This window comes from Apus apus, chromosome 2 (genome assembly GCF_020740795.1).
Source record: "Apus apus isolate bApuApu2 chromosome 2, bApuApu2.pri.cur, whole genome shotgun sequence".
NCBI lineage: Eukaryota > Metazoa > Chordata > Aves > Apodiformes > Apodidae > Apus > Apus apus.
Window position 1 is genome coordinate 3227747 of NC_067283.1, and position 70977 is coordinate 3298723.

Below are 70977 nucleotides of genomic sequence, written 5' to 3' on the forward strand. Positions count from 1 at the left end.
TGCAGCAGATCCGTGGCAATTCACTGTGCTTGGGGCAAGGCAGCACTGCCCTTGCTTAGAAGCATAGACAACTTGATTATCTACTCAGATAACATCCTCATGTTGAGATTTGCAGATTCAGAGCTCAGTAATTGTGTTCAGTAATTGATTTTTTTTATTTTTTTTTTCAGAATCCTAGGGGTTGGAAGGGTCCTTGAAAGATCATCCAGTCCAACCCGCCTTGCCAGAGCAGGGTCACCCAGAGCACATCACACAGGAACATGTCCAGGTGGGTTTGGAATGTCTCCAGAGAAGGAGACTCCACAGCCTCTCTGGGCAGCCTGTCCCAGGGCTCTGTCACTCTCACAGGAAAGAAGTTTCTTCTGATGTTTACGTGGAACCTCCTGTGCTCCAGCTTGCACCCATTGCCCCTTTTCGTGTCCAGGCGGGTTTGGAATGTCTCCGGGGAAGGAGCCTCTCTGGGCAGCCTGGCTCTGTCTCTCGGACACAGAGCAGGGCTCTGTCACCCTCACCCTGCCATGAAACGCCTCCTCCCAGAGGGGCTGCCAGGCCCCGGCCCAGGCTGCCCAGGGCAGTGTCGCAGTTCCCGTCCCTGGATGGATCTCAGCGCCGTGCAGACGTGATGCTGAAGGGCAGGGGTGAGTCAGCAGCCAGTCAGCAGCCAGTCAGTCAGTCAGCCAGCCAGCAGCACCAGGTGAGCAGCTGGACAAGATGACCCTTCAGCTCCTCTCACCCCAAGGCCGCCTCCGCCCTCCCGCCCTGGCCTCCCCCGTCCCGGCGTGCCCCGCGCGGCGGCCGCTCTACCCGCCGCCTCTGTGGGCGGAAGTGGGCGGGGCCTGCTGCGCGGCCGCTGCCGGCGGGGACAGGCCCGGGGGGCGGGAAGGTGCGCGGCGGGGCAGGTGAGCGGCAGGGGGGGCCCTGGGGGGCTTCTCCTTCTCTTCCTCCTCCTCTTCCTCCTCCTTCGCCCTCTTCTGGGTCCCCGGGGACTGGGGGGCGGCCGTGCCGTGGTGCTGCAGGGGGTGTGAGGTGCGTGAGGGAGTGGGAAGGGGAGGGATGGGCCCTGAGGGGGTGAGCCAGGGTGCGGTGAGGGTCGTCTGGCAGGGAAGGAAGGGTTTGGGGTGCTTGAGGGGATTCAGGGGACATGGGGACGGACAGGGGGTGAAGTGGGAGTTGGGGTGGGGCTCCTGCGGTGTGGATGTGTGGTCTGAGGGTTCCTTGGGGATGCTTGAGGGGTGTAGGGGAAGGGGGGCTTGGGGTTCTGAGGGAGGGCTTGGGTTGGGCTGGGGGTGTCTTGAGGTCAGCTGGGGTGAGGTCAGGGTTTGGGACCTATGGGATGGGGTTGAGGTTTGGGGGTATCTAGGGCTATGTAGGGAGTCCTGTCAGTACAAAGGAGTGTCCTGATGAGGTGTGGGGGGGTGTGTGACTTTCAAGGTGTTAGGGCTTATTGAAGAGTGTGGGGAAGGGTTACATTTGGTGGGTCTGGGACACTTCATGTCAGAGAGAAGAGAGGTGAGTAGAGGATAGGCATGTGTAATGTGTTGAGTGGAACAGAAAGGGTATGGGAAGGATCCTTAGTTATGTGGGCTGGCGAAGGTGTGAATATGAGCTGATGGGTTCTTAGGAGGCTCCAGGGTGTAGGTTGGTGAAGTTAGGTGTATATTCAGGAGCAGAAAAGGTGTCTTGATATTTCTGAGAGATTAATGTAAGGGGGGAGCTTCAGAGCCTTACAGAGTTGCTATGGTGTGTGGCTTGGGCAAGGATTAGGAGAACTGTCCATGGAAACTGCAGTCGAGGGGAAGCTGAATGTTGGGGGTTGAGTTTTGTGTAACACGTTATTTGGGGTAATTTGTAGCAGTACCTGTGGACAAGGGGTTTGTGATGGTGAAAATGTTCTACATGCTTTGCTTTGGGGATAAGTATATAGCCTTCAGGGTTTGTGGGAGCCTGTAGGCTGCTGATAGCCACAAATCCTGTTTTAAAGTTTTGAGGCAGCATCAAACATTCAGGTTGGTTTTATTCGCTGCTAAACCTGGAGAGTGGCTCTTGTTGCCCTGGAGGTCTGATGTCACTAGCTTGGTCAGCTTTGCTGTGAGCAGTTGGGGAGCAGCAGATGGGTACAGTAACTGCAATCTTAGAAGATGAGAAGTTTATCAGCATTTCAGATTTGCCTTTTTATAGATGTGAGAAGAGGATAAAATCCACCTAGTGATCCTGCAAAGAAGCAGTAACTCTCCCATCATGAATAGTGTCTCAATTCCTTTTCTCTTCTTGTTGCTTGAGACTGAAGCCAACTCTTGAGCTGCAGCTCTGTGAAATGTTTTGAATTTGACTGAGTCAACCTGAATCTCTTCCATATTCTGACATCCCACCAGTAGCTGGGACTCCCTCTGACCTCCCACCTTCCCTGCCTAGGTGCAATAGTTATGGTCATTTATCAAGCTAGCATGTGTCCAAAAAACTTCATAGGCTGCTTCAGAGCCCTCCTGGGTTATGGTAGCATTCACTGAAACTTTCTGCTCTTCCTTCAATGCGAAGTTTCTGCTCTTGAACAAGTTGCCCAGGGAAGCTGTGGCTGCCCCAACCCTGGCAGTGTTGAAGGGCAGGTTGGATGGGGCTTGGAGCAGCCTGGGCTGGTGGGAGGTGTCCCTGCCCAGGCAGGGGGGTTGGAACTGGATGATCTTTAAGGTCCTTTCCAACCCAAACCAGTCTGGGATTCAATAAGAAAGTTGGCCAAACAGTTGGACTTTGCTGGGTTTGAAACTGTCCCATGTGCCACCTCTAGAAAGAAGGGAAATGTGAACAGGGAGGGAAGATGAATACTTGAAAGGGCTCCTGGTACCAAGACATTCCTTGTTAGTTGCCATTCTTGGAAGGAAACTTCTGTGGTTGATAGTTAGATAAAATCATTTATCAAAGAACAGTATTTTTTAAATAATTCCCTCCATGACCTCCGTTCTGGTTTGGATTTGCTTTCATAGCCTTTGGAGTGGATTGTTTTCTAAGCAGAAGCAGTAAGGCTCAGCCTTTGAAGAAGGGTGGCACATCTGAGTTGGGGTCTAATCTTCTTACTTGAAGGAGCTTGCATAACAGTGTAGGGAGGTGTGAGAGGGCTGAGTAAGGCTGCCTTGGTAATCCCTGTGGAGTCACTGGAGAGAGTTGGCTGCTACTTAGGGAAGCGAGGGATGGAGGGAACTGCACTTCAGACAACATCTGAGGTGCCAACTGTGGGAATACCCAGAAGCCTTGTACATATTTACTAGTCTGATAACAAACAGTTTATGTGAGTCTTTCACTGAGCAGTTTTCTTCTGAAGTGGTTTTATGTGTACAGGTGCCTCAAGTAATGAATAAACAAGCCTTGTTTGCTTCAGTCAGAAATAGTAACTTGTTCTTCTGTAGCAAACACAATATTTCTCAAGGCTTTGCTTGCTTTGTGCCAGCAAAATAGCTGGGCCAGTGTGTGTTACTAATCCTGAACACCACAAGATTTGATATCTGCTTAATCAAGAGACATTGTCAAAGTTCAGGACCTGAGGGCAAAGGCCTGCCACGTAAGGTCAGTTGCAGATACTTTGGGCTCCTAATCATATGCAAATAGAAAGAGACTGGAGGAAGATCAGGAAGGTCTATCTGAAATAGGAAGATCATAGACTCCTGTGGTTATGTGCACACCTTGGTGAGGCCAGTCAGTTGTGGTTACACGTGTTAAGTTATGGGTGACGTGGCAAATGGGCTTGCAAGTAATAAAACATTCAAGAGAAGTGAGATTAGTGATTGTTACTTGCCAGGGGCACAGAACACCTTCTGATGTGCAAGTAACAACAGGCTTGTGAAAAAGGAAAATGAAAACCCCAAGCCTGGAGGTGTAGTGCCAGAGTATGTGAGCTGGGGGATGTAGAAGAGGAAAGGAGAGGGCTGGGTGGGTGGTGGTAGGAGTTACACAGAAGACAGTGAACCAGTTGCACTGATTTGTTTTCAGGCTCTGCCCTCTTCTGCAGGGTGATGTTGGCTCTCACCTCTTAGCTAAGCCTATGCTACATTTCAAATAAACTCGTGCAATATGAAAAGCTTTATATACGTGTTCAATTCCATGAAAGTCTTTCCAGGTACTGTTTTCAAATCTCGCACCTTTTTGCTCTTTTGGAGAGTAGGGTGTTACCTATACAAATGTTCCTGTCTTTAGACTGTGTAAGTGGGAGCTCTGTTAGAGCCAGTGAACACATTTCCAGTTGTCTTGCCCTGAGGTTGTGTTCAGGTTTGAGTCACTGCATCAGGCTTTTTCTTGGGGATGCTTCTTTTATACACGTTTGCCTATTTTCACAAAACCAAAAAGCAGGTAAAGTATCTGTCCTGCTTGCACTTACAGCTTGGTTGTGTGATCCTCATCTCCTTAGGCAGCAAAACTAAAAGTTTACAGGCAGGTAGATTTAAAAAACAAAATAGAAACTGAAGTCTTTTGGATGAATCCTGCAGTGATAGTCTGCTAGTGAGTGCCAGCAGCTGTGTTCTCCATGGAAGGAGCATTGACTCATTTCTCCAGAAGTCTGGCATTTCATTTGGAAGTCTGCCTGATGATGACTGATACCAGATCTTTCACAGAGCAGAGAATCCCTTTGATGGGCAGCTGATGTTTAATGACAGCCTTGTGTCCTGAGGCACGATGGTTTGGATGGCTTGGGAAGTGGAATTCCTTCTTAAGTGCAGTTGGTTAACTATAGGTGACATTACCCCTAGTGATGGATACGTATGTATATGTATAGATTCTAAACTCCTGCTGTTGGTGCCACAGTGATTTGAATAATTTCATAGGCTGGACTCATTATAGCAAATGCTTTTGGTTTCTTTCCATTTTCCTGGCCACTGTCTGGCTGTTTCTGAAAAGTTAGATGAGTGTTCAATGTGCTGCCTCTGGGGTGTTTGTCAGGTGGGGTGATTTTGAGCTCTACTTCATCAGCATTACCAACCACTGACCATAAAACTTAAAAGTTGACTGTGTTAAAATTAGTATTTCTGAGTCTGCAATTTTCTCTTTTTGTTGTCACTTTTATGTTAAAGTTGAATCAACTTTCTGCACTGTTTCTTTCATGGTTTCTAGCACAACACATTGAAGATGGATGTGATATTTCAAGTTGACATGTAATAATCTTGATTGTTGAAATTCTGTTTGATGCAGGCTGAAATGAAATTAGTGAGCTTAGCTTGATTTTACAACTCAAGTGTCTCCTGTGAGAGGGATAGTGAAAAAAATTAACAGCTAATTCTTCTTGAATCTCCATTTTTAAAAGTTCAAAACAACACTTTTCAAGTGATGTGTGCAATTCTGTAGTTTTAATTTCCATTTCTAAGGAAACAAGTTGTGTGCAGTTATGCATTCTGTCAGTTACTCTGGTAATTTTTAGTTATTTTAACATGCTGGCAAATTGCAGCCACCTTTGGCAGTGGGACAGTTTCCACAAGTCATGTGGAAGTGATTCCTGTGGAGCAGAAATGAGACTGAAGTGTTGTGTTGAGAACTCAACCCTTATTAGACGTTAGAGCAGCTCTACAGGCAAGAGAGTTGAGGAATGCCTGAACTGGAAGAGGCTTTTCTCTCTTACCTTCTTAGACAAGAAAAGCACTTGATGACTATGAGACATGTTTCAAACCAACTTTGAGCGTTGAAATGAGTTGTTTGATACAGAGCTGTTAAAAGCAGTAATTCATTCTATCAAAAGTTTGAGTTCAAGGTGTTTTTTTCCATTTTTTTCTAATACTTCAAATCTATGGTTTGCCTGAAGCAGAGTAACTGCTTTTTTTTTTCCTCTACTTGACTTGTTTGAGATAACCACTTAAAGTCTGCTGATTTCCAGCTGCTCTTTTACAAGAAGTTAGTCTAACTTAAAAACAGTGATTGGGGCATCAGAAACATTTTGTATATCACTTCCCAGTGTCTTTGAATGTATCTAGAGATTTACATATTGGAATTAAAAAATTAGTTACTTGTTTTCCTTTAGGCAAAATACTTTCTAGGATATGTTGACCTACTGCATGGGAGTGTATATATACAGACTGGTCATTTGTTTTCTAAAGTGTTCATTGTGGTTGTCTTTCAGAGATATGTGAGCTGCTGCATTATTCTTCTAACACCTTGCACTGAATACTCATGGTATGTCTCAAGGACAGATCTCTTGTGTGTTCTGAATGTACCAGGTAAATCCCAATAATAACAACTTTTCATGGGAGATTGTGACCTGTTAAAGAGTAAGAGGTCAAGAGAGGACAACTTTTGTTCTAAATTTAGTCCTAGTTGATTTCTGTAAAAGAGCCTAAGAGGCTGTAACCTAAAATTTATTTTTGTATTTGTCTGTTTTACTAGAAAATCAGACAACATCAACACTAATGCAACTATTCCCAACACTTAGAGAAGATGCAGCTTAGTCAGTTTCCATAAATACCTTTAAGTACTTTACTCAGCATTTCTGATGCTTGGAGTGAAGCAGGAGGGAAAACAGTGATATTTTTCAGGTAGATAATTCACCTGTCAAACCCCCTGCCTCACCTTTTTGTTTGAGAGACACAGCTGTGACCTTGGAGGATAGTTTGGTTGCCTTTCAATGACAGTGGTGTCACAAGAGGTGTTGTTCAGTAGCAGTGGTGAATGAACTCTGCCCGTGACATATTTCTGGCTAGCAGTTTGGGTTCTAAGTAACTAAAATCACATCCACTAATGTGCCATTCACCTAACTGAATATTTCATTTTCAGCTTGTCCTCATGAGTGCTCCAGTGGACAATGTCCATGATCTTCTTTGCCTGTGTGGTGCGGGTGAGGGATGGACTTCCCCTCTCAGCCTCCACAGATTTTCATTTCAACCAGGACTTTCTGGAATGCAGAAGGAGACTGAAGGCATTATCCTCAATTCTGGCACAGTATCCCAGTCGAGGCACAGCAAAAGGACGTGACCTTAGCATACAGTGAGTCCCTGCTTCTGTGTGAAATGGTTGTCCTGAGGATTAGTTGACTGTTTAACGATTAGGTATGTTCTGTAGTGCCTAACTCCAAGCTGAAATCCCACGATGCAAGCAGTATTTTGAAACCTCCTTTCTCAGCACCACTGCCACACAGCTCCTACTCAGTTTAGGAAGCAAATATTAAGAATTGCTTCTTTTAGTTGTAATTATTTATAGCAAAGGCATTGTGATAAGTGGGCAGTGCTTGTTGCTATTAGCAATTAGAGTATCTTGGACTCCTACAAATACCTCCTAAGGCAGTATGGTGGTGCCTAGGAATTAATTAGTGTAATCTAAACCCCAAACCCTTTTCTTTGGTGACTGTCAAGTCTTGCTGATGCCTCTCTCAGGCTCCTGCAGTTCTAAGTCTGGCTGGCACACAACTGCCCTGCCCCCCTCCTACGTGCTGCCCCACCCCATTTTGTGAATACCAGCAGGGTTCAAGTCTCTAGAAGCTCTGGCTGATGGTTGTGTCTTGAGGAGGCCTGAAGCTGACCAATAATAGGAGGGAGAAATTATACATCTTTGCTTTATTTTTTCATTGGAGAGGGATCTGCTAATCTTTATTTTAAGAAATTGAGTTTTCATTCAGATATGAGAATTTTCATTTATTACTGATTTTAGTTCTAAAAATGAGTTTTAGCTTGGGGTTGCATTTCTGCTTAGCCACTGTAAGAAAATTTAAAGTGACTGAGCTAAAACTAAGTATCCCTTTTTGCAGGAGTGGTTGGAGAAGGAAGATCAGTGAATTTACACCAAATCAATTGGAAAAGCAGAGATTAGCATTTTAATTCCCTTTCCCTCAAAGTGAACTTGTGCCCTTTAATGCTGACATGTTCTGTTGCTTTTCATCTTCTGTAGTCACTATAGAAGTAGCTGTGTGTCTGGCTCTGAAGTGAGAAGAGTGCAAACAGATACTTGGCAAAAGGGCTATAAATTATTGACATCTGGGAAAAGGTAGTTTTCCATATGTATGGTGCTGATCCTCAGCTGTCAGCTGGGGACAGAAGGAATTTAGGGAACACACCCAGTGTGACTAGGCTGTCACAGAACTAATCAAAACCATAAAACCCAAGTACAGACCATAACCAAATGTGATAAAATAGAAATCACAAGTATTTCTGTGTGAGAGGGATGAAATGTATAAACAGTAGAAATGAGAAAATACAGAGAGAGTTCAGCTTCAAAACTTTGTTTTTTTTACTGAAATTCTACAAAAAAAAAAAAAAAGACTACCCTAGAAGGGGGGATATCACAGAATCACAGAATGGTTGGGGTTGGAAGGGACCTCTGGAGATCAAGTCCAGCCCCCCTGCCAGAGCAGGACCAAAAAAACTAGGGCAGATCACTCAGAAAGGCATCCTGATGGGTCTTGAAAGTCTCCAGAGAAGAAGACTCCACCACCTCTCTGGGCAGCCTGTCCCAGGGCTCCATCACTCTCACAGAAAAGAAGTTCTTCCTCATGTTGAGGTGGAACTTCCTGTGCTTGAGTTTGAATCCATTGCCCCTTGTCCTGTCACAGGGCACCACTGAAAAGAGACTGGGCCCTGCTTCTTGACACCCACCCTTCAGATATTTATAGCCATGTCTTTATCAGACCAAACAGCCCAGGTCTCTCAGCCTTCTCTCATAAGACAGGTGTTCCAGTCCCTTTAATCATCCTTATAGCCTCCATTGGACTCTCTCAAGTAAATCCCTGTCCCTGTCTTCTTGCAGAGATAAATACAAATCAGTATTTATGGTGAGATTGTGGGAGTGTAGCTATCTGCATTCTGAGTGCTGACATCTGATCTTGGTGCTCTGACTCCCATCTTTTTTAATGAAGCCTAAATGAGAGTGATTTCACTCATCCTTCAGTACCTGCCTGCATTTTGGCCAGATGAAGTTTTCTAGAAGGTTCTGGGCTATCTGTGAGTGGAAACTGCATATATATGGCTTCAGTGTTAGAGGGACCCCTTTTGGAGTAGGATTTTTATTGTGCTGTGTCTGATACAAATCATCTTTATTTGTTACAGTAACAGTGTTTGAGGATCTTGGTTTATGCAAGTTAACAAATACCTTTTACTGTTAATTTGAAGTTGTCAAATTCAAGGGGAGCAAGGAACACATCTGCTTCCTGCCAGCAAGCTTGCTTGTTTTTATGTTTGTTTATAAAAAGCCACTGTATTTTCTTTCCAAATCTTCTTTTCTATGATATTTTCTGGGTCTTTTCTTATTAACATGATTTAAAGCCAGCTTGGGAAAATAATGTCCTCAGTTTTTATGGGTGTAGCAATTTTATAAAATCTGGAGATCTTCAGAATGCTCAGGCATGCTGGCTGAGTTAAGAAGAAGTGTTAGATCTACAGACTTGCAGGATTATTACAGCAGTGTGAAAAGTATTCTTTGCAGTCTGTACATTTTGTTTTGACAGAAAGCACACTTCTTATGTTCTGCATGGCCCTCTTACCTCTTTATGTTGATATTATGTATATATCTTTTTTATTACAGTTTCCTTTCTTCTGGGGATATTGCCTGCATGGCAATCTGTTCCAGCAATTACTCTACCATCATGGCATTTTGCTTCCTGGAAGAGCTTCAGTCAGAATTTGCTGCTTCCTACAGTACAACAAGCATCAGTTTAGCTTCCAGACCATATGCTTTTCTTGAATTTGGTTTGTAACTTTGTTCTTCAATAGTAAGAATTCTGTGTCTACCACTGTTATGATGTTAAACCATGTTTTCTGGCCAAAGCCTGATCATAAAAATGAATCTGTGTGTGTGTGTTTGCAGGCACGTGTAGGAGGAGGTCTTTTAACTGCATGAAACTGTTAGATTGCTGGGTTAACAGTTCCTGAGGGCCCTTCTAATAGCTGAACAAAGTGCTGTGGTAATTAATAAACAAGCACAGAAGAAAAAGAAATCCACATTTCAAACACTTTCTGACTCAAATTAAAAAAATCTGACAAGTGCAGATGGGTGGCAGGAAAAAAAGGAGACACAACAGACTATTATGGGTAGCCTTACTTCTGGCATTACTTAATTCACATAATTTTTCATAATCATGCCTAGTGTTTCTTTTTTTACCTGATATAAATGGTTTTCTTGGCAAATGCTCTACTGAACCTCACACCTTTGAAAAACACAATTCCCTTGCAGTAAGAAATTCTTTTCTGGGAAAGGATGAGATATTGCAGGGGGTTAGCACACTTGAATCCAGATCTTGGTAAGAGTGTTAACCTCATGCTTAAAAGATGGAGAAATCCAGAAGGAAAGCCAGTTTTACAGCCATCTTGTATTTGGGGTGGATTCCCTGCAGGGCATGGTATAATTTTATACTGAGATCCAAATTACTCCTTTTCTTAACTTGAGTAGGAATTGGGGATTTTTTAGCCTCTTTCAGTTGCTTAAGGCTATTTTTTTTTTTTAAAGGCAGTTTCTTTTTTTTTCATTGTTGCTTTTATATTGTATTTTGTTGCTGAGAGTATCTAGCCATATGATTTTTTGTTTTATTTTATTTTATTTCTGTGTTTGAAGGTAAGATGCTCTTGGTGCCTAAGATCTTAGCCTTTTGCCTGGTAGTTACAGATAATTGTATCAGTCTGATTGAAAGTAAAATACAGGATTTTTCGTTAAGGAATCCTTCTACCACTTTGTGTTCTAGCACAACATACAGTCCTCCTGGTGGTCTCAAAACTGCTGCTTAAGCTGTTGCACAAGTGTCACAGCCAGCAACTGTGGTCAACCTATGCAACCTCTGCTCTGGAGACAGACTGAGGGAGTTGTGGCTGTTTGGCCTGGAGACGAGAAGGCTCCAGGGAGACCTTAGAGCACCTTCCAGAGCCTGAAGGGGCTCCAGGAAAGCTGTGGAGGGACTTCTCACCACAGAGGGCAGTGATAGGACAAGGGGTAAGGGTTTTAAACTGAACGAGGGGAGATTTAGGTTAGACATCAGGAAGAAATTCTTCACCATGAGGGCAGGAAGGTGCTGGAACAGGTTTCCCAGGGAGGTTGTGGAAGCCCCTTCCCTGGAGGTGTTTAAGGCCAGGTTGGATGAGGCTTGTGCAGCCTGGTCTGGTGGGAGGTGTCCCTGCTCATGGCAGGGAGGTTGGAACTGGATGATCTTTCAGGTCCCTTCCAACCTTCACCATTCTATGATTCTGTGATTGTATGATAAGGCTTCTAGCATGACCTTATCTTAAGGATATGGTTTTTAAGTATACGATATAATAGCAAATATTTCTGCATTTTATTTCCCAAAGCAATTGAAATTGCTTGAAATTGCCAATACCTTTGCACAATTAGGTAGGACGTAGCAGTATCCACAGTGAGGTGCTTCACCTCTGGAGGTGTGAGGAATTTGTACTGGGACAAATACTGTCCTGAGTTTCAGAGCAGCTCCTATCAAACCAGGAGCCAGAATTGTGGAAAGGGATTTACTTGCAAGTTTAAATTGTGAGAGAAATTAAACAGGATGATCTGTATGTAGATCTGTGGCTTGGACATTGGTGGAATCACTGTGGAATTGCCTCTGCCAGTCTGAGTTGCTTCATGACTCAGATAAAGGTTGAATTAATTTATCTGCTTTCTGAAAAAAAAATCTAATCCTTGACATTGTTCAAACACAATTTGGAATTCCTTTTTGTGGTAGTTTGTGAGTAGTTCAAGGTATGTGTTAACATCTGCCTTGGAATATGAAAGCTTTTTTCAGTCAACTGGCAGGCAGGATAAAAAAAACAGAAGGGAGTGGGTGTGATATAAAATACCTAGTAGAGGTATTTTTGTTCCTTAACCAGGTAGAAATTCATCATGGAGTGATAGAATAGTTTGAGTTGGAAGGGACCTTAAAGATCATCTAGTTCCAACCCCCCTGCATGGGCAGGGACACCTCCCACCAGCCCAGGTTGCTCCAAGCCCCATCCAACCTGCCCTTCAACACTGCCAGGGATGGGGCAGCCACAGCTTCTCTGGGCAACCTGGGCCAGGGTCTCACCACACTCACACTAAAGAATTTCTTCCTAATGTCTAACCTAAATCTCCCCTCTTCCAGTTTTAATTCATTCCCTCTTGGAAGCCCTTGTCAAAAGTCCCTCCCCAGCTTTCCTGGAGCCCCTTCAGGCACTGGAAGGTGCTCTAAGGTCTCCCTGGAGCCTTCTCTTCTCCAGGCTGAACAGCCCGAACTCTCCCAGCCTGTCTCCAGAGCAGAGCTGCTCCAGCCCTCTGAGCATCTTCTGGCCTCCTCTGGACTCTCTCCAACAGCTCCATGTTCCTCTTATGTTGGGGGCTTCAGAACTGGACACAGCCCTGCAGGGGGGTCTCACGAGAGCCTGGTAGAGGGGGAGAATTCCCTCCGTGGCCCTGCTAGCCACGCTTCTTTAGATGTAGCCCAGGACACAGTTGGTTTCTGGGCTCCCTGTGCCCATTGGTGGCTCATGTTGAGCTTCTCATCCACCATCACCCCCATGTCCTTCTCCTTTGGGCTGTTCTCGATCCATTCTCCACCCAGCCCATATTTGTACCTGGAATTGCCCTAACCCAGGTGCAGGACCTTGCCCTTGGCCATGTTGAACTCCATGCAGTTTGCACCAGTCCACCTCTTAAGCCTGTCCAGCACCCTCTGGATGGCCTCCCTCCCCTCCAGCATGTTGACCTCACCACAGTTTGGTGTCATCTGCAACCTGAAACTAGTAAGAGAAGCTGTGAAGGAAGAAATTTAGAGCAATCAGAATAGGATGCAATGATTTGTTTAATAATTATCTAAAGCAATTACCTTTTGCAGAGTTAGTTGAAACATGTTTTTACATTGTTTCAGATAATGTTATTCAGAAAGTGAAACGCCAGTTTAACTATGCAAGAGGCTCTCAAATGAAGGCCAACTGGGAGAAGATTGAGGAGGAGCTGAAGTTCCAGCCCCCAGTTCAGCTGAGACTGGAGGATACAGAGCTGATGAATGGGATGACTAATGGTGGGCCTGCAGGTGTTCATGTGGAGGTTGGTAAGTTACTACTACACACAGGTGACACTAGACTTCCTGAACTTTGCAAACAACACGAAAACATGTAACAGCAGTGGTTCCATTTGTAGTGAGAAATATATATATCATGTGTGTGAAACCCAAGGAAAAAAAATGCCTTTCTTTCATAGTAAACAACATATGGTCTTTAGATTATAGCAGGTGTGCATCAGAGCCTTTAAGGACTCAGGGCAGTGTCTTTTTATTCCAGCCTTAAATCTGCTGCTCTTTATGGACCATTGGTTGTAACTGGGCTTGGCATTTTCCATGTTAAATTCTCCTGCTTTTAAAATAGTTGGTTGTTAGATTTTCTGTGACAGAAGAAGCTCAACTAATTCATGGTTTGTTGTCAACTCAAATAGAAGATGTGTAGTTACAGTCTGAATGAGTTGCTTCAGCCTTGAGGAAGGAAAAGATGAGAAGAGTATGAGCTGAGGGTGTAAATCTTTTCTTCCTAGACTGTCTGTCTTGGGTTGTTCTCCCCTCTTTGCTTTCTCCTTTCACCATATTCCTTAACATTTAATCCATTTGACTGAAATTCTGATAGAGTATATGTATATCTGTCTAAACAACACATGGAATCTTGACAAAAGGACCTTTATGTAACCTAATTTTTTTTGTAAACTAATGTTTTACCTGCTTTTAGAAGTACTAACCTCTACTGACATAGTGGAAAATCATACTGTGTTTCAGTTGCATAGTCAAAGTTGTGCCTACTTCCTCTACAAAATGAAATCCTAGAATCATTTAGATGGGAAAAGATCATTGTGTCCAAGCATAAACCTGACACTGCCAAGTCCACCACTAAACCATGTCCCTGTTGGTGTGGTGGTTTTAAATGCAGCTGGGATGCTATGAGCTTGTGTTTCCTCTTTTTTTTTTTTTACTGTTCTTGGCTTATGAAACACTAATAAAATTAAGTTCTGGTTGCTCAATCTTATTGTTTCTGATGGATGAGCTGGAATCTAATTTGTCACAGGTATTTTAAGTTAAAATATAGAGGGCAGTAGCCAGGAGGGAGAAATTATAGAATTGAAAACATTTTACTTGCCAGTCAAATTTGTGAGTGCTCCTCAGAACTGTGCTTGAAGGTTAAATATTTTCATGAAGTGACAGGGCCTCGAAATTCTTGGCACTGCTGTGAGCAGTTTCAGTGCCAGCAAACATTTTCAAGCTAGTCTGTGTCCACAGATCAGAAATACATTTTCAGTTCCCCCATGTTCTTAATCACTTTCTTTTACTTTCCATCTGGCTTTGTATTTCTGGCTGTTCTCTCTGGTCTAACCCAAATACTCTTCCAGATTGTTCTGCCTTTATTTTAAGGATCATGTTTATGATCATCTGTTTCCCTCAGCTGGAGTCAGCTTTCCTGGCTTATGTCTCTCTCCTCTCATCATTACCCACCAGCTGAATCCCACTTTGCTGCTCTAAGTTTAGCTGTGTGGATAGTGTTTGTTCCTGTATTAATGTTATTTATCTTATGGCTCTGCTATACAGGAGGCTTAGTGAGCATACCTTGAAGGGCTCTGGTTGCAGGAGAGCAGAATTTGTTTTTACATTCTGTCGTGAAGATAGATCAATCAATGACTTGATCAAAACATCAGTCTCCTTACATGGCTGTAACTGTTCTGGCTTCTTTTGAGCTGTGTGGTGACATCCAGTGGCTCTTAATTTTAGTGTGCAAAATCGGGGCAGTTTGACCTTGTTAGTATATATGGGAATAAGAGGGGCTTTTTTTTCCTCTTTAGTTCTCTCCATTCTTTTTTCTGTTTGTTCCCTCCTTTGTTAACTGAACCCAGTCTAGTCCTAGAATTGTCTCCTTGATCGACATCTACCTAACCTGAGCTGTTGTTGCAAAAGCCTCACCTTGTGTCATGAGATGGGCAGGGCAGACAGAGCTCAAGAGGACAGTGGGGTGTGTATACTGGAGAAATGTGAAGTGCAGGTAGCTTTCTGGGAAAAGGCAGAGTCTCCACATCACAACTGGCTCTATTAAGTGGAAGAACAAATTGTGCTGTTCATCTAGTAAGCATGCTGTTAAACTGTGCAGCATTCTGCTCCCCTTGATGAATGTTCTTAGTCTTTTGTAGGCACACAGGGAGTCCTTTACACAGTCCTTTTTAAGGTGGTCTTTGAAGATGTCTCACGTCTGTCTTTTGTGTGCTTCTGTTTTATTTTCAATTGTTTGAGTCTTGATTTCATTTTCCCCTCCTGGTGCTGCATTTCTCTGGAGCTTTGAGGATGGAACTCATTGTCAAACCCTTGTTGTGCTGTGCCTTGAAGAGGCAGAATGGAGCTGGTACAGGCATTCCTGTCAGTCTCTGCTTTAACAGCCAGAGGCCTCTGCTCACAAAATCTTGTACAGGCAGAAGTTTCAATTTCTTCATTGTGTGAGGGTGTTTTCACAGAATTGTTTTGTACGTGTTCTAACCTGCAGATCCATTTTCCTTGGGAGCTGGATGATCCACAGTCCCCAGAACATCCTCTGCATGGTTCTTGTACTCTGAAGTGCACAACTGTTCTACTTGAAGAGTCAGATTAGTTTGAAACCCAAGTAGCATTTGATTGTGCTGGTGTAAAATTGTGCTGACTTGGAGTGCTTGTACTCTCTTGTTCCCTTATTTAATATAATAAGCAATTCTAGTATGAAATTATCCTTATAAAAGCATGATTAAATTCACACAAGGAAGTAAAATACTTTTTCCCCAGCAGTACCCATCTCACTTGTTCTGTGCAATTTCAGTTTGTGAATTAAACCTCAATGATACAGCAAAAATAAAGCTCCATAGGAAGCTATTTAAAGATGAGTTTTCACAGATCTGAACCCCGAGCAACTGAATATTATAATTTCCCCTGCATCTGTGATAGCAATTCCTTTTATCCTACTGGAAAAAAGAAAAAAAAGGACTTTTACATTCATGCTGCAGAAACAACATATTGAGACTTGTATTGTCCTTCCCTGGGGACTGGGAACTCTTTGACATGTGTAGTTTGGAAGATCCTGTACAATGAATGACAATTGTGCTTGATCATTTTTCTTAGTTTAAGGGACACTATGAGCCTCTAAAGTAAACCTTAGGAAAATGAGGAGGAAACAGTAGTCTTTATAAGGAAATTTTCATGGAAGAGAGATACATAAGGACATGGAGCTCAAAGAAGAACATGGAGCCCGTGGAGAAAGTCCAGAGATAACCACAAAGATGATCCTAGGGCTGGAGCAGCTCTGCTCTGGAGAAAGGCTGGGAGAGTTGGGGTGTTCAGCCTGGAGAAGAGAAGGCTCCAGGGAGACCTTAGAGCACCTTCCAGTGCCTGAAGGGGCTCCAGGAAAGCTGGGGAGGGGCTTTTGACAAGGGCTTGTAGTGAGAGGACAAGGGGTGATGGATCAAAAGTGGAAGAGGGGAGATTTAGGTTAGACATTAGGAGGAAATTCTTTAGTATGAGTGTGGTGAGACACTGGAACAGGTTGCCCAAAAAAGCTGTAGATGCCCCATCCCTGGCAGTGTTGAAGGGCAGGTTGGATGGGGCTTGGAGCAACCTGGGCTGGTGGGAGGTGTCCCTGCCCATGCAGGGGGGTTGGAACTGGATGATCTTTAAGGTCCCTTCCAAACCATTCTATGATTCTGTGATTTATTTATGAGAACATGTGTATGATGACAGTACGTGTGACATACAAAACAGAATGAATACAGTTCCTTTTGCAGCCTTTTTGGAGATGAAATTATGAATGTGTGAATGCAGGCCACACAAATTAGCTACATACTCAATAAAGTGTTTTATATCTGTTCTGGTTGGAGTATAATACTTTGGCACCAAACTTTTTTATATCCATCTCAAAATTTCTCTTGAAGGAGATGCCACAAGTGTTTTTCTAACCTAAACCATGCAGTACTACAATATTTAAGCTGTTAAGTGTTTCATCAATCACTGAAGCAAAGCCAGAGGTGCTACCTGCTGTGTTGGTTAGTTTATCTACATTAGTTAGGAGCTGGTTATGTCTGGACAGGAGGTAGAAAATCCTGAGAGCTGGAGAGATTTAGAATCATAGAATGAATTGGGTTGGAGGGGACCTTAAAGATCATCTAGTTCCAACCCCCTGCATGGGCAGGGACACCTCCCACCAGCCCAAGTTGCTCAAAGCCCCATCCAACCTGCCCTTCAACATTTCCAGGGATGGGACTTCTTGAGGGCTTATTTCTTCTCTATCTCATGTGTGATGGGTGAGAGAAGATTTGGGTTTGGTCTTTGAGGTGCAAATTACCCTTCTTATTGTTGTGCTGACAACACATGGTCTAATTTTGGTGACACAAGGGCAGGGATGAAATGTAGGTGAGTATCTGGGTGTGCTATTTGTTGTCAGGCTGACTGGTGTAACTAGGGAAAAAAGAAATAGCTGAGCTTTTGGGGAGCTAAACCCCTGAATTAGAAGGGCTAGATTCTGAAGTTAAACACAGGTTTCTAATAGTTGCTTTGCCTTGATTAGATATGTGTCAATTAAGTGATCCTGAATAAATGGTATTTGGAAGTGTGGGTGTTCAGTGGTAGTGGAGAAGGTGAGAAAGGGAGGAGACAGCTTACTGCCTGTGAAATGTAATGCACTGTAAAATGTAGCTTAAACACCAAAGCCAACAGCAACCAGTTTAATTCCTAGGCCCCAATTCTGTCCATGTTTTGTCAGTCTGAGAGGCTCAGAGGTAAGAGTAAACATGCTGATCTGCTGTAATAAACAATTGAAAAAACCTACGTGCACCATAAAATAAGACAATAATAGCCACATAGCTCCAAAACAAATCAGTTGCTTAAATCTGTTTAGAAAATACTTCAGAGCTCTTGCTGATTTCTTGGTGTCTGAAGAACTGAACAGTGTAATGCAAACAAAAAAAAGTTTGTTCTGCTCATAATTGGTTTTCTCTGGAGCAAGCGTGAAAGGTTTTGGAAGTGTTTAAAGCCCACATAACATGATTTGAGTCATTTTATGTTGAAAGAGTCAAAGTAACAGTGCAGATTTTCACTAATGTGTCTCTTTTATTAAGTCCCTACTTATAGAATGGAGCCTGTGACTCCCCTGGGAATTCTGTCACTTGTTCTGAACATCATGTGTGGAGCTTTGAATCTCATTCGAGGAGTTCACCTGGCAGAGTATTCATTTCAGGTAACCCTGGTAGAATTGAAACCTGTAGATGAGTCATAGGGAGAGAGTTATTTGGGTAATCAGATTAAGGGTGGCTGTTGGGCCTCTTAGTAGAGCATACATATTTCCACAAGAAGTGTTTTGGTTATCTGGGGAATGTACAATTGATTATTGCCTCATGTGATGTGTTGTCTCCTGCAGCACGTTGCATTTTATTCTTTTCTGGGGAGATTAACATTTGGAGAAATATTTCAGGCTTGCCAGGCTGGCTGGATTTCTCCACCCCCCATCTCTTCTGTTTTGTTCCAGATACTTTTGTGTACGTTTTCTTAAAACAAATGTAAAACTCTAAACAACTTTTAAAAAGGAAAAACAGAAATGTCCTCTTCGTGTGGTGGCACAGGTTTATTTAGCAAGAATTGTCATGCAAACCTCAGTTCTTGGTATCTTGTTTAATGATATTGATTTTGCTGTTTAACACAACATGAACTAGGATGAGGGGCACTTGGTGACAATACACTGTTCTAAAATACCCAGCAGTATTGCTAAAAGCTGTAGCTGACATAGTTGTTTATCACTTCTTTTCATTCAAACAGGAGGACCATGAAGGGATTGGAAATGTGATAGCTTTTTTGCTGCTTTTTCTAGCCTGTGTTTTTCAGGTATGTTAACTTTTAAGTAGAATGCTTCCTGATTATTTTGATATTGTACAAGACAAGATTTTCAGCCAAGCAGAGGAATGGGTTATTTGTTTGTATCCTACCTAGGTGATTCCACTGAGGTTTTCCAGTGAAGTGGCCCAGATACAGTTAAAGGCACAATTTGACCCTTGGCAAATTGCAGGTGCAAGTTCTTCCAGTGCTTTCATGTTTTGACGTGCCAAATGGGGCCGAGTGTGAAGAAATAAACAAGTGCTACCCCCAAAGATGGTTTGTTTCCCAAAGGGATAGACAGGATGTCCTTCTGAAAGTGGCAGACTCTAATGGGCTTTTGTAGCATGACCACCTTAAAGACTAAGCAAATAGAGGATAGTAATATGTTCTAATTTACATTAAAAATTACTTTTAAGCTTGAGACAAATGTGGTTCCTGTCCTTACTTAGATTTTTATTCTAAGGCATTATTTTCTTTGACCTCTTTAATCAGGAGAGTTTGAATGAGGAAAATATTTATCTGCTCCAAATGGATTTTTCTTGAAAGGTTCCTTAGGTGCCAAGACCAGTGATCTCCAGCCTTTCACTTGAGGGCAATGGGTTTGCAAAATCTTCAATTTTTAGCCCCGGAGAGGAGGAAGCTGCTGTAGTTGTGTTACTAGTTGACAGAAGGAATAACATAAAGCCTGCAGTGTGATCTGTGTAACACGGTTGCCTTTGGCTAAGGGTTTGGGGACCACTCTCTGAAGACTTTTTATTTTATAGAGCTATGGTCTTGAAAACTTGCAGAGAGGCTGTTTAATATCTCATAATCTTGTCTCTCAGCCTTCTTCCACCTCTGCTCAGGGCAGAGCTTTAAGATGGAGATATTAATTTGGCTCTAAATAACTTGCTGCAAGTCTTTCTTCACAGAGAAAGGCTGTCCTGCTTTTTGCCAGTCAGTACCTGAAGCTAGAGGAGCTAAATAAAGAAGGTTTCTCTCTTTTTCATCTCTCCCAGTCATCTTCACAAAATGCGTGTGCATAAATTGAGCTCCAATGTGGAGAGCTTTCTACATGCTGATCTCTGCTTCTGTCAGCAGCACAGTTGGAAACTGTGACCTTAAGTGAGAAAGCATGATCTGCTACTGCCTGAGTTAAAAAAGTAACTCCTGTGCCAGCACTTTGTGAGTTTTTAGTTTTCTCCTGTAAGGAGAAAGGCTTGTTCCTGTAAGGCTTGTTGCTCTTCACACATGCTTAGAAAATGTGTTCCACCTGTTCTTGAATTTGAAAAGAAAAAGAGCCCAAACCCCCAGCTAAACCTGTTAACAAAAATGGTGTCTTTTTACCAGGTCAAGTCTATAGAATTAATAAATCCTTTACTTATTCCAAGAACAAATACAACAGCAGCAGATTTGGGTTGGCTGTTTTCTTTCTTCTAAGCCTTTGTCTTGCAAAAATCATAGGTGGGTTTTGAAAGCTGGCTGAGCTTTCAGGCTGCTCTTAATCCAGGCTGAGACAGGCAGGCAGGATGCCAGTTGTGCTGAGACTTCTCTGGATACCTGGGCTTGCCCAGTAAGATCTGGGTTGAGGCTCCCACTCCAGCTGTTCTTGCAGGACCTTTCAACACAGGAGCCTGAGGCAAGCTTTGAGCTTCTTAGTGATCACTGCATGGAAGTGCCAGCAGTTCCCAGCTGTGTCTCTTGTCTGTGGGTACAGAGCTTGATGCTAACACTGTCTCTCTGGTTCTTTTGTAGTGTTACTTGTACCTCTTCTACAGCTGGGCAAGGAAGATGAAGGCGTTTGTACTCTTTTTCTCTGTCTGTTTATGCAACATTTACTTGTATGGATTAAGGAACCCCTGGCAAATAGGCTTTCACATTGGAGTGGCCTCTCTCTCTTCTTATCAGATACTGACAAGGCAACTTCTGGACAAACAGCCTGACTATGGAGTATGAAGAAGGCTTTGGGTTTGCTACTTTTATTTTTACAACTTTGTTTTTTTGTATCAAACTGGCCAAAAATCGCTTGGGGTGTTTCTAAAGATTTGTGACAATGGGCATTGCAAGGAAGATATTTCAAAGCAACTTGAAATTAAGTAAGATACTGTCATTGTGTCAAACATGCAGTGAGGAATCTATCTTTATCTAGCATGGTGTGTGGTAATGGTGCATGATAGATCTGGTCAGGTATCATCGACAGGTGGAGGTTCTCCTGGCCATAAACAGGCTTTTACTCCTTGACTAATACCAGCTAGACAGCACTTTGCCACTTGTCTTACTGGCTTTGTAACAGTCTGGCAGGTCAGTGTCCTGACCTGGCAGTGCTTCTGAAAATATTAAAATTGTGTCATAAAATGAAAAGTAGTGGGTAACATTTAAATGTTAAGCATTTAAGATTCTTGGTAAATGTAATGAGGAGTTGGTTGCCATAGTTAGATGAGTTCAGTATCAGTGGGAAAAATTGTGAGGATGAGCTTCAGGGTAATTTTCCTAAGTTGTGAAGGAAAGGAAAAGGCTTTAGCCCTTTTAAAAAACACAAAGGCTATAAATATCAACAGCACAGTGTAGTTAAGTATGTGCTTGTTGGTTAATTGCAAATATGCTTGGGGCAGCATAAACTAAACCAATTGAATGTAAGTGATCCTTCAGCTCAGGTGACCTTTGTTTCCTTGGATAAGGTCACCTTTAGTATAAAGGTAATTCCATGTTTGCTTGGTCTGTACAGATAATAAATCTTCCAAGCCCTACTTAGGATGGGCCACTGACTCCTTCACCTTTTTTTAAAAAAAATGGGGTAACTGGTGGGCAGAAAGCCATTTCCAGTAATGGAAAGCAAGAGCAGATTCTCTTTATTATATAAAACACCCTTAGTTAATGGTGTTGAGTTCTTAAGCTCAGATGAATTTATGAGTGTGCACTTTTGAATGCAGTACTGAAGAGCTAAAATTCTTAACCTCTGCTGCACTGGGCATTCTTTTATGTCATGTTTTGAGATGCATATGGGCATTGTAGAACACAGATGTATCATTTAGGCTGTATATTGAAAAAAAATGCATAGCATTTTGATGCAGCTGTCCTTGAAGGGTTGTAGAGTTTTAAAATGAGGAGATGTAGAGAACTGTAGGTGTGTTATTGTGGAAGTGTGGTCCTAGATGGTCTTTTTTTGTTTTTTTTTTCTTAGGAAACTGTCCCCTGGTCATTCCATTTCTTACACCAGACATTTCTCACCAAAGATCTATTTCCCTCTCACATGGTCTCTACCTCTAGTGGTTGCAAAGAGATTAACATGATGCAGAGTTGTCTTCCTGAACTGGCAGAAACACTTCACAAAATTACTTCCTTCCATCTCAGTGAATTTCCCCAAAATCTCATGATGCCAACTTCAGTATCAGTGGACTAGTAGACCAGCAGCTGTGGTGCTGTAGCTTGGAAGCACTTCTGTGATGCAGCTGAGTGCCACAGTGGCATTGATAGGCAACCCATTGAAACCTGAACAGTTTCTAGGACATCAAGAGACTTGATGCCAGGGCTTTTTCAGGTAGTAAAATACAGGTATTTCTCTTCCATCTCCTGTTGGTCCATTCATTGTAACACAATGAAATCCTTTCAACTCTGAGGAACAGTCTAGTAGGAATGATGGAGGGATATTTTAGCCAGGCAGTTAAGAAAACAGCTAGAGCTGTGTGCCATAAGGGAGTACTGGTCTGTTCTAAGGGACTGGATTAAAGTTGTTTGCCATTACCCTGGTTTTCTGCCAGAACGTAAGTGGAGAAGTGGAGCCAAAATTCAACTGTTGTCCTTAAGACACTAAGATGACCCCACAGGTGTGGGGGTTTTAGTACTGACAAGCTTTAACTTTTCATGCTGTTCAGTCCCAGTTTTACTCAGGAAGGTGCTCTTGGAGGAGACTGCAGGGAATTAAACCACAAGTTTGGATTACCAGTTTAAAAAAAAACCCACAATAAAATCAGAAAACAGGACACCCCCAAAAATCTGGTGCCAGAAACTTAATGTTTGATTAAGGATACTAGATGTGGCAACTGAGTGTGTTTTCCAGGAGCATAAGCTGGGTATCAGCCCACAGGGTTACTGTGAGGAATCCTCCTCATGGGGAAAGGATGAATGATTCTACACCACAGACAGAGCTTTGTGGAAAGGACTTGGTGATATGACCCAACTCCCTGCTCCTGACCTTTTAGCCTCAGTCTGACTAAAGAGTCCAGAAGTGATCTACTGTTTCTCCATAGGTTTGGATATATAGCTTAAGGCACACAGAGCATTTACAAGGGGGGCAGGGGCCAGTGAACATGGTCTGCTTTTCACTCCTCATCCTTGTTATCGAGCTGATCAGAATGTTCCTGGTGCTTCCTGAGCATCTGACTGTTCACTTGATCATAAAACAAAAGCGTCCCTGTGCCAGGGGATGTTAGCAACAGCTCTGCAATCCAAGTGGTAGAACAAGGTGCTCAGATAGCTTGTTTAATGAACGTAACTTGAGTGGATCAAGATTAAATTCAGCTTTTGTTTAATCTCTTCTTTTTTCCTGAAAGTGTTCCAGTAAAATAAAACCAGTTGGTTCAGTTCTGCCTTCATGCACCTTTTAGATGGAGGATGTGACTAGATCTTTTCAACTAAATGATCAGAGCTCTGTTTAGCTCTTAATCCCTTTGCAACCCTTTTTTTTTTGTTGTTTTACCCTGTAAAATGTGTAAACCATATTCAGGAATCTATGTGGATTAATAAGTGTCCATTAGTATCTGCACACTTTGTAGGTTTGCATTGTGATTCAGGGATGAGGCAGAACTTGACCTATTTTTTTTTTTTAAATGTTAGTGTTTTGAATGGCTTCTATATCTGTAAGGTATTTATACAGTTAAATTTTTTCTTCTGGTGGAATAGCAAGAGGAACAGAATAATTTACATTGATCTCAGTGCTTTAAGATTTAATAAAAAAGAATGGCTTGCAGCTGGAGTACATGAAATCTGACTCATAAGTGGGATTATGCCTGTGTTGAATCAAATCCCCAAATAGGAATCCATCCCTTTTTGTTCAACTTGAAACTGTTTAATGTAGTCTGAATTGCAGCTCCTTAATTCTGGCAGTTTTCAAGATAAGTGTTTTGGAAACTCTTTTTTTTTCCTCACCCAGCAGCTCAGTGCAAGAAAATTGGCAAAGTATAAACTTCATTAATTTAAAGATTTGCTGTGCTTAGTCACTTTATACATTTTCTTTGGATTTTTTGGTGGGATTTTTTTTTTTTCTTCCTCCCAAAGATCTGTTAAGTTTGTAGAAGGTGGGCTGGTACCTTTTTAGACATTTTTGCACTGTATTAATAATTGAACCTGTGTAAATGTGTATAAATTACTTTTGCATGTTTCTGTATATATGTACATATATCCAATAAATGGCTTTTTTCCTAATGCTTGTCTTTGTTTATAGATTTTAAATTGCATGTTAAACTGAAATGGCTAGTGTTTCATGTGGCAGAGTTCAAACTATTTTAAGAGTAAGCTCAGTTCTTTAACAAATAGCTTCAAAATCAGTGATCTTCAGTGCTGTTCTAGTGCACTCTGGGTTGCATGTTCTCTCTTACAGAAAGAAACACCTGAATGAAGTCAGAGTTGTGCTCTCTGATACCTAAACCTGCCTGAGTTCACACTGATGCTTTTTGGTTCAGAGGCATTTAGGTAGGATTTTTATTCCATCATCATCTGCTGAACTGTATGTTTATAAATATGGATATAGAAACTTGCTTATCCAAGCAACAGATTGCAGTGGCTGTGCCATAATCTCTGGGTAGGTTTAACAGTCTTTCTCTTTGCTTTCAGAGACCATGTTATATGGCTTTTCCTGCAAAACTTGCATTTTGGAGTGTAGAAAGATGTGAAGTAAGATGTGACCTCATCCCACAGGTTCTTTCCCAGCTGCCTGGCAGTGAGTAAAGGAGTTTTGCAGATTGCTGTTAGGTTTTCAGCCTGGTCTCTTAATGTTCTCCTAGCCAGTCCCTTCTAAGAGCTGGTGGACTTTATTTGGCCAATTTCAGCCACTTTTGATGAAGGCTCTGGAGACCCTGATTCACTAGGTTCTGTAAGAAATTAATAACTTGATGTGACAGAAAATTCAGCTTTTCCACCACCCGAATGTGATGGGTTCAGGTATTGGCAGGTGTTCTTTGAATGGCAGGACTCAGAGGGCTCTGCCTAGTTAGGAAACAATCTGGTAAAAATCAAAAAGCTGGAAGAAACTGGGCTTGTGGAGCTATTGGTTACATCCCATTTTTTGGCTCTCCATTTCTCCACAGGCACCAAACCTGGGTATCCATACCCAAAGCAAAACATGATGGGTAGAAGTTTGAATTCTACTGGTTTGCAATGTGTAAAAAAGTGAAAACATCTCTAATTTCCGAGGCTTATTCTTTATCAAGGAGGCAGTTGTGAGTAAAGGGGATCTGGGAGAACTCCAAATTCTTCAGCTTTCAAAACAGATCCCACTTTTTGCCTTGGCTGGGCCTTCCAGCCTTGGAGCTTGCTCAGGTGCTGGCTCGGGGCACAGAAATGTCAGCAGTTGGTTTGAAGTAGAATCATAGAATGGTTTGGGTTGGAAGGGACATAGAAGATCATATAGTTCCAACCCCCCTGCAAGGGCAAAATAGTTATGAAATAGTTACAGTGCTGCAGCACTTCTTGCTGTGCTGGAGAGAGAAGCCTGCGTGTGCCCCTGTAAGGAGGGAAGAGGCAGAGCAGTAGGTTGTGCAGACAGGAGGTGGGAATAAGCAAAAGCTGATGGCAGGGGAGGGAGGAGAGAAGCTTATTCTTCTGAACTGCCCTGCCCTTTGAAATCTAGATGCTATTTTTGTTCTGTAAATAAATGATTGCTCAAAGCTTGTTTTTTCTCAAGATGCCAGTGGAGAAGAACAAGCAGCCTTTCCCTTTTTCTTTTTTTTTCCTTTTTTTTTTGCTAAGGTGAGGGGAGAAAGCAATTATAACTCCCTTCTTCTTTTGAAGATGCTGATAAAAGGAGGTGGAAGGATCAGAGGGTCCCTGTGCCAAAAAAACCAACTCCTAAGGTGATAGAAATAACAGGTTTTTATTTTAAACAAAGCAACTCAACTTCTACAGTGTGCTGACTTTCAAGTGTGACCTAATTGCATCTAAAAACTGTTTATGGGGAGAGCGAGGCAGGAAACAAGGCCACAATAAGATGAGCAGATCTGCCTTCACGTGTGTTGCCTCCTCATCATGCTGGCTGGCTCAGGTCTTCTGTCCAATGCTACTCTTGGAGCAAGCCCTAAAAGAGGCAGGAGGTGCAGGCAGGTGAACAGACTCTCAATAAAAGCAAACAACCCCGGAGGTTGATGATGGATGAGAAGCTCAACATGGGCTGACAGTGTGCGCTTGCAGCCTGGAAACCAACCATGTCCTGGGCTGCACCTAAAGAAGTGTGGCCAGCAGGTCAAGGGAGGGGATTCTCCTGCTTTACTTGGCTCTCATGAGACCTCACCTGCAGTGCTGTGTCCAGTTCTGGAGCCCCCAACATAAGTAGGACATGGAGCTCCTGGGGAAAGTCCAGAGGAGGCCATGAAGGTGATCTGAGGGCTGGAGCAGCTCTGCTCTGAAGACAGGCTAAGAGAGTTGGGGCTGTTCAGCCTGGAGAAGAGAAGGCTCTAGGTAGGCTTTAGAGAACTTTCCAGTGCCTAAAGGGGCTACAGGAAAGCTGGGGAGAGACTTTGGACAAGGGCTTGTAGTGAGAGGACAAGGGGTAATGGATTAAAACTGGAAGAGGGGAGATTTAGGTTAGACATTAGGAGGAAATTATTTTGTATAAAGGTGGTGAGACACTGGAACAGGTTGCCCAGGGAAGTTGTGGAAGCCCCAACCCTGGAAGTGTTCAAGACCAGGCTGGATGGGGCTTGGAGCAACCTGGTCTGGTGGGAGGTGTCCCTGCCCATGCAGGGGGGTTGGAACTGGATCGTCTTTAAGGTCCCTTCCAACCCAAACCAGTCTGTGATTCTATGAACCTACACGTCACCCTCGCACCATCAGCAGGGAGGTGCTCCTGCTGGGGGTCCAGGCTGAAGGGGCCAGAGGCTCTGTTCCATGTCTGGTGCCTTTTACAGGTACCTCCTAGTTGCCTGCAAATAAATCTCCATTAAAGGTAGGACCTTCTAGAGAACATTTTGGAAAGAAGCATTATTACATCATCAGGAAATGAAGGTTTATTTGTGCTCCTGGGGGAAAGGGGGGGGGGGGAGGTGGGAATGAATCCTCTTCCCCTTGTTTCTTTTTCCAAATGGCTTAACAAATGGATATTTTTAACTTTAACCAGTTAATTGCTGTGCAGGTTTTTCCCTCCAAAACTGAGGATCTTGCAGTGGGAGTGAACAGTACCTGCTGCATTTGCCATGTTGCCAGAGTGTAATATCCCAGGGTTGTGTTCATTAGACACTTCAGGAGGGGCTGTTCCAGGAGAGAAGCTGGTGGGCAAACAGATAAAAGGGGTCATCCCTTCCCTTGTGCCTGGCCCACCACCAGATAAGGTAGTAGCTCCTTTTCACCAAAATATCATGGTGAATAACAGCATGAGCTTGAGCTCCTGTGTGTCTTAGATTGGCTTGAGCTAAGTGCTCATCAGGAAGATGCAGCTAAAAAGGGAGGTGTCTCCTCATCCCTGAGGCTGCAGGTCTTCCCCTTGATTCATTTTTATCTTACCCCAGGAAGGCTGATCCAGGCTGCTTGGAAGAACCATTTATAAAGTAATTAGGTAGTAACATAAAGCAAAGAGCCCTTAAAAGTCTTGGCTTTCTGTTTCCACAGAAAGCATATGATAAGCAAAATGCAGAACCACATAAAATTCCCTCTGGTGGAATAAATGTCATTTGATATAAGAATGGTAAGAAAGGCTTAAAATATTGACCATTAAAATGTAAAGCCCCAGGCAGTCTAGCATTACATATGGCTGCAGAGGGTTGAGATTTATTCTTTCATTATGCAAGGGAAGACATTAACATACACAATCCCTCATTCCATGAGCTCTTGTAGGGAAACACTAAAAAGCAATTATGCAGAAAGTTCATCTGTGAGGCATGTTAGTGCCCAGTGGTGTGTGCCAGGCAAAGCAAACAAGGGGCCTTCTGGGGTTGCCACCTTCTGGCTGCTGTGGCCTTGAGTGAGGGCTAAGGGCATTGGCCTTCTGGCATAATCATAGAATGGTTTGGGTTGGAAGAGACCTTCAAGGTCATCTAGATCCAACCCCCATGCATGGGCACCTCCCACCAGACCAGGCTGCTCCAAGCCCCATCCAAACTGCCCTTCAACACTTCCAGGGGTGGAGTGGCCACAGCTTCTCTGGGCAACCTGTGCCAGTGTCTCACCACCCTCACAGGGAAGAATTTTCTCCTAATGTCTAACCTAAATCTCCCCTCTTCCAATTTTAATCTATTCCCCCTTGTCCTCTCACTCCATGCCCTTGTCCCAAGTCCCTCCCCAGCTTTCCTGTAGCCCCTTCAGGCACTGGAAGGTGCTCTAAGGTCTCCGTGGAGCCTTCTCTTCTCCAGGCTAAACAGCCCCAACTCTCTCAGCCTGGCCCCAAAGTTTTTGTATTTGCCTGCTGGTTGAGGCCAAAACACCCAGGTGAAGCTGCAGTGAAGGTGCTGGGTGGGATAAGCCCGTGCTGGTCAGGTCAGGCTTTCAGAAGCAGAGCACCCTGTGTTTAATGGGGTACAGATCCCCCTGGCCAAAGGGGGATGAATATGGCAGAATGTGGCTCAGGTGATGTGACAGTACAACCCAGGCTCTGCCTCACCCTGGGTTCTGCTGTCTTCACATGGTAGGTGTGACCTGGATGTCTGTACAGCATCAGGCTTTCCTGCAGGACAAGGCAGAAATTGGGCTTAACTACTAGGAGCACAGCTGGGAACTGGGGTGTCCTCCCAGAACATGGGGCTCCTCCCCAGGTAGTGCCTTTCACCTGCACACAGGTTTCATTTAAGACTCTTGAGAAACATTGAGGTGACAGAGCAGGAACCTGCAAGGCTTGAGGCATCTCAGGAGCTGGCAGCACAGCGGAGCTGGCTCTGGGGTTTGGAGTCAAAAGCCAAAATTCCCCCCATGTGTTCCATCTTGGTGCTGAAACCTCTGCTTTGTATCCAGCCCAGACACGTCTAAGTAACAGTGTCATTTTCCTCCCCTTTCTTTGAAGCTTCTCACTGAGGCTTCCTTCTCCTGCAGGTGGTGGGGCTAGAGGGAGCAGGTGAGAAACAGCAGCACTTGGTGTCTCATAGTTAATACTCTAAACCAGGCAGGGAGTAGCTTCACTGCCTCCAGGCCCAGGACTTGTGTGTCCTTGGCTGTTTCCCATGCTCACACAGGATTCCCCATCCCTCCCATGTGTGAGTGGGGACACAGCAGGGAGTATTTAGATTTAAAATAAACGGTTTATAACCATCTTCAATGTTCTTTAGCTTTCTGCTGCTCTCTCTTGCAGACACTGGGAGGCACCAGTGCACAAGCTGATGCTGCGTGCTCAGGCTGGGAGACAAGCCAAGCAGCTGAGTCAGGGAACCTGCCAATTTTTTTACCTCCTTGTACAAATGCTGCAGTTCTCCCAGTAGATTTTGCTGTGGGATTAATGAAATGGAGATAAAACACCCTGGAGACAGTAGCAGGATCACTTCAGGGATGCAAATCCACTTACCTAGCTTGGCTGGAACCAATTTGTCAAAAGTAAAGTCACTGCAGCTTTTTTTTTTTTTTTTTTTTTTTTTTTTGCCTTGCTACTCTGCAAGGAACAAAGCATCATTCTTTGTGCTGAATTCTGGTGCTCCTGGTGTGAGATCTGGGGCTTTGTTCTCAGCCTGAGGGATTCAGGAAAGGACTGGAGGGTTTCTGAGGCAGGAAAGCAGCAGCTTAATTAGCCAGAAGTCTGGAGACACACATGCATACATTTCTGGTACTTAATCCATCTGTGGTAACTGCTTGGAAAGTGAAGTCAGATGGAAAGGGATTTGAGGCAAACCCTTGTTTCCTAAACTCTGCTAATGGATGGGTGAAGGGTGATGCTGCCCTTTGCTGTGAAGGGGAGTGGGAAGGAGGGTGCCTGGGTGGCGGTGGGCAGCTCTGAAGGGGGTGGGAATAGAGGACACATGGGATTGCTTCCAGGCAGGACCTCAAACCTTGCTGTCTCTCCTGGGCTGTATCCCATCACTGCTCAGCAGAAAGGTCTGAGCTGGAGCTGCCTGTGGTCACCAGGCTGCTTCCAGTGCCCAAACTGGATTTGAGAGACCATTTTCTGGAGCTAAAAGGGACCTTCCAGGATCCCATTAGTCCTTCCTCCTTTCCAGCAGCATATGCTCTGTGATTAACTTGGTTTTGTAGTGACCATGCATTTCTTCTGCCTTCTTGCTGGCAGCAGATTGCTGTGTTCCCTCCTCCTTGATTGCAGAGAAGTGGGATGGGTGTGAAGAAGGAACTGGACCTACCTCACCACAAGGCTACACGTAGCAGCACACTGGAGAGGGCAGCATGGAGATGTACAGGATAAATGAAGGAAAAGGAGGCAGGGAAGAGCAGGAACCAGGACACATCAGACTGACAGACTGCACCCTGGTTACATCTGCTCCAATACATCTGATCTCCAAGGTGTCTGAGCTCCCCAGGGTCCAGGGAGGGAGAAGTGACAATGGCTGCTTCTTCCTGGAGAATCCTGTGATTGGCAAGAGGAGGTGACACAGCTCAGTGCCAAGGCTGGGCCAGGTAAAAAGGGTGGATTTTGCCAGGCTTAATCCCACAGTAAATTTGCTGCCATTGAGGGCTGTAGGGGAGGAGAGCCCTGTTGGTATCTACCAGAAGTTACCTACATCTGGTGTCATTATATGGTCAGGAATAAAACTTTCCTAGCTAAAAATGCGAGGCCTTCTCAGCAATTTCTTTCCCTGTCGTATTTATTTATTTACAATTTCTTTTTTTAAAGAGATTCTTAAAAAATGTCTTTTTTTAAAAAAGAAAAGTAATCTCCCTTGCATGGAGAGTGAGAAGCTGTCATGCACTGTGCCTTGACTGGCAAAGAGAGGAGCAGTTCCCAGACACCAGCTGGTACCAGGTCCCATCCTCCTGCAAAGGGAACAAGGGAAGTTTTCATGGTTGTTAAAAGAATCCCAGGTGTGCTCATGCAGCTTGAGGATTATGCAGGTTTACTTATGAGGGCCTTGCTTGGAAATCACTTCCCAGCTTGTTTTGAAAGGCTTCTGGCCAGAGTTGGGCATTGCTGGCTGGGGCAATGGCAAGTCAGCTGAGAGCAGGGGCATTGCTCCTGCCTACATCAGGAGCAATGAAGGTCCCTAAATTATTCCCTTTGGGAACAGCTGTGGGAGGTTTTGTGAGCCAGAACACCAGTTGTACCACCAGACATCCTCTGTCACAAGCACTGAACCGAATTCCCAAGTCACTGGCTGAACAAGACCATTCTCCATCATGAGGCAGCTTGGGCAGCCCCAGCTGTTTGCTCCTCGTGTTTAACCAGGGTCAATAAAAGCCATAATTGCCAGCTGATGCTCAGCTCCAGAAGGGAATTCCTTACAAACTGGAATGAAAGCCATGCACACTGCCACCTCCCACAGGCATTTCAGAGAGGGATGCTTTCTACTCACTTGGACAAATTCCTCTGTCCTTTGGAGGAGCAAGTTAGCTCAGGGGCTGCCAAACAAACCTCCTCCTTTGCTGCTGTTTGGAAACGGGATTCTCAACCATTAGAGGCTGTTTTTAACCTCTTCTGCATTGGCTTTGCTGCATTATTTTGGTATCAGCTTTAGCAGTGGGATTCTCTTGTCCCTGGCCTTTTTTTCTTCATTTGTGCACTGTCACTTGGAAATGATCTGACAGGACGTGGTCCATCTGATGGTCAGTGGGGCATTCAGATCCTGCCCTGCACCCCTCCTTGGTGCTGGTGAGATTGTACCTAAAATGCTGAGTCCATCTGTTCTCCTTATGAAGACAGGCTGAGAGAGTTGGGGCTGTTCAGCCTAGAGAAGAGAAGGCTCCAGGGAGACCTTAGAGCACCTTCCAGTGCCTGAAGGGGCTCCAGAAAAGCTGGGGAGGGGCTTTTCATCAGAGGGCAGTGATAGGACAAGGGGTGATGTTTTTAAACTGAGAGTGGGGAGATTTAGGTTAGACATTAGGAGAAAATTTTTTAGTGAGAAGCCAGTGAGACCCTGGCCCAGGTTGCCCAGAGAAGCTGTGGCTGCCTCATCCCTGGCAGTGTTGAAGGGCAGGTTGGATGGGGCTTGGAGCAGCCTGGGCTGCTGGGAGGTGTCCCTGCCCATGCAGGGGGTTGGATCTAGACGACCTTGAATATCTCTTCCAACCCAAACCATTCAGTGATTCTATGATGACTCTACGTTTAAAGCTTCCTCAACAATTTAAAAAAAAAAGACTTTTTGTTTTCCTTTTTTTCCCCTGGGAGTTGTCCCTACATCACTTTGCCCAGTTATCAGGAATCTGAGGCAATGAACTTCCAATTTACAAGTTTATAATATGTGTCTGTGTCTGGGAGAGTTAACAGTAACTTGGCAACACCAGTGCCTTCCCCTGGTGGGATCCAAGCTTGCTGTGGTTTATGGGTAGGAGAAATGTGCTGTTGTTCCTGTGCCCTAAGGTAATTATTTTTCTCAGGTGTTTGAGACATATCAGCCTCCAAAAAAGACCCAGATGTACATTGTACCTGAGAATGAGTATGTAAGGGTGCAACATGCAGCTGAAAGCACTGATGTTCCCTAGGTGCTATCAGCTCTACCTTCATCCATACTCTTGGGAGCTTCTATGCTCTGGAGGACTTCCAGCAACCTTTAGGTACTAATTGTGACAGCAAAGAAAGAGCATCTGTCTTCTTGATGCTTGGTTTTATGGGGAGACTCGTCGTTTGAATGAGAAAGGTGGTGCTCATCTCTGTACTTTGCATTGGCACTTCTCCCAGTCATGCATGGTGGATGTATCAATGTCACTGTCACCTCTCTTTGTCCACTGGACACTTGCACAGCTTGATTGCACCACCAGCAGCTGCTGCTGCATTGAAATTCTACTGACACCGTGTGATGGTGTCAGTTCAGGTTATTCTCTAAACCCTGTTGCTTCCCATCTTGTGCTGGCTCTTGCTCCCCTGCTAACTATGTTGGGTGGTGCTTGACAAACATCCATGCAGATCTTCCCATCTTTTCATTACCCAAGAGCTGAGCAAGCCAGGTTAGTATAGAAGTGAGGTTTAGCTTTGATCACCTCTGGGCATTTGAAAGCTCAATCAATTGTTTCTGATTGCTGACACTTTCCTAGGCTGGTCTGAGGGCAGGGGAAGATGCTCATTAGAGGGGGGGGCTGATAAACACAGGAATATCTGTCAATAAGAATTCCTGCTGTGTTGAATTCCTGCAATCCTTAATCCTTTCTCACTCTTCCCTCTGATAAATATTTTAGAATGTGTCAGGACTGAGCATAATATTTTTTTGCTGGATATTTTACTCAGAAAAAAGAGGTATTTTCAAATATGAGCTGAACTCGTTCAGTTGTTTCTGACACAAATAGAAAAAAATGCAAAGTTGAGTTTGTTTTTTGTGCTTGAAAATGCTGCAGTTTTCATTCAGAGTGATACTTGACTTCACTGTCAGCTACAATATCAGTAAAAGTCAAAAGGAAAACAACCTGAAAATGAAATATTTTGTTAGACTCAGGACAGATTTTATCTGGGAAGTCCTGGAGACAGCAGCTGTGAGCTGGGATCAAAGAGTTTGATCATAAGGATTGTAAAGACAGGAACACAACTGGTCTCAGCCCCTGTTTTAATAGTCCCAAGTAGTTGAAAGTCAGTGTTGAGTCTTATTTGAACCCTGTTGCCTCTTATGATGGACTTATAAGTTGAAATACTTAATCACAGAATTATTGAGGCTGAAAAAGATCTCTGAGATTATCAAGTCCAGCCTATAACCAACACCATGACATCAGCTAGACCATGGCACTAAGTGCCACATCCAGCCTGTCCTTGAGCACACCCAGGGATGGTGCCTCCACCACTTCCCTGGGCAGTCCATTCCAATGTCTAATCACCCTTTCCATGAAGAAGTGCTTCCTAATATCCAACCTAAACCTCCCTTGGAGCAGCTTCAGGCCAAGCCCTCTTGTCTTGTTGCTGGTTGCCTGGAAAAAGAGCCCAACCCTACCTGACTGCAACCTCCCTTCAGGTAGTTGAAGAGAGTGAGAAGGTCCCCCCTGAGTCTCCTCTTCTCCAGGCTAAACAGCCCCAGCTCCCTCAGCCTCTCTTCATAAGACTTTCCCTCCAGTCCCTTCACCAGCTTTGTTGCTCTCCTCTGGACCTGCTCCAGCACCTCAATAGACTCAAATCATCCATTACTGGCTGCTGAGTAATTATGGGTGTTAGTTGGTTGATTGTGGAACCTGCTGTTGCATTAGACACTGGTGGATATGTGTACACAAAAGGAAAAGGGCTTTGAGAGTCTCTTTGCCCCAATAAGCAGCTCTCCCCCTGGATCACATCTGTCTGTCACTGCCTGGGAAGAAAATCAATCCTTTTTGGAGCAATGAGCATATTTAATAATGCAAAAGGTCGTGGCATTATACACAGGGTGGTGGTGTTTCAAGTGAGTGATGGGCTGCAGCTTTGCCTTTTAAAACCTGCACGTTAGGATTTCAATTTGTCCTCAGAAACCCACCTGCCTCAGCAAACTGTGCTCTCCAGGAAACCTCTGGTGCCAGGACTCCCTCCCCATTGGAGTGTCCTCTGTTTATTCACATCAAGAACAGTCTTGGCTAGATGGGCATGATTTCCTAGCTGGCAGAGTATTGTTTGGTGTTTGCAATGGAGCAGGCACTAATCTGTGCTGTGGCCGAAGCAGATTCTCAAGGGAAATCTTCTGTGAGAGTCTTGGCACCATTTTGGGCACCAGGCAGATGGCCACAGTGTTTACAAGGATAAATATGTATATATTTATTTTTTGGTGAGAGTTGTAAGGTCTCCAGATTTGGTGGTAACGCAGATCTCATTGTCATAGAATCATGGAATGGTTTGGGTTGGAAGGGACCATTCTGTGATTCTATGATCTGCAGTGGGGTATAGCCTAGCTAGCCTTGTTAGTTCTGTGGTGGCATTGAACTGAAGGCCACTGCATGATCTTCTTGGATATTTGGGAAGTAAGGTCAAGGTGAACTCTGTATTGAGTTCCAAACCTGAGTTCCACACCAGCTGGCTGGGGAGCAGCTTGTAGAAAAGGACCTGTTTATTTAAGTGGACAAGTTGCAGATGCCTCAGCAGTGAGTCCTCGTGCTGATGAAGGCCAATAGCATCCTGGGTTGTATCATTGAGAGTGTGGCCAGCAGATGAAGAGAAGGGATGGTTCCCTTCCAGCTGAGTCTGGATCTGGAGTGCTGTGTTCAGTCTGGGCAGACATCAACGTCCTGAAGCAAATCCAGCTGAGGCAAGATGATTATGGAGCACATGGTGTAGGGGAAGCTGGGAGAACTGGGTGTGTTCAGCCTGAATAAGGCGTAGCTAAGGGGAATTTCATTGTTGTCTTTAACTAATGAGTAATGAAAGAGAAGACAAAGACATGCTCTTCTTGGAAATGCCCAGTAAAAGGATGAGAAGCAATAGACAAAAGTTGCAACAAGAGAAATTCCAACGATATATAAGGAAACAATTTTCACCATGGAAGTTGTCAAACACTCCAACAGGTGTCTGTAGAAGCTGTGTAAGCTCCATCCTTGCAGACAGTTAAAACTAGATAGGACAAGACTGGACATCCTGATAAATGTTGAAGTTGGCCCTACTTTGAGTGGAGGAGTTAGTTGAACTAGAGATGTCCTGAGATTCCTTCACATGAAGTTGTTCTGTTACTTCAGTAGTTACTCTACAGTACTGGAAACGTAAACCCAATTTATTACAGAGTCAAGACTGAATATGGTGCAGCAGAGGCAAAAACAGGAGATGTGGTGTGATGGATGCAGAGATTTATGCACAACTGAAAGACCAAGTGTCCCTGAGAACAACTGCTTAGGTTCCTGGTCTTCCTGATGACTATGAGTGGCTCAACAAAAAGGATCTCACCTGTAAAATGGTGACATTACATGAGGTTACAAAGAAAGGAAAAAATGGGCAAGGCAAGCAAGACCCAAAGATTTTAATTCACCTGTGGGTGCTGAAAGCAACAGCCTAGATTTAGAAGCAGCAGTAACTGTTGAGTGCTAAAGGTTTACACCAAGGATCAGTGAGCACTGTTTATGAGAGTGTTTGAGAGCTCAATCAAGGGTCCCCTCACCAAGGTGAGGGATATTATGCCAGGTCCCACATGGCCTTTGGCTCTTGGGAGTGTTGGTCACTGTTTGCAGTGCTAGAAGAGAGCTGAGGATTTCAGTGTAGTGACAATGGAAGGAAAGCTGAAGCTTGAGGAACACAAAAAAGAGGACCTTGAGTCAGGTTCTGAGATGCATATTGAGGAACCTGAGCAGGGGGGCTAATTTCAGAGCACCTTTGAGAATTCAGCTCCTTTCTTTACAAATAATAAGTTGGAGATGAGGACGGATTTCCAAGACTCATCTTACTGAACCCAGCTTACAAGACGACTGAATTTGACAATATTTTTCCAGTTGGAAGACTTGGAACATTCCCATTTTGGAGTAACCAACTTAAGTCTCAACGGAGACTCCCATAAGCTGAAGAGCTGGACAGGTTTTGACACAGTGGTCGAGCTGAAAGGACCTTCATTCAGCTCCTGCTCTCTAAGGGTGCCCTGTGTGACTCAGGGCTCCATCAGACAGGCACAGAAATCACCTGTCACGGCAACCAGGGTGTCTGGACTCAACAAAATGAATTAGAACATCTGCTCTCCAGGCTCAGGCCCCCTTAAGACCTGAAGATCTGACACCACCTTGAGGCTCTTGTGGCCCATGGGCTGGATATGAGGATCTCTGAGTCTTGATTCCTCCTACAGAAAGCAGCTGCACAGCTTTGTCATCAAACTGTTCTCTGTCAGAGAAAAGCCCAGTGGGAACATGCCTATTCTGATGAAATCTCACTCAAAACCACCAGACAGAGCATTTTGAGACTTCCAGTTTGGCCATCAAAGGGAAGAGAAGTTGAAGTCTTGATGGCACATTCCCTTTTACTGCTGTGGGAACATTTGAATGGTCCTGAGTAGGATTTATTTAAAAAAAAACAACCAACCAACCAACAAACCAAATAACCTTAAACACTGTATTTTTTTTCTCCTGCTGCATTATTTTTGCAGGCATATTTAAACAGAAGGGAATCATCTGATCTCCAAGCAGCTCTTCCTTTCTTTTATCCTTTGTATCTTCTCTGCTGAAATGCAGGTTTTTCGGGGGTGCCTCTGAACTGCAGGAACTTGGGCCAGGAATGTGTTTGTTACATAGAACATATTTGCTCAGAGAGAGCCTGCAGTCTGTGAGCAGCTGATTGGAGAGTTAGATGAGCATCAATTCACTGCCCAAAAGCTTGAGGGCAAAATCCACAGCCCTTGTGACAGCAGATGTGGTGGGTACAGCACCTTGCACACCTCTTCTCAGCAGAGCCTCCAGTTGCTGCTGCATTAAAATGACTGTTCTTTCCATCAGCAGCTTGTTCCTCTAAAGAGAAATCTTAGTGGCTGCAAAGCACATCAATCCACTGGAGAATATTCTGTCTGTGGCTAAAGGATCTGTTTCCTGATTTCTGCCAGGTTAGGACCTGAAGGCTGGTTTCCTTTAACTCACAAAAATCAAGTTAAACTGGAATTTCTTGAGAAAAGCCTCCTTGTTTAATTTCTTCTCTCCCTTTTTATTGTTTCACATGAAGTGTTGCTGGGCTGTGTTTGCCACAAGCCTCCCCAGCAGAGGAGTAATTACATTTATTGGAAATGCTTCCTGATCACATATTCATTTACCAGCTGCTAAAGTAAAATGAACTGGGCAAAGTGCCACTGGAGAGCTGGATTCATAAGCTGGAGAAGGCAAATGAAACAACTGCTCAGCAGGTCGTTGCTTTCTCTCTCCAGCAATTCATTTTCCTCCTGTTCAGCTGATTTGGGAAGTTAAAAGGCAGTCAGGGTGGCATCATCATGAGATGCTTTTGAGCAAGAGCACAGCTTTGGGGTCACCAAATCTACCTTTGACTGCACTATAAAGGGCACAACTAATACCCTAACTTTAGTTCTGAAACGTGATGCAATAAGGAAACCCAGCAGTGACACATGTTCTTATTTCTTGGTTACTCTCAGTCATTCTCAGTGTTGTCACTGAACCAGTTTCTTCCTCCCTGTTCTCCTCCCTCCCACAATCCCACTATCTGCTTTCTGGATCCCACAATCAAGATAAACAAAAAAGAGGCTCCAAATCACCACCTGCAGAAACCCAGCATGTATGGATGCTGCTGCCACCCTCAAACCCACCGACCACCTGAAATCCACTGAAGTGCTGTGAAATATTGCAGATGTCATTTGAGTTCTGAAGGCCACGGTGTTTCATTGTTCAGAGATGACTGTGGGACCCACCTTTCTGGTCTGCAAGGGGTCTCCACTCAACCACTTGTTTGGGGGAGCAGTTCTCACCTTCAGAATCAGCTACCTGAATATTCAACCAATTTTCACTGCAATGCAGAGCAGGGAGACCCAGCAGCAGTAGACTCTTAGATGTCTATGTGTGTGTCTGTGTTTTAGCTTATCAAACTATGCCAGAGCTGTGGTAGAAAAGCATTAGGGAATTATCCTTGCAGAAGAACTTACCCTAAAAGAAGATTTAACTGGAAGATCTCCTACAACTCTTTGGATGTCTCCTTCATCCCTTCTTGCTCAGTTTAGAGATGTTGCATAAACCAGTGAGGGCTCAGGAGCCCAATGGTGGTGAGAAACCAAATGCAAAGCTTATCTGTACATATCCATCAGCATCCTGAACAGGACTGCCAGAACCCACCAAGTCACAAAATCCACAAGCACACGGGAATGATTTTGTTCAGAGCATCAAGTACTGCCAGAGACACCATGAAGATGGAAAAAAAGTCCAGCCAGAATGAGCCAGCTGAGCAAAATAATACAGGCAGAAACTCTCCAGTGCCCATGAGAGAGTATTTTTCAAGGCATGACCTTTTAGTCTCTCAGATCACTCAGTCTTTGACCCTAGGGAAGACCTATAAAATCTGTTAAAACATGAGCCTATAAAAATTATATAAATCTACTAGATGTGGGAAATCAATAGACATTGATTTTATAGTATATTATTTCTGCCTGCCCCCAATCCAGACTGGATCTCATTCCCCCTGGTTGTGGCAAACAAGAAATAAACAATCAGTTCTAGTTCTACTCTCTCCATCCCCATCCCATCATTTTGTGTCTCATGAAGAGAGAAGGGAGGTTGTGGCTGCCCCATCCCTGGAAGTGTTGAAGGGCAGGTTGGATGGGGCTGGGAGCAGCCTGGGCTGGTGGGAGGTGTCCCTGCCCAAGCAGGGGGGTTGGAACTGGATGATCTTTAAGGTCCCTTCCAACCCAAACCAGTCTGTGTTTCTATGATTCTTTGAAGGCTGATAAGGTTGTAGTCCTACCTGCATATAATAACCACTTGCTTCTTTCAACTTGCATAGATGTCCAACATGATTAGATTTGGAGCATTTCCTCTCATCTGATCTTGAACTTCAGAATTTCTGTTTTGATGGTCCAATGGAAGTTGTGATCTCTCCCTCTTTGGCCTTGTTAAACACATGAAAGGAAGGAACTGGGTGGCAAATCCCTAAAGACTAAGGGTTGCTTCTCTGGTTCTAAAAGTAAAACTGACTTGGTAGTCTTTCTATCACTTAGTGTCCTGGGTGCTCTTTGGTGATGTGGATGCCTTTTTTTATAATCCAGAAATGTATCCAATACCTGTCAGTGTGAAGACTGCTTATTATACTAATAAAAGTCAAGCAGTGTGTGATAATACACATCCTAGAGAAACAGACACTGGAACTGAGCTGATAAAGGCTTGAATTACTTGAAGAGAGCTTAACATAATTGCTGCTTTTCTTCAGGAAAGGGATTTCTACAAAGCATATAAAAGCAGAGCTTAAAAAGAAATGATTTGTGGCATAAGTGGTGTGATAAACATCTGAATATTAATGTGGTTCTGGTAAAGAGCCACGTGAACCTGTGTCTTCGAGTGTTTGTTTTCCCTTGCTTAGGCACACTGAGATCAGGTTGTGTGAGTATCAGTGTCTAATGCCATTTGAGGGCTTCCTGTTTTCTCCCATCCTACCACCTTAGGAGAGTGTGGGTCTCCTGTAGCTTCTCTTTGAGTCCTGTGTGGGACATCTCAGCTGTCCCAACATAGCTCAGATTTCATTTGATATCTGTGTTTAGGCAAATGAGGTGAGCCCCAAGTCTCAGAACATAGATTGTCTCTTTTCTAAACTTGGGACTTTGAAAGACATCACCAAGAGAAGATTTCTACTGAAATCCCAGATCTTCTGTCCCAGGACAGTGGGTGGGGAAAGGAGCCATCTCAGCTGGTTTAGGTGAAACCATCAATCCCTTCTCTGAATGGGACAGAAGGTCCTCAAAGCCCTCTGTGGCTCTCACACAGGGGATCTGTTCCTGGTGGCATTTTGAACTTTGCAGGTGTTCAGTTATTTGGTCAATGCTCAGGCTCATGGAGATCACCACAGGAATAACTGGCTGCAATGTCTGTTCCTTTGGCAAAACAGGAATCTTCTCCTGCCTTGTCACGGATATTTTACCTTTGATTTGTAATCACAGAATTGATTTGTAATTATAGAATCAGAGAATCATCAAATGGTTTGGATTGGAAAAGACCTTAAAGATCATCTAATTCCAACCCCCCCTGCATGGGCAGGGACACCTCCCACCAGCCCAGGCTGCTCCAAGCCCCATCCAACCTGCCCTTCAACACTGCCAGGGATGGGGCAGCCACAGCTTCCCTGGGCAGCCTGTTCCAGGGTCTCACCACCCTCACAGGAAAGAATTTCCTCCTCATGTCTGATCTAAATCTCTTCTCTTCAAATTTTAATCCATTCCCCCTTGTCCTCTTACTACATGCCCTTTAAATAATTTTAGGGGATATTAAATCTTCATTCTTCACTTGGTTTATGGCACTTGTGGTCTGTGTGGTGCATGGAAGTCCAGCACACCTGTGACAGTTGCAGGTCCAAGTGAGAGATTTGTTTCTACAGCTGCTCATTCTTTTTTTAAGTATTTCTTTGCACATTGAAACCTTTTTATATCGATTCCTGTGGCCATCCACATCAGCACTTTGAAGGTAGGTGCTCAGCTTCTCTGCTAGGATGGCTGATGGTCTGTAGATGGGCTGCAGTCAGCAGACCTCTGTGGGGTATGGAGGGAGCCCAGGGCAGCAGAAGGACACACAGATACAGCCATGAATGTCTTGTGTAGGTGTGTCAAGACACAGAGACACAAACCCATGAGAGGGTGTGTTTGTGGGAACAAGTGGAAGAAGAGGTTGTGTGTGTCCATATTTCACTGGTCCATCATCTTGCAAACCTGACATGGCCAACACAACCTTGCTCTCTCTAGCAAAAAAATATCTCCAGTCTCTTTCACTTCTTCGCACCAACGAGGCTCGTGATTTTATTGAGGGAAATTAATTCACATCTGACTTTTCTGTTGAGCTGGAGCCAGCTTGAAGTGCTGTTTATTTTAAACATTTTTCTCTTGAATTTTCCTACTCAGCCGTGGTCCAGTTCTGGGCTCCCCAGTTCAAGAGGGACAGGGATCTACTGGAGAGAGTCCAACGGAGGCTAAGAGGATGATGAAGGGACTGGAACACCTGCCTGATGAGGAAAGGCTGGGACACCTGGGGCTGTTCAGTCTAGAGAGGAGAAGACTGAGGGGGGACCTAATTATGTGGACTGGGCATCAAGAAGGCAGGGACAACCTCTTGTCACTTGTGCCCTGTGACAGGATGAGGGACAATGAACTCAAACTAGAGCACAGGAAGTTTCACCTCAACATGAGGAAGAACTTCTTTCTTGTGAGGGTGACAGAGCCCTGGGACAGGCTGCCCAGAGAGGTTGTGGAGTCTCCTTCTCTGGAGACTTTCAAGACCTGTCTGGATGCCTTTCTGAGTGACCTGCCCTAGTTTTTTTGGTCCTGCTCTGGCAGGGAGGTTGGACTCAATGATCTTCAGAGGTCCCTTCCAACACCTAATATTCTGTGATTCTGTGTTTCTGTGAAGTCTGGTTGTTTTTCCAGCTCTGTGTTAGTCCTTCACGTGTCTGTAACTGTTTTAGCTCAGGACACCTCTGGCTTTTATGCATCTAAATGAAAAATAAAGGGCTGGGTTCTCAGGTGGGATAAAGCAGTGACATGGACCTACCATGATGGGGCTGCTGGGATTTACACCTGCAATAAGTGACACACCCAGCTGGATGGAGCTGGCTTTGCAACGGGCTGTGACAGATGAAGTCTCTCTGGTGAGACTTTCCCATCAGCAGCAGCTCAGCACCAAAGTCAGCCCAAAGCAGCACCAGCACTCTTCATTGCTGGGAGGCTGGACTCCCAGAGAGGACCATGCTGTCCCCAGCCAGGATCTCCTATGGCTTCATCTCCTGTCTTGGGGGATTACAATGCTTCTGGGAGTCTTTCCCTCTGCAAAATCGAGTGATGCTCCAGAGGTGGTGGCAAGAAGGAAGGTAGATGTGCAAGTATTTTTCTCTCTTCATCCATTCTAGTTATTTGTGCTGCAGGTAGGAAAACCCACGTGTGACTCTGTTTGTACATTGTGAAACTTTGCTCCTCTCCTTGTTTGGCCAACTGTCCTGTGTTTCCTTCTTCCTTTAGGACCATGGCCAAAACTCATGTGGGTTTCCCAGAATAACTCTTTCTTTTAGCCTTATCATTTCCTGGAACATTTCCTCTAACCAAAGCCAAGCTCCCTGTCCCCATGCCAAGCTGAGCTGCTGCAAAGCCAACTGTGAAAGGCTCTTGTGTGTGAAGATGCTCTTTTCCCATAGCCTGTGCTTGTGGGAGGTGTGGATGGAAGAACATGCTGCTGTGCTGAGCCAAACCCAACTGCATCATCTGGTTCAGGTAAGAGTGATAACACTGACCAGCCAAGTCTGCTCTGTGCTCATAGAAATGCCCATTTTTTCTCACAGGTACATGGCACTAAGTGTCTTGTAGAAGTCTGGTTGCCTCCAAAGTTTCCTATAGTAGCATTAGAAGTGATTTCCCACTTTGCCCTGGACTGAAAGCACTGGAGAGTGTCTTTGCTGCTCAGCTGGTTTTATCACCAGAGTGACAGTCTGAAAAATCCCACATCTTTCAGGACCTTGTGTTGACCTCATCCTCATAGGCTCTTTATCTGCATGACTCTGGCAATGTTTGACTTCTGCTGAGAAATTCAGAAAAGCAATTAGTGAAAGCTGAGAGGTCACCAGTGATGAGAGAAGCCTTTAATCAACAAATACAGGCCCTAAACCAGGTATTTTTGAAGGAAACAATGAATGACAAAACAAAACACTCTCTGTCTTACATAGGTCCATCAATCCCAGGTGATGGGTGGTGTTGTACCTGGCAGTTTGCATTGCTCTGTGGCCTGTGGAGAACATCAGAAGGACTTAAATGAACAATTCACTCAGTTTTCTCAAAAGTACATCTCCCTCAAAAGGCAGAGCTTTCTCACAAGCAAGTCAAAGCCATCACTAAGCACCTACACACAGTTGGTCACCATGGTCTAAAGCCAGTCCAGCCCAGTCATGGCCTGTCCTCTGTAAATTAAGTTATTTCTTTATCTATTTCTTCTTGCTGCTGTTGGGACTTACCTTTGGGTTTGTTTTACTGGGATCAATTTGCCATTTTCTGTCGAGTCACTTATGGCAGCTGCAGCCTGGTTTGAATGGGAGGACTGGGCAGCAGTGGGACTACTCCTCATGTCATCAGCTGTTCCTAACAGATCCTCCTAAATCCTCCTAAATCATAGGAGGGGATAAAGCTTCAATGGCTTGGCCTGCTGAGTCTTCTTCTACTTACATTCTTGCACACAAACTCTGAAGCTTTAGGAAAACCACAGGAATTGCAAGACTTGACACACACTCCTGAGCTGCCATCAGTGTGAAGATGTGTCTTATGACACAGTAATTCTTTGCTTCTCAGGGTTTGCACTGGGAGATGACAGAGTCTCAGAATGGCTGGGAATGGAAGGAACCTCTGGAGATCACCTGGCCCAACCTCCCCTGCTGCCTCCAGGTAGCAGGTCCACCTAGAGCTGGTTGCCCAGGACCATGGGAATTTTCTTTCTAACTACAACTTTTGCCACAAGGATTTGGATTAATCCTTTAAAAATAGTGATGAAACCCATTTATCTTTCCACAGGGAGGTTTGCCAAGAGCACTATTGCATTATCTACCACAAGGGATATTTGCTTTGCTTTGATTTAGCTTATATCTATTATCATTTAAAAAGCCTGCAAATTGACTGTAGGAAAACAAAGCAGACAGTCATGTTGTAATGAAGTATCTTCCATTCTGGAGAAACTGTATTCAGCCTCAAGTATCCCTCTCATCTATTAAGTATTGATTTGAGGGGACAACATTTAACAAAACTGCCAACTGGTTCCAATCTGTTTGGCCAGCATAAATCCAGAGCAACTCCTCAGAAATCAATGAAATCACATTGATTCAGAGAGAAGCAATTAAATGACCTAATGGAGCAGAGCTCAGTGGAGGAAGCTGAACAAGAGGGACCTGATCCAACTGGGAAGCTGGCAAAAGAGGTGAATTTAGCAACTTGGGGGGACCATGAGGGTGGCTGGGCAGGTTTTTGTTGGGGTGTGTTTGCCTGTTGCTTGGTGGCAGGTGGTGGCAGGTGTGTGCAAGAGGCCTGGGCAAGTGTGTGTACCCTGGGGGTGGGTGGGAACTCCAGAGGAGGATTCCTATATTGAAAGGAAAGAGTGAGATGATCTGATCTGTAAAATCTTCCCCTCGTGGTAAGAACAAATGGTGCTTCTAGATTGCAAAACAGAAAGGCCAGAGATCAAGCTCAAGTGCTAAAGGCTGGATTGTCTTAACTTCTGGCTCACCCATGGGCCGTGCTTTGGACACCTCCAGCTGTGCCTTTCCAGGATCAAGGCAGGATTTAAGGAATAATTCACTACAAGGTCTATTTCCCACTGTAGTCTTTCTCTCCCTGCACTGTCTCCCAGTGCTACTCCAGCAGGATTACACCCTCCAACAGCCTTTTGTATCCTCATGTCCCAGCCCAGGGCATCACCAGTCCCTCACCCTCGAGTCAAGCAGCACAGCACACTGCATTCCTTGACACTAATTGAACTGCAATTAAAAAGAAAAAAAAAAAGAAAAAAAGGGTAAGATTTATCTTGCTGGAGATGTGGGGTAGATAGAGTAAAAGCAGGTGACTTGAAAGAGAGATGAATGAAGCCACATGTGTCCCCAAACACTGCTGGCTTCTTCCTCCTGCAGCATCATCATCATCAGAGGATCCTGAAGGAAGCAGAGTTGTGATGGGAGGGCACTGGCCCCGGTGCTAACAGCACCCATCTCCATGTTCCACTTTCAGCAGGACCTTTCTACAGCCATGATCAACACCTTGGCTGTCAAACAGGGGAAACCGAGGCACGGGTGAGAAGCCACAGTCACGGGTTTGTGCAGTAGTGGAGGAGGAAAGAGGATCAGTGTGTTTGTTGGGCAGGGCCTTGAGCTAGCCCAAAGCTCCCCAGTCTGCATTTATTCCCCTTTACCCAGGGTGAGGGGGTTGCCAACACCCTGAGCAATGTGGGCAGCAGACAAGAGGTGGTTCAGGTAACCCTGGAGTTCAGAATACAACCCTTGTGTCCCCCATTCCTCTACCCTACCACTGTGCCCCTGAGGCCTGATTCCTTCCAGAACTCTTCCATTCCATCCCCCTTCCAGCATCCCTGAGGCTGGGACATCCTACTGGAGCTGGAGGGTGGAGGAGCAGGAGACTGTTTCCATTGCCTGTGTGTAATGGAGTTGGGCTCTTGTGGATGGATAATTTCCATCTCTGGAGGTCTGGGGTGAGGCTCAGCTGGAAAAAAGCAGGTTCCCTCTCTGGTTTTCACCCTTCAAGGGACTAGACTCCTCTGACACACCACACAGCCTCTTTTTTTCCCTTACACTGCCAGTGGCTTTCAGCTCTGGCAGACCTGTCAGCATCTCTTTTTACTGTGCCTGTCAGTGCCAAGTGATGTTCTTGCTTTTAATCCAGGGAAATGTTTAAGCCTGGGTGATTCCTGGAGGAGAGATGCTTTAATTAGCTGCTGTGCACTCTGAGGAAGAAGTCAGTGCTTTGTTACCTCCCAGAAGAGCAAATCTGGGCAGGCACAGCTCTCCTTGTTCCTACCAGAGCATGGTTTCTGTCTGGGGGATGCTGAGAAACACCCAGTGAAGTGTTACTCCCAAAACAGGGAGACAGATTCCCAGTTTTATGGGCAAGGTATGTGGTTGTGTTGGGTCAGAGGGAGTCAGTGGCCACACGTTGTCTCTGCTGCTCCTTCTTCCTCACTCTCTTGCTCTGCTCCAGCATGGGGTCCCTGCCATGGGACACATTCCTCCATGAACTTCTCTAACCTGAGTCCTTCCCACAGGCTGCAGTTCTTTATGAACTGCTCCTGTGTGGGTCCTCCCCCAGGGTCACAACTCCTGCCAGCAAACTTGCTCCATCATGGGTTCCTCTCTACCTGGGGCCACAGGTCCTGCCAGAAGGCTGCTCCAGCACAGGCTTCCCACAGGGTCACAGCCTCCTTTGGGCACATCCACCTGCTCTGGTGTGGAGTCCTACATGTGCTGCAGGTAGATATCTGCTCCACCGTGGACCTCCATGGGCTGCTGTGGGACCACCTGCCTCACCATGGTCTTCACCAGGGGCTGCAGGGGAACCTCTGCTCTGGTGCCTTGAGTGCCTCCTCCTGCTCCTTCTTCACTGACCTTGGTGTCTGCAGAGCTGTTGCTCCTAATATCTTCTCCCTCCTCTCTCCCAGCCACTGTTCCACTGTAGGGTTTGTTTTCCCCCCTTAACTACTTTGTCACAGAGGGTCTGTCACCATTGCTGATCGACTTGGCCTTGACCAGAGGTGAAGCCAATTGGCATTGGCTCTATCAAGCACAGGGAAAGCTTCTGGCATCTTCTTCAGTCCCCCCACTACCAAAACCTCTCCATGCAAACCAAATACAGTGGGACCTTTGGAGTGGGACTAGAAGCTATGCAAAAGGGAGGAATATTTTTGGGGGAGAAAAAAATGGTCAAGCAGCTCAAGCTTAGATGTCTTGCTCATGGGCAGGTAAATGAATGCAGGTAAAATTACTCCTTCTGGTCCTTCCCAGAGCTGCAAGGTGAAGACCTGTTTAAGAAGCCACCACCTTAGGACTCGTGGCTTTGCTTTGCTGGAAGGGGGAGACAGAAGGTCCCTACCCAGAGCCATTTAGTATTTGTCTACCTCTGTTTGGAAGGGCCTGGCTGTACTCAGCAGTCCTGGAGTGGCAGCAAACACCAGTGTAGGCAGGTACCTGCACAGAAACAGGGCAGGGAAGGAGCTCTGCATGCTGAAGGTCCCGAGTTAATTCCTTCCCCCACCACTTTGTCTCTGCCCTTTGATCATTTTGCCCTTTTACGTCTCTGCTCCCTACAGCAAAATGATTTTTATAGTTTGTGTCCCTGGGGAAATCTGCCCTGCCTGTGGGTGGGTGAGGCAGGACTCATCTTGGCTGTTCTGGCAGGGGGATGTCCATGGGCACTGGTCTCTTGGGTGAATCCACGGTGACAAAGCTGCACACAAAGCCCCCGAGGTGCCTCTGTGGAACCTGTAACACCAGTTACAGAGTTCACCTGGATCCAAATGCTGTTTTCTTGCATGCCATTAGGTGGTGATGGAGGAAGCAGCACAAGACACAATCTGCAGAGTTTCAAGCTGGCAAAAATCAGAAAAATCCTCAGACTTCTCACAAAAAAAACATCCTTTTGTTGGCTGCTCACATAAATGGAAAATGGACATTGGAGGGTGATGCTGGATGTGTGTGTGAAGGAAGAGCTGGGGAACTGGGAGCAGACCAGCAAACCAGTGCTCCCCTGCTCTTGAAGAGGGCAGTGAGCACCCAGTGGGGAGGGCACAAAACTCAAGCTGTTGGTGGGAGAATTACAGGGAGAAGAGAAAAGGGGTGAAGCTCTGCAGGTTTTGTCCCCAGTGCTAGTGACACAGGCTGGGAATGAAGGTGGGAAGGGCTGGGAGGCACCACTGGAGTGAGATGAAAGGAGGCCATGGCAACTTGATCTTGGGAACAGAACCTTCCTCCACTGAGGTGTCTTAAAGGGTGAGGTGTGAAAACTCAAGAGTTTGAGGGGAATGGGAAGGGGGGAGAAAAAAAAGCTAATTCAGAATAAGAAAAAAAAAACAACAACAACACACAAAGATCTCAGTGGTGCTTTGCTCTCCATGGCCTAACATTCTGTGGTTCTCTGGTGTAGGTTAGACATTAAGAAGAAGTTCTTTAGTGTGAGGGTGTTTGAGATACTGGAACAGGTTGCCCAGAGAAGTTATGGATGCTCCATCCCTGGAAGTGTCCAAGGGCAGGTTGGATGGGGCTTGGAGCAACCTGGGCTGGTGGGAGGTGTCCCTGCCCATGCAGGGGAGTTGGACCTAGATGATCTTTAAGGTCTCTTCCAACCCAAACCATTCTATGATTCTATGATGATGATTCCTCTTGGAGCAGGGTGGGTCTTTCTCCCTTAGAGTTATAGAAGCCATTTGGAGAGTAGTATTAGGAGCAGAGATCACCCCAAATTGGATCAGGTGCTGAGGACACCTCAAATATCCATCATGATCTCATTTTTGACACAGTTTCCTTTAACTGCCCCCCAAAAAGTCATTAAGAGACCTACCAGAGGCAGAGTCAGAAGTGCACCGGTACATGTGTGACTGTATTTGTGTGCTCTGCAGTCTCTGAGAGGCTGGGATAGATACAGAAAGAACCACGTAAAGACTCAGCAGGGGTTTAACAGTGCCTGCACTAGCTGACCTTGAAGCTGACACCAAGCCGTGGCCATCACCCCATTTTCCTGATTACTTCCAGAAGTCTTCAAGGGTCAGTGGGCAGAAACGGTGCTGCTGGTACATGTCAGTGACAAATATTCCCTCCGTGCTGCTCTGGTGGCAGGAGAAAATCCAAGAAGAGCAAGTTTTACCAGTTGCCACTGGGTTAACTGGGATTTGTTCACAGCCTGAGTACTGGGGCCAGTTTATAGTGCTTCTCCCTAGAGGAAGGAGGCAAGGAACTGATGGAGCGAGGTGCAGCACTGCTGCACTCAGCATGTTCACCATCAGGTTTCCTTTTAATTTTTTTTTTGGCCCTGTTTTGTAGGCCATCTCTTGCAGCTTGAAGCACAATTGACCTGGTTTCTCTTGAAAGGAATGAAGTAGGAATTCAGGCTACTTGGAATAATCAAAAAAGCCAATTTTATGCTGTTGCAGCACAAATGACTCTGCTCTAGTTCTTTTACATCCCGGTGTAGATAATTCTTCATGACCAGGAGCAAAGGTGCTTCACCTAAGGGGAGGTTGTTTGAAGAAAATGAAATGTTCAGATACTCTGCTGATGGCACCCACATAAGTATTTGAACAGGCAGAAGCCTCCTGTGGCAGGGGGACTATGAGAAAAATTGTGCATACCCAGCAAAGGGTATAAATGGCTGGCAGAGCTGCTCACCAGGTTATACCTGATGCAGACACAGAAATGTGTTTATAACCCAGCAACCCTGAAAAGATTCTCAATGTTTCAGCTGGATCCCAGCACTTTGGTGCCTCCTCCACGTGCTGAAAGCAGGTCTGCTGCAGTGGAGGGACTGGTGCAACAACTGGACTGTATGAAGCAGGTTGCTTCTTTCCACCTTCTTCTGCTTAACTTGTATGTAATTAACCCCTAACCTGTGCATGTACATCTGGCAGTCTCCTGGCTGCAGCTGCAGCTGTCAGAAAAGAAGAACCTGCCATTTCACAAAGTCCAGCTTCATCCCACTTAAGTGTTTCTGATTTCCAGGTTAAATTTGTCCAGCTTTATTTTGCAGTCCTGAAGTTCTCTTCTGCTAACGAGCCCACCAGTATCCAGGGTCACCTCCCCATTAGGCATTTCCACAGCTCAGCCAACTCTCCTCTAACTTTTCCTTCTGTTAACTGAATGGATTCAGTTCTTATGACTTGCAAGGAATTTTCTCATGTCTGTGAATCATCCTTGTTGTTTTTCTTCTGTATCTTCTCCATATATTTTTTTTCTCCCCAGAAGTCTTTTAAAAATAGCTACATCCCTGCCCTCTGGCTGCAAATTGTGACCATGGAAATGACTTCTTAGAGAGATCTGGGTTTCTGTCTGCATCTGTTTGTTGCATTTTTTCCACTTTTAAGCAAAATAGAAAGTGGCCAAGACTGCCAATATGTCCCTGTGATTCTTGACCTTGTCCTGACTGAGATGGGACTTCTTAAAGATCCAGACTGTGACACACTTGTTAGAAAAGCCAAGATGCTCTGGAGGTGCTGGGGAGCATAAACAAGCTCATTTTCCCTCTGCATCAGCTGGGGTACAGCTCCTGGGATGCACATTCATCTCTGCAGCTCTAATCCATTCCTCTTAATGACCTGGGGGAGCTGGTCTGACTTTTGTGGGGGCTGCACTGAGTTTCATCTGTGAATGTGACTAATAACAAACAGCAGCATTTTCACTTAGGAGGAAACTCAGAAGTTCCCCTTGTGTTTGTTGTTTTTTTTTTTCTTTTTGTTGCTCTTTTGAGCAAAAACATCCCAAAAGAGATTTCACAGATCTGAAGAATGTTGAAAGTGCCCAGTTATTTATCCTCTAAATGAAGAACAGCTGCCATTTTTCTTTGCTCTCTTACCATGGTCTGCAAAACCCCCTCCTCTCCCAAGTACCTAATGGTAGGACTAGAGGAAATGGCCTGAAGTTACACCAGGGAGTTTTAAACTAGATATTAGGAAGAGTTTCTTCACTGAAGGAGTGGTCAGGCACAGGAACAGGCTGCCCAGGGAGGTGGTAGAGTCACCATCCCTGGAGGTATCAAAGAAACGTGTAGATGTGACACTTCAGGACGTGCTCTAGGGGGCATGTTTTTTGTGGTTTGTTTGGTTTTTTTTCTGGGTTGGCAGTTGAACTCAGTGATCTTAGAGGTCTTTTCCAATCATGACAATTCTGTGATCCTGTGATCTGAAAGGTACTGTGAGATCAAAGCAATTAATCAGTGTTGTATGTGGAGGAAGGGAATTGTGTCAGACTTCACCCTGAGCAGGAGCAGAACCAACCCTGGTGTGTGTGTGTGTGTGACCTCTCTCCCTTCACACCCCCAGCAAAACCAAAGTTGTCACTTCTATGCAGCCTGAGAGGGGGGGAAAAAAGGAGGACATGGTCTCAAAATCCTCATATTGATCGACCACATCTTCTAGCTTATGTCCAAGCTGTCATGGCTGGGAGGTATTTATTGCTGGTAGGAAAAAAGCAATTGTCCTCAGCTCAACTGGACATGATTTAGCCTGTCAGATTCTGCTGGAGACTGGGAGGACTGCTCTGGTGCTGAGGAGGATTTGCTGAGCTTTATAGCCCTGAAGTGAAGCCTGAATTGATTTAGGGAATGCCAGGGAAAGGCTGAACATCTTCCTGCAGGGCTCTGCTGATGCTATTAAATGGCCAGAGCAAAAAGATAAATCTTCATTGCTTTGCTTTCTGGAGAACCTTGCGAGGTGCATCACAGCCAGGAGCAGCACAGGGGCCGGGGTTCTTCCCTGGGATGGAGGGATGCTGTGGTGTGGAACCAGTGCCAGAAATTGTATCTGTTGTCTCCCTGGTGATCCTGTGTATCTCTGCCCTGGGTGGTGCCCTTTGTACCTCCACCATGTAGCTTGGGCAAGGGCCAGGATTGTGGTGCTGTTGGATGGCAGTGAGGTGTCCTCCTGCTGCAGCCCTGGCTTTGGCCTCTGACCACCTGCATCTGCAGGACATGCCTCCTTCTGAGCTGTGCCCTGTGCAGAAGCAGACCCCTCAGAGCCACGGCTCGTTTAGCTTGGGATATCACTAGTTATCCTCCTAACAGTCTGCATTTCCCAGGGATCAGAGATGGCTGGAAAGGATCAGTGATGTCTCTTTTGGACTGTCCACTAATCCCTTGGAAATGTTGTCGCTTGGATCCCACCCTCTTGGCCGTGTGTTGGTATGGAGAGAGATGCTCAGGGCTTCTCCAGGCCTTGGTCTGCAGGACAAAGGCCAGCATGGCTCAGTGCAGGTGTCTTGGCCAAAGGGTCATGGATTCTCTGGAGCTGTGCCACATTCAAGCCAAAGCCAGGCTGCTTCCACCGTGGGACAAGGAAGGAGAGAAGCAGATTGTGGCGTGGAGCTGCCTGCTCTTTCTGCTCCTAGGGCTAGCCCTCCTTCCAGCACGAAGAGAGAAATGTCCCTGTTGAAATGCTCAGGGGGAGAACTGAGAGCTGGTGAGGTTTCCTCAGCAGGAAGGAGCAATGATGAGCAGGGCCTCAGGACTCAGGACATGTTGATCCACGTTCCTGTGGTGCCATGGTTTTCAGAAGCAGCAAAGAATCACAGAATCACAAAATGGTTCTGGCTGGAAAAGACCTTTAAGATCATCAAGTCCAACCATAACCTAGCTCTACCAACCTAACTCTACCAAGCCAGTGCTTAAACCATGTCCCTCAGCACCACATCTATACTTGTTTTGAATACCTCCAGGGATAGTGATTCAATCACCTCCCTGGGCAGCTTATTCCAGTGTTTAATTACCCTTTCTGTGAAGAAGTTCTTCTAAACTCTAATCAAAACCTCCCCTGGTGCAACTTGAGACCTCTTCCAGCTCTCTGTCTCTTCCAGCTCAAGTGTATGTCGAGGAGGGGTGAATAAATGCCACGGGCAGCTGAAAGCCCTGGTGTGAACTCAGCTCTTGCACTTGCAGGCAGTGGGACCAAGCAAGGGGCATCCTTCCAGGGCTCTGCTGGAAGGCTGTTGTTTCTGAGGGCTCAACATGGCCAGCAACCCACATCTGGTGGGTGTCTCTGAGTTTTTTATCAGTCTTTGAAGCAACGAGACAAGTGGGAGCTTTGTCAGCACAGTCAACATTTGAAAACTGCTTCACATCTTGGGCAACATCAGTTCTGGTCACTCACCTTTTTCTTTTTAAGCAGATTATTTCACCCCTCCAGGGGCTGCAACTCCACTGCTGTCTTGGGCAGCCTCTTCCAGGGCCTGGCAACCCTTTTAGTAAAGAAATTGTCCCTAATATTCAACCTCTTCTACCCCCTTCTCCCCAGTTTATTACAGAATGCAGTAACCCAAAGAAAAGGACAAAAGTAAAAGAACAAAGTAAAAAAACCACCGAAGGTCCTGATTTTTTTCATCATCCCCATATTTAATAATTCCTGGCAATATTTCATGTATATAGCCCCTTTTATCCCAACGTGTATTACAGCTTCCATAAATAAGTGCAATACTGTGCTAATGAGGTCTTAGATCTGTCAGGGATCCAGCCTGAGGCTCTGTAACTGCAGGTATTTCTCATCAAAATCACTTTCTCTAACCTTCATCCTGTAACAAAGTGCTTGCAAGGCTGTCCTGGGCAAAGGTGGCCCTCTGGCATCAGCAGGGAGGGTGCTTGCTGGAGCATGAGGCTAGAGGAGAAAGGCCTAGTTGAGCTGAGGGGTAGGAGAAAGGTGTTGCAGTGAGAAGGAAATGCCCCAGGAAATCCTTGGGAATAATCCTGTGCCTTGCAGAGTTGGTGGAAACAGAAGGGACTTCTAAATCAGGGCTGGCCTGCACCAACAGGGAGGCAATGCGAGGGTGGAGGATCTGAGAAGATGAGGGTTGGGAGTGGAGACCCTGAAGGGTGATTATGTGAGGGGTGGGAAGCATCAACTTATTCTATTTGGATGTGACCCTGTGAGTTCCAGAGCCAGAGAACAGGACCTAGCAAACACCTACAGCCAAGATATTATCTGGGAAAGTGGGCAGTTCCCTCATATCATAGAATCATGGAGTGCTTTAGGTTGGAAGGGACCTTAAAGATCATCTAGTTCCAACCCCCCTGCATGGGCAGGGACACCTCCCACCAGCCCAGGCTGCTCCAAGCCCCATCCAACCTGCCCTTCAACACTGCCAGGGATGGGGCAGCCACAGCTTCCCTGGGCAACCTGGGCCAGGGTCTCACCACCCTCACACTAAAGAATTTCCTCCTCATGTCTAAACTCAGTCTCCCTTCTTCCAGTTTTAGTCCATTACCGCTTTTCCTCTCACTACAAGCCCTTGTCCCAAGCCCCTCCCCAGCTTTCCTGGAGCCCCTTCAGGCACTGGAAGGTGCTCTAAGGTCTCCCTGGAGCCTTTTCTTCTCCAGGCTGAACACCCCAACTCTCCCAGCCTGTCTCCAGAGCAGAGCTGCTCCAGCCCTCAGATCATCTCTGTGGCCTCCTCTGGACTCTCTCCAGGAGCTCCATATCCTTCTTCTGTTGGGGGCTCCAGAACCAGACACAGCACTGCAGGGGGGGTTCTCACAAGAGCTGAGCAGAGGGGAAGAATCCCCTCCCTTGACCTGCTGGCCATGCTCAGTCATTCTAGGGACCAGTGCACAGCAGCCTAAGGGCTATCACATACCCCAGTGATGAGACCACCTGCAGATTGCCACCAAGGAAGGGGTAATGGGACAAAGGAATGAGAGAGGCTGAGCTCCAGCTCTGAGAGTTTCTCATTTGAAGTAACGGTCGATTAGAAATCAAAATGTGATTCCTGCCAACAAGTCACCCAAGCTGATATGGCTCCCTTGCAGTTTGCTCCCTCCATTGAGAGGTGCTTTGGCTAACGTTCCCAGTGGCTCTAGGGGTAATAGCAGCAGCTTCCCAGTGATTAGGAGCTCTCAGAAGGATCTTTGTGTGCCAAGAATCTGTACTTTTTATTAACACTGATGACACATGTCAGTGGTTTGCCTCTGTTTATGCTGGCATTCCCCAGCATTGGGAGGAAAAATGTGTTGTCAAGCTCCAGTCGAGCAGAAATAATGGTACTTGAGTTCTTCCTCTGCATCCATAAAGTATATCCCAGTTCTGGTCTTCAGCATCTATTTTATGTTTCTGTGTGACAGCAAAAATCCTGTCTTGCAATACTGCAGTTTCCCTAGGACGAGTTCAATTTTGTTTTCTATAAACCAGTTCTTGTTTCTAGGGTTAAAAGTTCACTGTTTGCAGCCTTCACTTCCTGTCTGAATGCAGTCTCTTTCCCAACAAGTAAAATCTGTCCTCCAAGACACATCTGGACTGCAGAGCTCCAACCAAGCTTCTGCTCTTTCAAGGAAGTCCTGTTATGTTGAGAAACTCAGCTGATATGTAACTGTATTTTCAGAGCATGGGTATCTGCCCAGGTTTCATGACCTGTGCCATGTCTGAGAAGAAGGAGATGTTCAAGGTTTCAGCAGTTCAGCATATTTCAGAAGGTCTGGATTTACTCCCATGTTCTGCTGTTGACTCTCAAATTGCCCTATGGGAGCTCTACCCTCCATCTCTGCCTCCTTTTCCTGCTTGTCAAAGATGAACATGCTCCTCTTAGTTTTTCTGTGATGTGTTTGGATTAGGAGGTTTTTGCAGCAGGAATAGAGTGTTATTTTGTGCCATTTGTGCCTGTAACAGTGAGGCTTGGATCCATGCAGGGCTCTGCAGGCGAGTGTCCATGCATCAGAGTTCTTTCCAGATCACCATGGCAGTCTGTCCTGGCTTTCAGCAGGGAGGCTGTGGCTTTGAGGCAAACTCCTGACAAAAGGACACACACCAGCCTGGCAACATCTCTCCAGCTGGTGATGCTGTGGTGACTTACAGGGAGACATCTTTCAGGTTGAAATTGCTGTGGCCACAGCTGGCTCGTTGCTCCCACGAATAGCCCCAAGAACCACAGCACTTAAATTCCTTTGATTTGTCTTGGCTTCTTATTTAACCTGAAAAGCCAAGATGTCTCCAGATTTCTCCTCAATTATTCACCGTTTGCTGTTATTCTCTGGAGAGTGAATGCTTGTATATCCCTCACCTCAGTTTTGAATGATAGAATCACAGAATGGTTTGGGCTGGAAGGGACCTTAAACATCATCCAGATCCAACCCCCCTGCATGGGCAGGGACACCTCCCACCAGCCCAGGCTGCTCCAAGCCCCATCCAACCTGCCCTTGAACACTTCCATTCAGAGATGCACTTCTGGATTTCATGTGATTCATCTCAATCATGCTACCATCATTAAGGCTTTTAGGAATGAGCTATTTTCCTCTGCTTACTCCAGCATTTCTGTGGCCCTGAGGGTTTTTAAATAACTTTAATTGCAGTGATCTGAACAGCACAACCTTTGTGCTGGACCCATGGGCAAGTTGCCATCTATCAGCTGAGCAATGATAAATTGTCACAGGTGAGTTTCCAGCAGGGAGCAAAGTGAGGAAAGAGGTTAAAACAACTCATATTGGCACCAGGGCACATCAAGTAACCAGGAACTGATAGTTTGTTCCATAGCTTTAAAATACTTCATTTCTATTCACACTGATACACTGCCAGTTGCATTAAAAAATGGACCAAGTGTGTAACTTTTAGTCAACCAGAAGAACAGTTTTCATACATTTCAAAAACTTCACCATGACTAATTCCTTGCTGGGCTTTTAAGTGCCCCCAGGCAGCACCTTTTGCTGGAGATGTTCAGCACACTCTGCAAGTCACCTCTACACAACAAAACGAGAGATGCACTGTGCATCAAAGCCCTGTGAGATGCAGAACCCCTTCAGCCAAGTGAGTCCCAGCCAGGGGAAGGCAGGTTGTTAGGATGTTGTGGATACTGGGGAGGTGTGGGGGCAGCCAGAACATCGTGGGCCATTCTGTTGGGTCTAGGAGGGTGTCACAGGCTGGCAACGTGGTGAGTTCAAGGGTTTGTAGAGTCCTCCTTCCATGCAATTAGCAGCTTGAGCAGCTGGAGTTGGTGTGGTGCCTGCTGTGGAGGGTCAGGCTGGCAAGAAGATGATTTTCAGTCACCTCTGGGTCCCGTTTATTGGGAAGCTCTTGACAAGGAAGAGAAGTAGAGGGAAAATGCACTTGCTTTGAAGATGAGTGGCTTCATCAGTCTTCCTTCTGCAAACAGGCAGGAGAGGGGAGAGCTGGCTGATTAGGGAAGACTTTACTGAACATTGATCCTGAAGCTGAATCTTCATTGTTTCATTAAAACAAAACAGAAAAAGTCAATTAGGAAATCAGTAAGACACTCACACTCTTAAGCTCAGGCTGTCCAAGTAGCTTGTACAATCAGGGTCATTCATTTTTAAAAGACAGCTGCTTGTTTCCAGTTAGTTATCCAGCCTCTTTCTACATCAGTCGTGAGAAGCAGATGCTCCCAGAGGCTGGTTCATTCCCTAATTAGATTTTTTAGGCAATTGGGTGGGGTTCAGTCATATATGAATATGTTTATGACCTTCAGATCAAGTTTAGAGGTTGGACCCAGGAACTTCATGTTTTACAGATCTCTGGCCAGGTCCCGTGCAATCCTTATCTTTCAGGTTGTTTCTTTTTCTTTTTCTTTTTCTTTTTTTTTTCTTTTGTTTTTTTTCAGAGCAGCAATTCCTGTTTGCACCTCTGTCCCTGAGACTGGTGGTTCAGTTCCTTCGTTTGGCAGTCATGAGGACATTTGTCACCTGTGCCCTGCTAAAATGTGCTCTAATGTGTTGTGTGAGCTAATTCCCCTGAGCCTGCCTCACAAAAGCTGTTTGGCTTGTTCATTAACATAATTACCTCCCTGCATTAGCTGATGCCTGTAATAAAAGTCTCTGTTCCTCCTGTTGGAAGCTGTAGAGGTTGATAACATGGTAATAAAAGTCAGAAGTATGAGTGACTTCACAAATGACTTTCCCTTCCACTATCTGGCTGGTTTAGCAGAGCTCTCCCTCCCCGGTGCCCTTGGCAGCAAAAGAACTCAGGAGCTGAAGGGCAGGTTGGATGGGGCTTGGAGCAACCTGGGCTGGTGGGAGGTGTCCCTGCCCATGCAGGGGGGTTGTCACTGGATGATCTTTAAGGTCCCTTCCAACCCAAACCATTCTATGATGATAACAAAAGTTTAGCTCAGCGTAGAAAGCACTAGAAACTTCTTTAGAGAGCTCACCTTGATTGGTTGCCTCGTGATAGCTGAGAGCAGATGGGAGGTAAGAGGAAACTCCTTTCATTGCATGGAAAAAGATCCATTCATGAATGCAAGAATGAAATCCAGGGCTAGAAAAGATGCCATGAAAACGTGGAAATTGTTTTTTTAGGAAGACTTTATTGTACACATGCAGTTCTGGGTCCTGTGAGTTAGGTCCATTGACTGGGAATTAATTCTCTTTAGGAACCTGTTTCCATGGGAAGATTATTTTTGCCCTACTTCACCTATTTCTGCCACCCCTAGAAATGAGTTCAGAACTGGAAAATAGATCGTGTAGTAAGACCTCACTCTGTCTGCCCTGGTGTGGCCAATAAGAGGATGGATTCCTGTCTTTAAAAGAGCATCACTGAGAGGAAAATATTGGATGCTGATGGGCTCTTTAATCTAGACAAGAAAAATATTAATGGTGAGGGTAAATCACTTACCAGAGCCAACTCCTAAGGGAATTATTGTTTTCTCTGTGTCTTGAAGTTTGTGATCAGCTCTGTTCAGCTGACTAAACGTATCTGCTTAGTGCCTTCTTACATCATCTGGGTATGTCAGACATCTGCATGGGGCTGGCAGGACCTGTGAGGTTCTCAAGGCTTTCTGAAGTGGGGGGCCCTGTGAATTTCAGATGGCACCAGAACCCTGCTTTTAGGCAACTACATCATATTCCTAAGCTCTAATTATGGATTTAGGGGAGGAGCTATTGCTTTTAGTTCGCAATACGCTTGACTTATTTATACATCCTCTTTAGGATGAGGTGACTTGCCCCCTTGACTGATTTCAACGGGGTGAGTAGCTTAGATAGATGTGTCTACTGAGATTGATACCACCCAGAAATCCTCAGGGAGGAGCTGGAATTGAATCCTGGCTGTCATGTCCATCTCTATAGCCTGTCTCACAAGAGCAACCTTTACAGAATTTCATGTTGCTTTTATCCCAGTTGGGAAGTCACAGTGACCCACGTGCCTCAGCTCTGACTCCTGGGCCACTCCACACCTTCTGCATCAAGCAGGCAAATTGCCTTGTCTCTGCAATTAAAGTAATTAGGAAAAGTGATGTTTTGAGCTACTGGCAACTCTAAGAATAAAACATTTCATCTGAATCAAAGTGCTCTGATCAAAGTTTGAGCATTAAGATAACAATAGAGCAATTAGGGAAAATTTCAAAATGAAAAGCTTGTGTGGGTGGAAACAGTTTCTTACAAGAATGTCATCAAAACATCTGAACTCTTTAAGAATGCTCCTTTTCCTTTTGTTTTGAAATTGCTCATTTAGGAGAACAACACAGTAACATGGGTGTATCGTTGCTTGGCATCATCTCTTCTTCTCCACCTTTCTTCTCTGTTCCCCAGAACAAGTTCCAAATCCCAGCACAATGTGAGCAGGTTTTTTTCCCAACTGTGGGTCTGAAAACAAGACCTGACTGCTGAATTTTCCGCCAGCCCACACCCAGAAGTGCCCAAAGCACATCCAGGGACAAAAGCAAACAAAGAGTTGTCCAGCAAAGGTCATTATCTTAGACTGTCACTCATTTCTGTAGGTTAAAAAAAACACATGGGAAGACTCAAAGGGGCTGGAAACCCATGTAACAAGCTCCAAGAGTGTGAATTGTCCCAGTCTCCAGTTCTCTCTTGTGAAAGAGGGAACGTGAGGGTGGAAAACAAAGGAAATCAAGCCTGGAAAATAGTGCAGTTTGCACCTTGCTGCAGGCAGCAAGGTATTTGCTGTGAGACACCTTGTCTCAGGCTGATCAAAACGGCTCTGTCTCCCTGACAAGTGAAGTGATTTTCCTGGTACTCGGAGAAGGGATTTGACTCTAAGCAAATGCCTCTGAGCATAAATGAATGCAGAGAGCAGGAGTCACTCTGACTCTGTAATGAGTCCAGCTAGGGATGAAATCATCTCGCTGCTCCGAGAGGGATTCAGGATTGCCACCCTGCTGGAAAGCTCTCCCTTCAGTGGCATTCAGACCAGATCAGCTTCTTATGCAGTTGAGATGATCTCATAAACCTATTCCCAAGGGAAGGTAGAAAAAAAAACACCCCAGGCTCTCCAGGAAACACTGGATTTCATCAAACATTCTGTGAGTGAGGGCTCTGGAGATAACCTAAACACAAGTGGCCTCAACTTGTGAAGTCCAAGTTGCTTTAGTGGAGTGATCCAGTGGGACAGAAGGCATGTAGTGACAGGAAGAGGGGCAATGGTCTTAAACTAGAACAAGATAGACTCAGGCTGGTTATCAGGAAGAAGTGAGGGTGGGAAAGCACTAGAACTGGTTGCCCAGAGAGGTGGTGGAGGCTCCAACCCTGAAAACATTCAAGGTCAGGCTTGATGAGGCTCTGAACAACCTGATCAAGTCAAATAAATCCCTGTGCACTGCAGGGGGGCTGGACTAGATGACCTGTAAACATCCTCTTCATCCCCACACATTCTATGATTCTGTGATAGCCAGGCTCAGACTTTCCAGGAAGGTCATTTCCTTCCCATTAACAATCAGTTTGTGCTTCTCTTGCTGTAGCTGAGCACCCACCCATGCCCAGCACAGAGATGGGGTTTGCTTCCTTAGCCCCAAGTAGAAGGAGTGGGAAAGAGCCTGATGTTCCCTTCAGAGAAGAAGAAGGATGGTACCTCTCTACCCAGCCCTGTGGTGTGGAGTCAGTGCCATAAGGAAGGCGAGGGTCTGGTCCCTTCATGTGATACGGTGGGGAAGGACAGAGAGGAGATGAAAAGTGAGAATGGTGTCTTTTAGTTTTAGGTATCTAAAAGTCAGAGGACCACATCTGAGTTCCTCAGGCTGAGATCCTCCTATCTGTAATAAACTTTTCCAAAAGAGCCTGTTCAAACTGATCTTAGACTCTTCTCTTGGAGTGAGGCAAATTGCCCCTGGTTGTGTCCATTTCTCTGGCTTGACTACAGGAGGCCTGAGAGGGACACTCAGGCTTAAATAACCACAATTTAGACTTGTTGGACCCAGAAGGAGGTTCCCATCCTCATCTTCCCCTCTGCCATCAGAGCTGCACCTACTCCAGGTCTTCAGGACAGCAGTAGTTGCAGAGAATCCAATCCATAGTCACGTCACAGGATCCAAAATACCCCCGGTGTCTTGAATCCTTTGGATGCTGCATGTTTGCACATGCCTGGACAGCTTCTAGCAGGGCAGAGCTTTACTGAAGAAAATGTGATTAATACCAACTTTTCATCTACCTCTTGTAGGAATACGTTAAAGGAGCTATTTATGGACAAGCCCAGAATGAGTGTGAACAGGGTTGGCACACGGAGACATGTCAGAAGCTGGAGGTGATCCCCCTGTGCTTGTCTTAGAGGTGGTGTTAAGGCTCTTCTGGACATACTGCACTATGTCTATTAGCATTTTATCAGCAGGAGGTTGGCATACCCAACAGTCATAAGCAGAATTTTATCAGTTCAGGCTTGAATATGGAAAAAAAAAAAAAAGAATCTATGTGATAGTAGTTAAGCAATAAATATGTCACGAGGAGAGATCTTTGTGGCTTTTAATTTTGCAGATATTAGCTGGAGAAGAAACAAAGTTTTCAGTGAGTTGATCAAGATGCTACTGGAAGTGAGAGCTGGAAGATGTTTTGCACCAAACTCGTGTGGGATCCTGGAGTCTGAGAAACAGAACCTGAACCCAGCCAAAGATAAGCAACTCGTGGGAAGGGACATCCTTGGTGCACTGGGTTTTCTTCCTGTGCTTATTTTAGCCAGCCCTCTCTGTAGCACCCCTGCTCATGTGGGCCACAGTCAAGAAAAGCACATTTCCTCTAGACTCCATAAATAATTATTTGAATTAATCTTGTATTAATCTATGTTATGACATAAGTAAATTCTTTTTAGAAGCTTCACTGCCTATTGCCAAAGGTCAATAAATTGCACACCAACAGAAGTGCAAAAGCTTTTGAGATATATATCTATATATCTATATAGATATATATATGCCAGAGGCTTTTTAAAGCATAATTTTGGACAAAGGAGGATTTTCTTCTTGTTGTGTTTACTTAAATGTGGCACTTTGCTCAGGCTGGATTATTATCCAGGCACAGAAGGGCAGCTTTTTGAACTTTCACATTTAGCTTGATAAAAGTAAGATACAGCCTTCCATGAATGATAAGTGTCTCCTGTGGATGAGAATCTGTCATTGACCCTTAAGGTCATCAAGTTCAACCATTAACCCAGCCCTGCCCAGGCCACCCCTGCCCCATGTCCCTCAGCACCATCTCCAGGGCTTGGAAACCCCTCCAGGGATGGGGACTCCCCCCCTGCCCTGGGCAGCCTGGGCCAGGCCCTGACAACCCTTGCCAGGAAGGAATTGTTCCCCAGATCCAACCTCAGCCTCCCCTGGCACAACTGGAGGCCGGTTCCTCTTGTCCCATCCCTTGTTCCTGGGGAGCAGAGCCCGACCCCCCTGGCTCCAACCTCCTCTCGGGCAGTTGAAGAAAGCAAGAAGGTCTCCCCTCAGCCTCATTTTCTCCAAGACAAACAACCCAGTTTCCTCAGCCCCAGCATCAGTTGTGCACATACATGCTCAACACCCACAAAACATAAAAGTCAAGCAACCAAAACCTGATGAGTGTAAAAATCAAGGTCAGCCACCCATTCTGGGGTGGAGTTCAGGGCTTCTGCTTCTCATTTGTTCTCCAAATTTCCTTATTTTCCCATTATTCATGATGAAACTTCCAAAGGAAGAAGTGAATACCAGAGAGAGTAAACCAAACATCTGAAATGCTGATGTTCCCTCAGCACCTGTAGTCAGAAAAGGGTTTAAATAGTTTCCATCCAGTCCTCCCCTTCTCTGCTGCTTGTCTCTGTTCTAAGTGCATTTGGCACATAGTAGAAATTATGATTATACAACTGGAAGCACATCTTACAATGATATATATCAATCCTAACAGGCCTTTATCTGCTGGGAATACTAGATGGGCTTATCCATTTTCATCAAAATAAATCAAGAGCCTTTGCAAAAAAGATTTCCAGCTCTAGGTCACTGAGTAGCCTTGAAGCTGCAATCTGAGAAGAAGAACGTGATTCAACTTCTGATGGTTTCTGATCTGTGGGTGTGTGGAAGAATGTTTAAGCCTGTGGAGTTACACGTGGCCTCAATAGGCCTTCAGGCAATTTTGTATGTCCCCAGTGGAGACACAATAAAGCCAACAGAGTTGCTCCCCTGTTAGAATTTGGGCCTTGCTGAACCAGTGTCATTAACTGTGATCAGAGACTTTCCAGCAGTGGTACCCAGGAGCTAGGAAAGCATCCTGTGCTGGTTCTTTGATTGCATCAGTCTGAGATGACAGGAAACTTGGGGCGAATAGGGAGCTGAAGGGATGGCAGACATCACAGCCCTGATACATTATTCAGGTCTTACAATTTTGGAGTTGAAGTTACACAGAGAAAATGAGGGTTCCTTCTAGTAGGCTGTGTGTTTATAGCAGCTGTTTGAGCACCACTGAGAGAAAAATAGCAAGCTCCTCTAGGCCACTGTGGAAACTGAGCCCAAACCAAGTCTCATGATGTACTTGGTGGGAAAATGAGTGAGATTCTGGCTATCAACTCTTTATCTAAGGACCATCTGACTGACAGGGATTTATCTGTTTCCTAAAGGCACCCCATGATGAAGAGATACTGAAAAACTGGCTGCCTGATCATTCTGGGGGGGGGTTTCAGGAGGTATTTGAGACTGAAGATGAAAAGTACAACCAACCAGGAGAGTCTGGGCTTTCTGTGTATAGAGGGGCAGATGGGGAGAGGCAGAAACATCAGTATTCAGCCTGGAAGGATGGAAGAAGAGGAGGAGAAGTCACCCCCTTTGATGAGCATGGGCATACATGGGAAAGGAAACCATGATAGCAGGGCCTGGAGCAGTTTCAAAAGCCATTCAAAGTTTAGGGGCCCCAGCACCGATGACCCTGGATGGCCTGTAGATGCTCTCTGGTGACAAGAGGTGGCCTGTAGATGCTCTTCCCTTCTCAAAGAGCCAGAGAGGGAAAAGTCTCCCCATAAACAATAAACAGACAGAGCTGCCTGCTCTTCCACCCCCGGTTAAGGTACAAGAAGATGAGATCCTGGATGGAGAGGACCCCTTTCAGCCTCTGGCACCCCATGCTATAGGATTCACAACTTCAGGCTGCTGCAGTTTTCCCAGTGTGGAAGTTGCCATGGGTTAGATGAGCTCCTGTTCATAAACACTAGATGCACATATTGATCCCTTTGCTTGCTCCCTGGTGAGGGCCAGCAGGGAATATGTTCCCTCCTTTGATTTATACTTCAGCTTAGGGGTCTTCTGCTTTGCAAGGCTGCAAATATGCAGGCAGCATAACTGCCTGTGTTTAGCACAGCTGACCACAGCACCTCCAGCTGTCCAGGCTCCACCATCAGATAGTCTAAAGTGACAGCTTCTTGCTGACTCTGAGCTGATCTAAATGGCTGATTGCAGATTGTGCTTTAATGTCCCTGACGAGACAGTGAAACTGCAGCTGGAGTCCAACCATTGCTGCTGAAAGCACCAGGGAAGCAGCAGGTGCTGTGGTGGGTTTTTAAGGCTTCTGGGTCTTGCTGTCCCCCCCAGACATGATAGAGCAACACAGAGAGTTCATGCAGCTCCCCAGAGGAAACAGTTTCTGAACCAAATAGGAAAGAAAGGAATATTTGCCTAAAATGTTAAACATACCCTCATTAGTAAAGAAGTGTAATTTAAGTAAGGCACAAAGAATTCCTCCCTGGCAGCTTTATGTCACCTGTGAACTTCCTGTGTGTAGCGGGAGAGAAGAAAAAACCACACCAAATAATGCAAATAGATGCCAAGGGAAATGATGCTTTAGATTAAAAGTGGAGATTCAGATTCAAATCTTTCTTTGAAGGTCATTTAGAGTCACCAGAGGGGAAATTTTCCTCAACTTGCTCAAGTTCAGAGACTGAGCTTCCAAAGAGTTGGGGTCTTTGCTGGTAAGAACTTAATCTTGGACACAGCAAAGGCATCTCTTCTATCACCACATATGAACTGACCTTAATCTACTGAAGACAATTGGATGTTAACAACATCAAACAACCTTCACCTCTGTAAAGAACATCCACATAACTCTTTATAGCACCAGGTTATCTTATTTTGTATAATCCAAGCTGTTAATCATTTATTTGATTCCTCCTTCTGATGTATGATCAAGGTGAGTCCCTGCCTTGGTTTTCTCTGCTGGACCTTTTACCCCTCACAGACTGTTTTCTGCTGGCATGATTAAAGTCAGAGGGAGTGTCAATTACCTCTTGTGTTTATTCCTGCTCTGCTAAGTCACTCTGTGTGTTACTCTGGAGCTCTGTGGTACTAGTACATGCATGAAGACAGACTGAGAGAGTTGGGGTTATTCAGTCTGGAGAAGAAAAGGCTTCAAGGAGACCTTATTGTGGCCCTCCAGTATCTTCAGGGGGACTACAAGAGAGCTGCTGAGGGACTTTTTAGGATGTTGGGCAGTGGTAGGACTAGGGGGAATAGATCAAAACTAGAGGTGGGTAGATTCAGGTTAGACATTAGGAAGAAGTTCTTCATGAAGGTGGTGAGACCCTGGCCCAGGTTGCCCAGGGAAGCTGTGGCTGCCCCATCCCTGGCAGTGTTGAAGGGCAGGTTGGATGGGGCTTGGAGCAGCCTGGGCTGGTGGGAGGTGTCCCTGCCCATGCAGGGGGGTTGGAACTGGATGATCTGTAAGGTCCCTTCCAACCTTCACAATTCTATGATTCTATATATTACCAATTCTAATACACTCCATGCTGCTTATGGAGGAGAGCAAAGCCTTGGTAGATGTGAAGACAGAATCACAGAATCATTCTGGTTGGAAAAGACCTTAGGATCTTTGAATCCAACCATACCCTAATTCTACCAACCATTAACTTAACTCCACCAAGTCTGATGCTTAAACCTCCTGCCCAGGCAGCACGAAGCCAACCTCCAGGTAAATTTTCACCTTTCATTCCAACGAGGAAAATCAGAATCAGCAAAAATCAGGGCAATTAATGAAGAAAATTCATTTGTAGGAAGAGGCTGTGCTGGAAGATGTGGGGTGTTCTGGGTAGAGACAGAGGCTGAAGACCTCAAAGCTCTATGTACTGGTCACATCCGTGAACTGCCAGATGTGGTGGGAACTTCTGGAGGTTTTCTCCACGCCCTTACATTTCACCTACTGATCACAAACTGCTTTGGATTCACATCATTCTAACAATGTGTCCTGTGTTTAGCAACATCCAACAGGGCCTAGCACAGACTGGGGAGGATATGAGAAGCTTTCCAAGACAGGCAGCACATGAGTGATGAGCACATCTGCACCTGGACCTGCAGGTCAGCCGGGCAGCAGAGCTTGAAAAAGCCTGAAGGTGTAATTTAAGTCACATCTTCTTCCCAGGAGATCACCCAGATGATGCTCCAGGCTGTGTTGTCAGGTGGCAGGATGTGGTGGGAAGGGCATGAAGGGAACCAGAGCACTGAACAAGCAGTGAGGGCTTCTAAATTAACTTCTCATCACATCATTGGCAGAGATTTTTCTCCTGCTGTTTCTGACACTGAAAAAATCTTTCTGCCTTGGACTCCACATCTTAGAGCTTTATTATTTATGAGTCTCCATCAGCTGAAGAGAAGCAGATCATGTTTTATTGATGCTCTTTCAGATCAATCACAGGCTATATGGCACTTGGAGCATTTCCATTCCTCCACCTTGTCAGGGATTTCAGGGCTTGCAGCTGCCCTCCCCAAGGCAAAAAAAAGATGCTGTAGATTTCCAAAGGAGTTTAGTTGAGAAATAGTATCTATAGGTTTTCTTTTTTAAGAAAACAAAAAGCAATCATCTTTGTTTCCTCTTTTATATATTTATAATTATCATGACCTGGAAAAAACAGAAAAATGCACACACACACAAAAGGAAAAAAGAAAAAAGAAGAAGAAAAGTGACCTCACTTTGTCACTGATCCCTTTTCCTCCCCAGTCTAGGAGCATGTGCTGCATTTGGTCTTTGATTTTGTGTGCCTGATGGGATGCTCCCCTACTTTTAATCAGGTCAGCAATTGTCAGAATCAGGGGAAAATAGTGCTGGGAAGAGCCCCAGGGTGTTTTGGGATTTAAGGATATTTTGTAAAAGCAGTCATAAAGTCAGGTTTGCCTTAGACCAGGTCCTCATGCACCTGCTGCCCTGGCTGTGTCAGGTAATAAATGGTGAAGTGTGGAAGAAATCACAGCTCGATATTCCAAGTGCTTCAGTTGCACAGAGGCTGCTGCATGTCCAATGCACAGGATTATATGCATATTATATGCATATGATTCTATGATATGGATTGTGCTTGTTAATGTGCGGAATGGAACAGCTTCTGCTTTTTTTTCTCCAAAGTCGTGTTCTCAAAACCCAGCAAACTGCCCATGACTGCAGTGGGTGGCTCCAGGCACCCAGCTTGGGTGGGCAAGAGCAGCATGACCTGGTGGCACATGGGGTGTTTCTGTCCAACATTGTGCTCAGGTCCAGGCACTGCCTGAGAGCCTGCAGCCAGGAGAGAGAAATAGATCCATCTCATTTTCCTGGGGAATTAACAGCACCAGGAACTGCCCTTGTGATATTTCTTTGCAGGCTGACAGCAGAAGTTGTGCACATGGGTAACGTGCCTGCAGGTGCCCTAGTTTTTGGCTGCCTCAGAAAAATGTGAGCAAGAGAGGAGCAGTGGCCTGCTGTGCCCCATCTGCACCTTGTTTTTTGCCCAGGCAAGGTGGATCAGGTTGAAGGTGGGACTGCTTAACATCAGTTGGGATGCAGTGAGTTGAGTCTGGTTTTGCCTGGGACCTTGACTGGTGAAGAACCCTCCTTGTCCTTTGTCTTGACCCATGAGCTTCTAGTTGGGTTTGTCCTCCTCATCCCATTGTGTGTGTGTGTGAGGGGGAAACTGAGTGAGCAGCCACAAGGCTGGCTCTTTGTTGTTGTGTTGGGCCCAAACCACAACAGCAGCTTTTGTAAAAATCCTTATAAATCTTTAATGCTAATAAAAAGCTGTAGTTGAGCATCCTTAGGGAAGCTGAGCTGCAAGGAACTGTCCTGGGTCCTCCTTTACTGTGAAATTCACCGTTCTTCTTCCAACAGAGCTGCAGGCAAAGCCACAACACTTTGGGTATTCTGAGCATCTGTGTGTTTGACCCAGTTCCTGCTCAGTATCTGTCAGTTGAGAGCAGCACATACCACAGACGTGCCTGATGCTGGAAGCTAATTAGCATTTCCTTTGTAATTTTCTTAGGAAGGGGATGAGGAGGGGGTGGGAAGAGAGGGATATGTTGAAGAAGGTATTTCAGGAGCTTGCAGTAGCTTAATTTCAAGTGTGACCGGGGTAAATTCTGCCCTTGTTTTGGTGCTGAACTTAAAAAAATGTGTGTTTATCTAGCTAGACACACATGTGTGTGCTCAAAAGGAGAGAACTATATCTGGAGAATCTGTGAGGTTTGGAGTGACAGCACATAATTAAAGAAACAATCAGTTTGTAGCATAATAGGCTAAACTGCTCTTACTGCCAGCACAGAGAGCTCTTTAACCTGTACTGGTCCTGAAAAGGAACGGTGGTGGAAATTTTCACTGTCCAGCTGATTTGCTCTATCACAGGAATGAATTTTAACCCCTGGCTTGAGAAGCCAGTTCTGGGAAGAGCCAACATCTGGGAGTTCCCATCATTTCAGTGACAATGCCACAGACAGCTGGCTTGGCAGACTGGAGGATAAGGAGAACCCATCACACGCTTCAAATTCAAGCTCCTGCTGACCAAAGGTATCTTAATCCCTGTGAAGCCCAAGGATGAGGGAAGCAGCATTTGCAGATCTGCTGCCTGGGCAGCTCTGAAAACAGCAGGGGTAATAGGTTATAAATCAGCCCCCTGGGATCTATAGTATAAAATTGATTTGCACTTGTCCAACAAGTGCATCATGCCCTGGAAGACCAGACTCGCTCCCCATGTCAGATGGACCATGTGCTGCATGGATAATAAAACCAATAGGTTCAGGACACATGGGACTGCCAATGTGTATGACACAAACACAACATACATCTGCTAAAAAGCCATTTCTGTAGGATTTCTGTGCAGCCTGGGTCCATGGGTGATCAATGATGGTGGTGGGATCCAGGTTGGTAGAGGCCCCATCCATGGAGACATGCAAAGTCAGGCTTGATGAGGCTCTGAGCAACCTGATCTAGTTTAAAAGGTCCCTGTGCACTGCAGGGGGGCTGGACTACATGACTTTTAAAGGCCCCTTCCAACCCCACACATTGTATGATTCTATGGTGGAGGAACAGGCAGGTGTGTATTTGCAGGGGATGTGTTAATTAATAGGTGGCCTCCCTGCAGTCATCAAAAAAGTCCATCACAGTGCAAGAGAGCACTGAAGAAGTGCTGCCTCAAACCAGACAGCAGTCCAAAGCTTTGATGTCTAATGGCCATTAAAATGAAAAAGCCAGTTCTCAGAAGGATAATGTCCTTTTGGCTGAGTTCTCACTCCAGTGAGGTCCACTAAGGACCTCTCGACACAGACTTCTGGCTGCTGGAACATTTACTGCAGGTTTGAAATTCCCTCTGTTAAATAGAGATAATATTGCAAACACCTCAGTGTGGGAAGGTCAAGACTTTAGTGATACCACTCTATGTCTCTCTGGAGTATATTCATGCTCTATTTCCAGTCCTGAATCATCCTGTTTGCTCAGAAAAGCTGATCTCCTGCTTCTCTGGATGCTGTGTGGTTAGAGAATGGTATCTTGTCTGATAACATTCCCAGGTAGGGAACAGTACAATGAAAAGCTGGATGACATTTTATGGCTAAAACTTTTTCCAGGGGAGACATGCAGATTGAGAGGCACCAAAATGATAATTGCTGCTACTGTCAACTTATTGGTGCAGAAATCAGACAAACAGCAGTTTTGAAAAGCACTTAAATTGCCCCTTTTCCTGCTTTTCAGAAGTAAATCTTTCAGCTTTTGGACTGGACTGGAATATCCAATTTTAGGGGCCATTTAAGCAAAAAGTCCTTTACTAAAGAATCCTTAAATCATTTGAAGCTGAAACTGAAAGTGTTATTTACCTCCAAACAAGGCTTTTGAACTAATGGTTACCTTGAAATTTTGAAAAAAAAATATTGATTTTCTTTTATCCTGTGATTATTTTCTTTTCTTTCTGAATTAAGAGCAAGCAGGTAAAGCAAGGCTCTTATAGAACCTAGAATCATAGAATGGTGAAGGTTGGAAGGGACCTGAAAGATCATCAGGTTCCAACCTCCCTGCCATGAGCAGGGACACCTCCCACCAGACCAGGCTGCACAAGCCTCATCCAACCTGGCCTTGAACACCTCCAGGGAAGGGGCTTCCACAACCTCCCTGAGCAACCTATTCCAGCACCTTCCTACCCTCATGGTGAAGAATCTCTTGGAGCTCTTCTAATAAGTGTTATGAAAGGATGTGGGCTGCAGGTGATGAAAAGCTCCTGTATGAGTAGAACTTCATATTATATTGTAAACTTCTGAAACAGAAACATTTTTTCCCCCTCTTTGACTTGTGCTATTGCATTAATATGGGAAAGGGGCATCTTTTGCATTAGGTGCTAGAAACCTCCATCTGAAGCAGCGACTAGAAACTTGCTTTTTCCTGTTGTTGGAATTAGGATGTAAAAAAAAAACAAACCCAAACCTGTGGGGTTTTTTTGTCTGTCCAGACAGGTCTGCCTGACGTGGCAGAGACAGATTCAAACCCTTTTTGTGGTTTTGTATTCCCTGGAGTCTCCAGACTGAAGAGAATTTAGACCTTAAAAATGCATTTTTGCTGACATCTCTGTAATTATAATTGGGTCTGGAATATTCATCCCTGGTGCCAACATGGACATAGCCCTTGTTCAGAAAAGGGAGGATGTTCATTTTCCAGATGGGTCCCTTAGTGAAACTGCAAATGGTCCTTGACCCGTGGTGACTTCTAACTGTGCCTGCAGAATGGCTGGGAAAGTGCTGGCTGGCAAGTTGCCCTGCTTTAAAACTG

At 45.2% G+C, this 70977-nt stretch overlaps 1 protein-coding gene across 2 annotated transcripts; it reads left to right on the forward strand.

The window, feature by feature from the left end:
• Positions 1-845: 845 nt before the first annotated feature.
• On the forward strand, positions 846-24160 carry SEC22C (SEC22 homolog C, vesicle trafficking protein). Of its 2 annotated transcripts, none has more exons than XM_051612353.1 (8): positions 846-899; positions 6092-6188; positions 6742-6951; positions 9478-9641; positions 12779-12961; positions 18010-18128; positions 18704-18769; positions 20495-24160. In XM_051612353.1, exons 3-8 carry the CDS (start codon positions 6770-6772, stop codon positions 20693-20695), a joined length of 915 nt encoding a protein of 304 aa, XP_051468313.1. In that variant the 5' UTR covers positions 846-899; positions 6092-6188; positions 6742-6769; the 3' UTR covers positions 20696-24160. The 2 variants fall into 2 exon arrangements, with proteins under 2 accessions (XP_051468313.1, XP_051468314.1); XM_051612354.1 differs by having other exon boundaries at positions 6092-6144.
• Positions 24161-70977: the final 46817 nt, after the last annotated feature.

What these genes read in the sequence shown, in the direction of transcription:
- SEC22C (XM_051612353.1), top strand. Translation starts at nt 6,770, where the DNA reads ATGTCCATGATCTTCTTTGCCTGTGTGGTGCGGGTGAGGGATGGACTT. An exon ending in AGGTGTTCATGTGGAGGTTG is followed by an intron (nt 12,962 to 18,009) that starts GTAAGTTACTAC and finishes TCTTTTATTAAG; the next exon opens with TCCCTACTTATAGAATGGAG. An exon ending in TTCTAGCCTGTGTTTTTCAG is followed by an intron (nt 18,770 to 20,494) that starts GTATGTTAACTT and finishes GTTCTTTTGTAG; the next exon opens with TGTTACTTGTACCTCTTCTA.